The sequence below is a fragment of the Triticum urartu genome, chromosome 7A (genome assembly GCF_056163025.1).
Source record: "Triticum urartu cultivar PI428250 chromosome 7A, HENAU_Tu73, whole genome shotgun sequence".
NCBI classification, from domain to species: domain Eukaryota; kingdom Viridiplantae; phylum Streptophyta; class Magnoliopsida; order Poales; family Poaceae; genus Triticum; species Triticum urartu.
This window is the reverse complement of record NC_141879.1, coordinates 106596816-106668904: the sequence shown is the minus strand read 5'-3', so window position 1 is coordinate 106668904 and position 72089 is coordinate 106596816. Positions and strand designations below refer to the sequence as shown.

General features: G+C 49.9%; 1 protein-coding gene and 1 pseudogene across 1 annotated transcript; one reads left to right on the top strand and one right to left on the bottom strand.

Moving 5' to 3' along the window:
* Nucleotides 1–20841: 20841 nt before the first annotated feature.
* LOC147958330 (uncharacterized) lies at nucleotides 20842–22059 on the top strand (annotated as a pseudogene).
* An 11141-nt stretch (nucleotides 22060–33200) lies between these two features.
* LOC147958329 (uncharacterized) lies at nucleotides 33201–34084 on the bottom strand. Its single transcript, XM_087532091.1, has 2 exons — nucleotides 34036–34084; nucleotides 33201–33991 (listed from the first exon to the last, which is right to left on the bottom strand). Exons 1-2 carry the CDS (start codon nucleotides 34082–34084, stop codon nucleotides 33201–33203), a joined length of 840 nt encoding a protein of 279 aa, XP_087388217.1.
* Between the last annotated feature and the right edge of the window lie 38005 nt (nucleotides 34085–72089).

Here is a 72089-nt window from a genome sequence, read left to right as displayed (position 1 = left end):
TGCTCACCCTTGAAATGACCGGGGCCGATTTCATCCGCCGCCGGATTGCTCCGTTGCATAACAAGGGGAGGCCAGCCTAGCTCTTCACGAACCCCGCTGACATCATGCGACTCCTCCCCGGCCTCGACCAAAACTTTACGGTGCTGGCGCACGCCCATTTCTGCCAGCGGCTCTTCCAGCTTGACGTGGGTCGCGACGGCGAGGTTGAGCGGACCGGCAAGGTTGCGAGGGCCGCCGCAAAGGCCGGCAAGGTCCTCAAGGGGCCGTTGTTCAAGCTGCCAACGGGGGTGATCCCGTTGTGCCACAATTCACGTCAGTCCGAGATCATTACCATGATGCCGGACTGCAACGTGCATGGCCCTGACCCGAGCTGGAAGGAGCCGGAGGACGTCGAAGTGCAGCAATTCTTAGACACCCTGCACGAGGGGTACGTCGATGCCACCGCTGAGCAACTGCTTGTCATGGACACCATCCAGGCAGAGCTGGCCTACATCGCCACCAGGGCGAGGGAGGCACAGCTTGCCAGGAAGGCTGGCAGCACCGGCGGTGTGGAGGATGAGGCCACGACGGCTGCGGAGGAGGAGGAGCTCGCCCGATGAGCGGCGGCCACCGGGGGAGCCAGCAGCGCCGGCACCGAGGCTCCTCTGGTCGAGGATGTGACCGTCGAGTCGTCGGAGGAGGAGGCCGAGACCGCAGATCCGACGCCACCTACGGGGAGGGGGCGATTCTTGCGGCGGGCTAGTTCCGGCAAGCCGGTCCGGCCCCGCAGGGCTGCGCAGCCGCAGCTGACCTCGGAGGGGTCCCGGCCCCACACGAGGGTCGCAGCGGCGAAGGAGCCGGTGAAGGTCGCGATGAAGAAGAAGACGGCCGCTCCTTCTTCATCCAAGCGTGCCCAGATGCCACCTCCCTCCCCTCCTCCGGCGAACGTCGGCGCGGGGATCACATTTGATTATGGATCCCTCAGTCCGAGGATTAAGAGGAAGGCAGCATAGGAGGAGGAGGACGATGAGTAAGCATCCGGTTCCTCCCCATTATTTCTGCTTCCCCAACCTACGTTACTGATCTTGACTTGTCTTCATCTTTGCAGGGACGCTGAGAAGTTGGCCCAGAGAGCAAAAAGGGCAAAGGCCTCGGTGGGTGGCCAGCCCCCGGCTGGTACTTCGAGGGCGCCCTTGGTGGTATTGTGCAGCCCGGACAGCTGCCCCCGGCAAAGCCCCCAGCGTAAGTCCATCATTCTTCTCTATTCGACATGTGTAAGGGGCACGACAATTTGGTGCTGACCTTGCCAGGTGTGCAGGAGGGGAGCGGCAGCAGGAGGAGCCACAGGGGTCTACTCTCAACACGCCGCCCCCATCGACCACGCCGCCTCGAGGGACGTCCCCGACAAGGGCGCCATGCACCGGGCCCACACACATGGATGATGAGGTAGAGAACTTGGGCGCCGGTGGCTTTGCCTCGACGCCGAATGTTGGCGGAGAGGGGACTTCCGTTTCCCAGCCATGTGTCAGCATCGGTAAGTCGTTCGCCATTTCGTCCCTCCTTCTTCTTTTCGGCTCTTGCTCTTGGCTTTGCCTCACCCCTGTCTTCGGTGCCCAGATTCCTCCTTGGTGGACCCAGAGGATGTGGACGTCGTCGTCGAGGGTGTCGCCAAGGCCGCCGGGGCGGACGCTGAGGAGGCCGCCAAGGACGCTGCCGAGGAGGCCGCCGGGGGGCCTTACAGGGAGGCCGACAAGGCTGCCGCTGAAGAGGCCGACAAGGGGCTTGCCGGGGAGACGGAGGAGGATGCTGGTGACTGGCCTTCCTCCTCAGCTACTTCCGGCTCCGTCAAGTACCTGAGGGTGAGAGACAACTTTATCGTCCACCTTCCGAGCGCGCCAAGCACCAGGACGCCTGTTGAAGGAGAGGTGTTCGACGATGAGGTGCTTGCTGCCGCTGGGCTCAAAGTCGTTGACGAGCCATTCCTCGGCGGCGGTGGTTCGCAGGAAGGGAGGCTCCTCCACGCCATGGGCGCCAGCTTCCGGAAGCTCCAGGTGCTCCACCGCACCCGCCTAGACAAGGTTGAGTCCAGGATGACGGTGGTGGAGAAGGAGGAGGCGGACCTCCAGGAGCGCATCGCCGAAGCGCGGGATTGGTTCCACGAGGCCACCAAGAAGTTCAAGGCGTCCCAGGACGAGTAGGCCAGGCGTGAGGTGGAGCTTATCATGAAGCTCGCCGACATCGAGAAAGCCCAGGGGGCGGCGAAGAATTTGGCCGAGGCCGTTCGGACCCAGCGCGAGGCCATGCTGAACTCCCAGGAGGAGGATCTTGCCGCACGTGAGGAGAAGCTCGCCGCCACACTTCGTGGCGAAGATGCCGAGGTGGAGAAGCTTGTCCTGCAGCGGACCAGTGAGCTAGAGCAGAGGCACCAGGAGGCACTCAATGCCCAGGCCGAGGTTCACGCCGGCAAGGTGAAGGAGCTGGAGGAGGAGCGCCACAGGCTGATGGAGCAGGCGTTGAAGCTGTCCCGGGAGAAGGACGCACTTAACGGTGCTCGGACGGAGGCACAGGGTGCGGTCATCGGCAAGGCTGGGGAGCTTGCTGAGGCCAACAACTCAATCGGGGATCTCAAGCTGAACCTGAAGGGTCTCGAGGAGGCACTAGAGGAGGCCAAGACTCGAGAGGGAAACCTGGCCACGGCGCTGGAGGGCGAGAAGCAGTTGCGGCAGAATGAAGTCCTCAACTTCGCCGATCATGTGGCGGGCGAGAATCGTTGGCTCGAACGCCTTGCTGCCGTCGCCAACCAGGATGCCACACAGCTTGCCACCATGGGGATGCCGGACGTGAGGTATGCCCTGGAGCGGAACTTGAGCGCCCATTGCACCCTGACCTTGTTCTTTGAGAAGGTTGTCCATGCTCTGGAGCAGCTCCATGCCAACCGGGCGGCTTCACTGGCCGAGGAGTCCCGGATGCTTTGCCAGGGCGCCATGACCAAGGTCCTCACCAAGTTGGCGCACTGGTACCCCGACCTCGACTTCGACGTCGGGCTGGAGAGCTTGCCGGAGGGTGTTGACCTCGCACCGCTCAGGGAGCGCATCAAGCCCATCATCAGCCGTGTCGGTGGAATTCTGAGGGTTGAGGGCCAGTGCCGGGATTAGGCATCCCGTTCCTCATTGCCACTTCGGGTTCACAACCAAGACAATTGCTATCTCTAGTTAGAACCGCGGCAACAATTTGATGTAACATAACTCTGCAGCATTTTCAGTACTATGCATGTTATTTCCCTGTTCGATTTCCCTTTGTATACGCACCCTACGCCAACTGGGGAGGCTTGCCGGCACGGAAGCCCAAGGCGGCGTCTTGGGGACGGATCCCCATTGGCCTGCCGGGTATGCGTGCTGCCGGACGAGCCACCTTACCATTCTTAACGCGGCTGCTCGAACTCTAGCTTGACAGGGCAAGGGCGTTGCCGATAGTGGGAGAGCCCCCTGGCGTGCAGGTTTTCCATACAAAGGCATGACATCTCTGAGGGAAATAACCTTGTATAAATAGGAAAGAAAGTAGTCAGGGTTCAGTGTGACTTAGCTTCTGCTTGTAGTCGCGCCGACGTCGATCTTTCGACCCCTTCTCCTTCTTCTCATATAGCCATCGCCATGAAGAAACGCTCACTTAACTGCTAAAACCTATTCTCACAATTGCGCACCCCTACCTAGCGCGCCAAAGATGTCGGTGGGAAACGACACCTATGGGATCACAAGAATCCCTACTGCGGTTGCGGGGCGCGGGGTTGAGAGAAGAGCGGGTCTAACAGAGAGCACGTGGTTCGTTTATCCAGGTTCGGGCCGCGAGGATGCGTAAAACCCTAGTCCTGCTTTGGTGGATGTATTCTGAGTTCTTGAACTAGCTAGGGGTGTAACGAGATCCAAAAAGGCGAATCCCTCTCCTCGTCACCTTGGGCCTCCTTTTATAGAAAAAAGGGTTGCCACAGTGGCACACAGGAGATGGAAAGGCAATAGTGTTGCAAGGTTATCCTAGTATTACAGGACAAAGTGCATTAAATGCGAGGCTTAGGTGTCCCTCCACTTTATCGGGGGCGGGGGCGAGGCCCGTCCCATCCGTCGCCGCTCCTCACTACTAGGGAAAACCTTATACACATAAATTTAGCAACAGCGCGGGTTAAAAAAGGGCACTAGTGCTAGATAGCAGTAGCGGTTCAGAATAAACCGCGCTGCAGATACGATCCTAGCAGTAGCGCCTGTGCCCGTAAAAGCGCTACTACTAATATTCCCATTGCTGGAACGATGGGCTACGCATAGCAGTAGCGGCCTTGCAGGAAGCGCGCTACCGCTAGGGCATGAGTAGTAGCGAGTTTCCCTGTAACAGCGCTACTGCTAATGGAAATAAAATAAAATGAAAAACAAATAGAAAAGTAAATGAAAATGAAAGAAACAGAAAAAGGAGAAAGAAAAAAATAAAATGTAAAGCAAAATAAATGAAAAAGCGAAAAAACAGAGAAAGGCTTAGCTGTAGCGTGTGTTAGTAAGAGGTGCTGTAGCTAATGCAGCTGCCGCGCGTTTCCAGGACCCCCGCTATAGAAACAGAAAAGGAAATAAAAACGAGAGAAAATTACATATGTATAGCAGTAGCTCGTTTTGGAAAAAGCGCTATAGCTACCTTAGGTATAGCGCGTTCTGCGAAACGCGCTACCGCTAGTTTTGACTTAACCAAAAAACAGTTCCCCCCCCCCCCGGCCACCACTTGCCCCCCAAATCTCTCGACCCACCCCGCCGCTGTCTCCCTGATTCGCCGTCGCCCCACTTCGCCGGCGTCTCCTGCCGACGTCGACGCCCCCGGAGCAACCAGAGTCGTGCGCCGTCGACGCCACCGGAGCCGCCCCCAACGCCACGAAGCCGCGCAGCCTCATCAACGCCACCGGAGCCGCCGTCGACGCCACCGGATCCTCCCTCGCCACAACTACCTCCCTTGCCGTCACCGGAGACGCCCCTGCCTCCCTCGCCACCACCGGAGCCATCCTCTGTAAGCCTCCACCCCTCCTCTCTCTCTCATGCATAGGTTAGCTAGTTTAATTATGTTAATTATCTAGGTTAGGGAAAATTTAGTTAGGGCTTTGACAGAGAAGTAGTTAGGTTAACTAGTTTAATTAGGTTAATTACCTAGGTTGGTGCAAAATTTTAGTTAGGGCTTTGACAGAGAACTAGTTAGGTTAACTAGTTTAATTAGGTTAATTATCTAGGTTATTTAGGCAAGTTTTATTTTAAAGATGATCCCTTCCTAGACTTTTATTGTTGATTATATCTTTTCATTGAAGTGGTCATGTTGTTTGTGCCCAAGTGGCTTTGTTGTTTGAATGAAGCCGAGTGGCCTATATATGTTTTGTTGGAATGTTGATTCATTTTCGTTCTCGCAAATTTCAGGTTCTCGATTTGTCCACTTTTTAGCAAAGGTCATGCCGAAATTTTCCGTGAATTTCGGCATGACTTGTGCTACAAACTAGGACATATCAAGTGCCCGGGATTTGCCGCACCAGGAAGGAGTCAACGTTCCTATAGAACATAGGCCTTTTGTATGTCATTATTCATTTTATTAGGTCTAGAATTAATTTACTAGATTTAACCATAGGAAACATGGCTAGCAACAATTAAGGATAGGGTTCTGGTGATTGCGACGACGTCTACTGGGCGGCAGACGAATTTTTTAGCCTTGCCGACGATCAACGAGTGGCATCGGGGACTGAGACCGACACGCAAACCGGTGCTGAGATTGAGACCGGCGCTGAGACTTAGACCGGCATTGAGACCGGCGCTGAGACTGAGACTGGTGCGGAGACTGAGACCGGCGCTGAGACTCAGACCGGCATCAAGACCGGCGCTGAGACTAAGACCGGCGCTGCCTCGGGGAGCGGAGCCAGTGTAGAACAGAAAGCAAAGAGGCAACGGCTTCCTAACAAACTCAAGACTACTAGACTGGTGGTCACGGAGGTGGACGATGGCAATTTTGAGCCAAAGGCGCCCGAGGAAGCGTGTCGATGCTACGGCAATCAAATAGGCCGCATCGTACGGACAACCGCCACCATCAACGATGAGAAACTACCGAAGATAGAAAATATGAGGAGCTCCCTCCTAAAGAAGTTTCACCAGATATTCTTGTTCCCGGGCTGGAATGAGAAGGATTATGAAGATCCAGATGAGGACCCGGCAATGAAGAAGATAAACAAATACGCCATGACCAAGTTTAGCAACGCGTTGGCTTCCTGGAAAAATCGAGTGAAAGCAAAGATCATCGACAATAAGGAACCCTACTCCGAGATTGTAAAGGATTATCTGACAATCACGGAAGAGCAGTTTCAAATATTCAAGGAGGCTTGCGAGGCCGAAGCTGCCAAAAAAAGTCTCAGTACATGAAGGGGCTTCAAGAGAGGAACATTGGTAGCCACCACTTCAGAAGTCGTGGTTACGGCGGAAAGAGGTCCAAATGGGCCAAGGAGGACGCGGAAGCCGCGAGTCTTGGCATCCCAGACCCCTTGGCGGATTTCACCGTCCCACAGGAGCGTGACGTCCTCAGGGCCCGGCACCGTTGGGACCCAGTGAACAAGGTTTACGAGACAACACCGGTCATTACGGAGTTCATGAGACTGCTGGTAATTTTAGTTTCTGATCAATTTAACTGCACACGTTAGTCATATTTGTAAATGATCCTTGTGCCTTTTGCAGAGAGAGCAACACCGAATTGCGGCCGAAAGTGACTCGCCATCTGAGGCATTGGCGAGGCCCAAGTGGGACACTCCATTCAACCGGGTGTTGAACATATTGAAATCACAACTGGTGGATACTCGACCGTTGTATGGACGCGTGCACGGTGTCGGAGACGCCGCCACGTGGAAGAAGTACTACCGTGAGACCACGGAGGAGAGAAAGGAAAGACGGAGGTTAAGTGAAGAAAACATCGACAAGAAGGTTGAGATTGCGGTTGAGAAGAAATCATCTCAAACAGTCGCAATAGCGGTAGCTGCCGCAAAACAGGTGGTTGCAGATTTGTCTACTTCCTTGGTGACGGGCGTTATCACTTGGACAAGGCAAAATCCAGAAAAAAATGCAGAGGACTTTCCCCTTGCCGACTTCTTGGGGAGCAGCTCGACTAGCGTTGCACCAGTACCTGCTCCCGCACCGGCTCCCGCACCAGACGTGCTCGGTGGTGCTTCATCTTTGGCTGAGCTCGACGCCCTCACGGTATCTGTCACACCGTCCCCCTTCAAGATAAATTTATAATCTCCCGTTTTCATTGCCTTTCGGATGTCTCACATCGCAGACTTTTCTTTGCAGGCCGACGAAACCCCGTGCACCATATTGTACACCATCGGCGACCAGAAGGTGGACGTGGGGAAGGCGACGATAATGAAGCCAAAGGAACCATTGTTCCACAGGCGGCCGATCCCCACGAATGTCTTCATGGTTTCCATGGCCAGTGTCAAACCAGGCCACGAGAATTTTCCTCCTCCAATACTAGCGGGGGATGATGACGAGACACCACGGCGGCTTGCTGATTGTTGCAATGGGTGGGTGCTGTTGTGGCCAAAGAGTCTTCTTCGTTTGGAGGCAGCCGAGAGCACACCCACGAGCATGCAGCCTCAGCAAGGTATGAACATCAACACCCCACCTACCCAATTAGCGTCGGGTGTCGGGTTGGGTGATAGCGGACGGGGTAAGGAGGAGGCTCCATTAGTCGCAGATGACGTCGCCATGGATGAGGATCAGGACGATGATGGCGCTGAACAGTATGTCTATACTTGCGCCTCCTCAGGGTTTGAGCATCATGAGTCAGTGCCTGAATTGCCATCTCAACGTATTATGGACGACCTTCCGGTAGTAAAGAAGTCTAGGAAGAGAGCGAGGAAAGGCAAAAAAGCTGATTCTATGATCCAGCTGCCTCAGCAGCCTCGGCTTCAGGACCGTATAGATATCCCCGATGCGGATAAATGACATATGCCCGGTCAACCAATCCTACCTGCAACAGCGCTACGGGCCAGATTCGGCGATCTAAGGCGACTTCATGACGGGGTTTACCTAGCTTAGCTCTAAAATGACATAATAACCTTACTAAGCTCCAAAATGACCTATTTACCTAGCTTAGCTCTAAAATGACCTACACTTAGCATTTTTAACTAGCTTAGCAATAAAATGCCATTTTTACCTACCTTAGTTAGAAGAAGAAGAAGATTAAGAAGAGGATTGGAGAAAAAGAAAGAGAGAAAAATCTTCTTCTTCTTCTAACTTTCATCTTTCCCAATTTGCAGATTTGCTTTACATGAGGAAGCTTGGATTAATGGAGTGTACTATTCTTCTGATGCTTCCTTGTTGTTTATGAAAACTTGTTTGGATATGTATGTCTATATGGATATGTTGTTGGAAACTTGTTTCTGGTTATGTATATATGGATATGTTGGACTTTATTGAACTATGTTGTTCGATTTGATGAAATATGTTGTTGGACATGCTGTTGGATATGTATGCATGTATATCTATGCTTGAAACCATGTCTAATTAATTGGATTTAAATAAAAACATGGGATATATAGCCTCTTTGCTGTCTGCTAGCAGAAGGCAAAGAGGACACGTGGCAGTCACCTGTGCAAACTGGGAACACTGGCTGCCTATTTGGTCATTTTGACCAGCTGTGCCGCCAGCTGAGCTCTTTGTCGCCTGCTGGCGGACGGCAGAGCTGGACACTTGGTAGCTTCTCAGTGCTGGCCGAGCTGAGCTCTTTGTTGTCTGTCAGCGGACGACAAAGAGCGCATTAACCCCCTAACAGCTCTCGCGCCACCGCACTGCCGTCCGTTGTCTTTGTCGTCTGCTGGTCTCGGATGGCGGATGGCACAATCCTTTGCCGTCCGTTTCCAGGAAGCGGATGTCAAAGAAGGCATTTGCTGGCACGTGTTTAGCCGGATAGTTTGCCGTCCGCTGGCAGAAGGCAAAGGTTTTTGCCATCCAGGATCTATGCCTTTGCCGTATGCCATGGCAGACGACAAAGAAGCTGATTCTAGTAGTGTCCCCTCAAGGAGCTTGTAGGCCGCGCGGTCTTCAGCCAGGACCTTCGCCTTAGCGTCAAGCTCGGCCTTCTCCGCCTACAGCTTCTGCTCCAGCTCCTCCAGCCGGCTGCGCTCTGTGGCCTGCGCCTCCGCCAACTGCTCTAGTACAGTGTCGCGATCCTTGACGGCGCCCTCTCGGGCCTTCATCTTCTCCTCCTCCGCTTTGTGGCCTCGTGCTTCTTTCGGGCGCTCCCTCCGCACGGTCTCCTGCTTGGCCTCCAACGACCGGCAGCGGTCCTGGGTGGCCCCGACATCCTTCAGCGCCACCTCGCGGGCGGCCACAGCTTGGGCGAAGTCTCCCTGTCGCTCTTGGAGTCGACATCAGCTTGGCTCAGCGTCGCCTGGATAGACACATCGGAGTGAAGCCAGCCAGAGACCAGCTCCAGGCGCCCGGCCACCAGGCGACGGTCGGTGCCTTGAAGATCTTCTCACAGCAAGGTCATCGCAGAAAGAGCGTGCTCTAGGTGAGGGAGTCCTGGACTAAGGGGTCCTCGGGTGTCCGGCCTATTAGCCATGGGCCGGACTGATGGGCTGTGAAGATACGAAGACCGAAGGCTACACCCGTGTCCGGATGGGACTCTCCTTGGCGTGGAAGGCAAGCTTGGCGACTAAATATGTAGATTCCTTTCTTTGTAAACTGACCTTGTGTAACCCTAGATCCTCCCGGTGTCTATATAAACAGGAGGAGTTAGTCCGGAGGAGACACATGATCATAGCCATACAAGCTAGACCTCTAGGGTTTAGCCATTATGATCTCGTGGTAGATCAACTCTTGTAATACTCATATTCATCAATATCAATCAAGCATGACGTAGGGTATTACCTCCATAGAGAGGGCCCGAACCTGGGTAACACATTGTGTCCCCTGTCTCCTGTTACCATCGACCTTAGACGCATAGTTCGGGACCTGCTACCCGAGATCCGCCGGTTTTGACACCGACATTTATCGATCCGGATTCAGCGCCGCAGACATCTTCCAGCACTCGCCTTTGGGCGACATGCTAAACTCATTAAAGAACCTATCCTTGGCGGAGGAGTCACAACCAAACTATATCCGGTTCGAACTATGGGCTGACGAATTTTGCTCCCCACCCGCCACACACTTCATAGCCATGGTCGAGGATTTAACCGACACACTTGATTATGACTCCGAGGACATCGACGGTATGGACGACGATGCCAGAGAAGAAGAGGCCCATAACCTGTTGTTCACCGGACGCTGGATGGCCACTTCCTCGTACGATGTATACATGATGGATGCTCCAAAGGAGAACAGCGGCGATGACAAGGAAGATCCAGCTGAGGATAAACCTTCCGAAATACAATCCAAGTGCCGGCGTCAACATCACCGCTCTATGTCACGCCGCAGTAAAGACAGCAACACTGGCACAGGAGAAGATAACACTCCAGAAGGTGCCGACGACAACGAAGACCCCGTAGAAACAACTAATGAAAAAAAATGAACGGGAAGATGGGCAAACCACACACAAAGACCCAGAGGACGGAAGCTATCTTCCGCTCTCCGAGGATGAGGTGAGCCTCGACACCGACGATTTCATCGTGCCTGAGGAACCTCTTGAGTAGGAGCGCTTCAAGCGCCAGGTCATAGCCACTGCAAGGAGCCTAAAAAAGAAGAAGCAGCAGCTTCAAGCTGATCAAGATCTGCTCAATGATAAATGGACCGATGTCCTAGCAGCCGAAGAATACGGCCTCAAGCGCCCAACCAAAAGTTACCCAAAGCGCAAATTGCTACCTCAGTTTGGCGAGGAGGCGCCGAAATACATACCACCATCATCTGATGCGGCTGACCGACCACCACGTGGTCGGGACAAAACGGCAACTCACGCCGGACACTAGCCCGCCCCGCCTCATTGCACAGGTAGGGGTAAATTAGCCCATGGCCATACATATAAGCTCTGGCAAAACCTGAACAATAAAGCAGGACATACCAGATCAATCTACGGATCTCGAGGACGTACCTCGACACGCGACGACGGCCACCTATTCGGACGTGACAAACTTAGTCATGCGCGGGTAGAAAACCGCAGACGGACTCCATCAGAGCTACCTCGCGATACGTCCCGATATAGAGGCGCCGCACACCCTCATTGCTTCACTGATGAGGTCATGGATCATGAATTCCCGGAAGGGTTCAAACCCGTGAATATAGAACCATACGATGGAACCACGGACCCTGCGGTGTGGATCGAAGACTTCATTCTCCACATTCATATGGCCCACGACGATGACCTCCACGCCATCAAATACCTCCCTTTAAAGCTCAAGGGGCCAGCTCGGCACTGGTTAAACAGCCTGCCTGAAAATTCTATCGGCAGCTGGGAGGACTTGGAAGAAGCCTTCCTCGACAACTTCTGAGGTACATATGTCCGGCCACCAGACGCCGATGACTTAAGCCACATAGTTCAACAACCTGGAGAGTCTGCCAGTATATTCTAGACTAGGTTCTTAACTAAAAAGAACCAGATCATCGATTTTCCGGATGTCGAAGCCCTAGCATCCTTCAAACACAGCATCCGTGGTGAATGGCTCACTCGCCACCTTGGCCAAGAAAAGCCAAAATCCATGGCGGCCCTCACGTCACTCATGACCTGCTTTTGTGTGGGCGAGGACAGTTGGTTGGCCCATAGCAAAAACAATGCAAGTGACACCGGCACCCATGAAGTTAAAAATAACAAAGACAAGTCTTGACGCAATAGATACAAGCATCAAAACAATAGTGATAACACCGAGGATACGGCGGTTGCCGGATTCAGTGGCCCTAAGTGCGGTCAGCGGAAGAAGCCATTCCAAAAGAACAATTCGGGCTCATCCATCTTGGACCGCATACTTGATCGTCCGTGCCAGATTCATGGCACCCCGGACAAACCACCCAATCAACCAAATAGAGATTACTGGGTTTTTAAACAGGCCGGCAAATTAAACGTCGAAAACAGGGAAAAGGGATCCCAAAGCAAGGACGATGACGAAGAGCCCCGGCAACCGAACATAGGGGGACAAAAGAAGTTTCCCCCTCAGGTCAAAACAGTGAACATGATATACGCTACCCACATCCCCAAGAGGGAGCGGAAGCGCGCGCTCTTGGTCGTCTACGCGATAGAGCCAGTCGCCCCAAAATTTAATGGGCCATTTGCATTTCTGTCCCTAACTCGAACCACCTAATCAGATATACCCCTAATTCGAAAGCCTGCTCAAATTTGCCCCTCCGCCGTTAGGTGCCCTTATAGAAATGCCCTTCTGCGCCGTTACCGTCCGGTCAAACAGCTTTGACCGTCCTGAAAAAAATAGCAAAAAAATCTAAAAAATCTAAAATTTTGTGAGATCGAAGATACTCATGTGCTCAAGGTGTGTGCAAATTTTCGTGCTATTTGGACATTCCAGGAGCTCGTGGCGAGGAAAAACAGTTAATCTACACGCTTATGAACAATAAATTTGAAATAAAATAGCAAGAAAATTTTAAAAAAATATGAATTTTTTTGGCATCAAAGTGGCTTGGGTGCACAAGGTGCTATTTGGACATTCCAGGAGCTCGTGACGAGGAAAAACAGTTAATCTGCACGCTTGTGAACAATAAATTTGAAATAAAATAGCAAGAAAATTTTTAAAAAATATGAATTTTTTTGGCATCAAAGTGGCTTGGGTGCACAAGGTGCTTGCAAGTTTTTGTGATCAAATGACATGCGAGGAGCTCTAGCAAGAAAAAACAAAATAGTCATTTTTTCCCAAGTTTTTTCTCGAGCCAAATTTTGTTTTTTTCTCCACAAGCCCCTCCAATGTCCAAACACAACAAAAATTTGCACGCAACTTGCAGACTCGCGCCTCTTTGATGCCAAAAAATTTCATATTTTTTGAATTTTCTTGCTATTTTTTTGAATTTACTGTTCACGGGCTTACATATTTATTGTTTTTCCTCTGACACGAGCTCCTGGAATGTACAAACAGCATGAAACTATTCACGCACCTTGCAAACCTGAGTATCTTTGATCCCACAAATTTTCAGATTTTTTAAAAAAAATTGCTATTTTTTTCAGGACGGTCAAAGCCCTTTGACCTGCTTTGACCGGACGATAACGGCATAGAAGGGTATTTCTGTAAGTGCACCTAACGGCGGAGGGGCAAATTTGAGCAGGCTTTGAAATTAGGGGTAAATCTGAGAGTGGGCGCAAATTAGGGGCATAGATGTAAATGCGCCAAATTTAATCCATGTTTGTCATGCCCGATCACTTTTGATCCCCGTGATCATCCGACCAGTATCCGTCATGGTGGTTTAGCCGCACTGGTCCTAGACCCAATAATTGATGGGTTCCACCTGACTCGCGTCCTTATGGACAGAGGCAGCAACCTCAATCTGCTCTATCAGGATACATCACGAAAAATGGGCATTAACCCATCACGGATCAAGCCCACGAGGACTACCTTCAAAGGAGTCATCCAGGTGTGGAAGCCCACTGTACGAGCTCAATCACACTAGAGGTTGTCTTCGGATCTCCAGAAAACTTCCGAAGCGAGGAGTTAATCTTCGATATCATCCCCTTATGCAGGGGCTATCACACACTGCTCGAACGAACTGCGTTCGCTCAATTCAACGTAGTACCACACTATGCTTACCTCAAGCTCAAGATGCCTAGTCCATGTGGCATCATAACGGTCAACGGAAATACGGAATGCTCCCTCCGTACAGAAGAGCACACAGCTGCCTTAGTGCTACCTCTTGAGCATGCGTTGGTTTTCCCTTGAAGAGGAAAGGATGATGCAGCAAAGTAGCGTAAGTATTTCCCTCGGTTTTCGAGAACCAAGGTTTCAATCCAGTAGGAGATCACGCTCAAGTCCCACGCACCTACACAAATAAATAAGAACCTCGCAACCAACGCGATAAAGGGGTTGTCAAGCCCTCCACGGTCACTTAAGAGAGTGAGATCTGATAGATATGATAAGATAATATTTTTGGTATTTTTATGATAAAGAGAAATAAAGACGCAAAGTAAAATAAATAGCAAAGGAAATAACTAAGTGTTGGAAGATTAATATGATGGAAGATAGACCCGAGGGCCATAGGTTTCACTAGTGGCTTCTCTCAAGAGCATAAGTATTACAGTGGGTAAACGAATTACTGTCGAGCAATTGATAGAATTGAGCATAGTTATGACAATATCTAGGTATGATCATGTATATAGGCATCACGTACGAGACAAGTAGACCAAAACGATTCTGCGTCTACTAGTATTACTCCACACATCGACCGCTATCCACCATGCATCTAGCGTATTAAGTTCATAAGAACAGAGTAATGCTTTAAGGAAGATGACATGATGTAAAGGGATAAACTCATGCAATATGATATAAACCCCATCTTTTTATCCTCGATGGCAACAATACAATACGTGCCTTGCTGCCCCTGCTGTCACTTGGAAAGGACACCGCAAGATTGAACCCAAAGCTAAGCACTTCTCCCATTGCAAGAAAGATCAATCTTGTAGGCCAAACCAAACTGATAACTCGAAGAGACTTGCAAAGATAAACCAATCATACATAAAAGAATTCAGAGGATAATCAATTCTTCATAGATAAACTGGATCATAAACCCACAAGTCATCGTATCTCGATAAACACACCGCAAAAGAAGATTACATCGAATAGATCTACAAGAAGATCGAGGAGAACTTTGTATTGAGATCCAAAGAGTGAGAAGAAGCCATCGAGCTAATAACTATGGACCCGTAGGTCTGAAGTAAACTACTCACACATCACCGGAGAGTCCATGGAGTTGATGTAGAGGCCCTCCGTGATTAATGCCCCCTCCGACGGAGCTCCGGAAAAGGCCCCGAGATGGCATCTCCAGGGTACAGATGGTTGCGGCGGTGGAATTAGGTTTTTGTGGTGCTACTGGATGTTTGGGGGGGGTACGTGGATATATATAGGAGGAAGAAGTACGTCTGTGGAGCAACGTGGGGCCCACAAGGGTGGAGGGCGCGCCCAGGGGGGTAGGCGCGCCCCCCTGCCTCGTGGCTTCCTCTGTTGTTTCTTGACGCCCACTCCATGTCTCCTTTATCACGTTTGTTGAGAAAATCACATTCCCGAAGGTTTCATTCCGTTTGGACTCACGTTTGTTGAGAAAATCACAGCAATTTGGGCTGGGCCCGGTTAGTAGGCTAGTCCCAAAAATGATATAAAAGTGTAAAATAAAGCCCAATGACATCCGAAATAGATAATATAATAGCATAGAGCAATAAAAAATTATAGATACGTTGGAGACGTATCAAGCATCCCCAAGCTTAATTCCTGCTCGTCCTTGAGTAGGTAAATGATAAAAGAAGAATTTTTGATGTGGAATGCTTTCTAACATATTTCGCAATGCAATTTTTCTTTATTGTGGCATGAATGTTCAGATCCGAAAGATTCAAGAGAAAAGTTTAATATTGACATAAAAATAATAATACTTCAAGCATACTAACAAAGAAATTATGTCTTCTCAAAGTAACATGGCCAAAGAAAGTTATCCCTACAAAATCATATAGTCTGGCTATGCTCTATCATCACCACACAAAATTTTTAAATCATGCACAACCCCAATGACAAGCCAAGCAATTGTTTCATACTTTTGATGTTCTCCAACTTTTTCAATCTTCACGCAATATATGAGCGTGAGTCATGGATATAGCACTAATGTGGAATTGATTGGTGGTTGTGGAGAAGACAAAAAGGAGAAGATAGTCTTACATTAACTAGGCGTATCAACGGGCTATGGAGATGCCCATCAATAGATATCAATGTGAGTGAGTAGGGATTGCCATGCAACGGATGCACTAGAGCTATAAGTATATGAAAGCTCAACGAAAGAAACTAAGTGGGTGTGCATCCAACTTGCTTTCTCATGAAGACCTAGGGCATTTTGAGGAAGCCCATCATTGGAATATACAAGCCAAGTCCTATAATGAAGAATTCTCACTAGTATATGAAAGTGATATCATAAGAGACTCTCTATATGAAGAACATGGTGCTACTTTGAAGCACAAGTGTGGAAAAAGGATAGTAGCATTGTCCCTTCTCTCTTTTTCTATCATTTTTTTATTTGGGCCTTCATTTTTTTTCTTTTTGGCCTCTTTTCTGTTTTTTTATTTTTCGTCCGGAGTCTCATCCCGACTTGTGGGGGAATCATAGTCTCCATCATCCTTTCCTCACTCGGGACAATGCTCTAATAGTGATGATCATCACACTTTACATACAACTCAAAAATTACAACTCAATACCTAGAACAAAATATGACTCTATGTGAATGCCTCCGACAGTGTACGGGGATGTGTAATGATGCATGAGTGACATGTATGAGGAATTATGAATGGTGGCTTTGCCACAAATATGATGTCTACTACATGATCATGCAAGCAATATGAGAATGATGAAGAGTTTCATAATAACGGAATGGTGGAAAGTTGCATGGCTATATATCTCGGAATGGCTATGGAAATGCCATAATAGGTAGGTATGGTGGTTGTTTTGAGGAAGGTATATGGTGGGTTTATGGTACCGGCGAAAGTTGCGCGATACTAGAGAGGCTAGCAATGGTGGAAGGGTGAGAGTGCGTATAATCCATGGACTCAACATTAGTCATAAAGAACTCGCATACTTGTTGCAAAAATCTATTAGTTATTGAAACAATTATTACGTGCATGCTCCTAGGGGGATAGATTTGTAGGAAAAAGCCATCGCTCGTCCCCGACCGCCACTCATAAGGAAGACGGTCAATAAATAAATCATGCTCCGACTTCATCACACAACGGTTCACCATACGTGCATTCTACAGGAATCACAAATGTCAACACAAGTATTTCTCAAATTCACAACTACTCAACTAGCATGACACTAATATCACCATCTCCATATCTCAAAACAATTATCAAGTTTTAAACTTCTCATAGTATTCAATACACTTGTATGAAAGTTTTTATTATTGCCATGTTGTTCTAAAGGTCTCTCAACATAATATAACTGAAGCATGAGAGAACAATAGTTTCTATAAAACAAGACCACCACCGTGCTCTAAAACATATAAGTGAAGCACTAGAGCAAAAACTATATAGCTCAAAAGATATAAGTGAAGCACATAGAGTATTCTAATAAATTTCAGATCATGTGAGTCTCTCTCAAAAGGTCTGTACAGCAAGTATGATTTTGGTAAACTAAAAAACAAATACTCAAATCATACAAGTCGCAAAAAGCAAAACACATATCATGTGGTGAATAAAAATATAGCTCTAAGTAAAGTTACCGATAGACGAAGACGAAAGAGGGGATGCCTTCCGGGGCGTCCCCAAGCTTAGGCTTTTTGGTGTCCTTGAATTTTACCTTGGGGTGCCATGGGAATCCCCAAGCTTAGGCTCTTGCCACTCTTTGTTCCATGGTCCATCAAATCTTTACCCAAAACTTAAAAACTTCACAACACAAAACTCAAAATAGAAAATCTCATGAGCTCCGTTAGCGAAATAAAACAAAACACCACTTCAAGGTACTGTAATGAAATCATTCTTTATTTATATTGGTGTTAAACCTACTGTATTCCAACTTCTCTATGGTTTATAAACTCTTTTACTAGCCATAGATAAATCAAAATAAGCAAGCAACACAAGAAAAACAGAATCTGTCAAAAACAGAACAGTCTGTAGTAATCTGTAGCTAACGCAACTTCTGGAACCCCAAAAATTCTAAAATAAATTGCTGGACGTGAGGAATTTATCTATTAATTATCTTCAAAACGAATTAACTAAATATCACCTTCCAAATAAAAATGGCAGCGATTCTCGTGAGCACTAAAGTTTCTGTTTTTTACAGCAAGATCAAAAAGACTTTCCCCAAGTCTTCCCAACGGTTCTACTTGGCACAAACACTAATTAAACACAAAAACACAACCAAAACAGAGGCTAGATAAATTATTTATTACAAAACAGGAGCAAAAAATAAAGGAATAAAAATAAAATTGGGTTGCCTCCCAACAAGCGCTATCGTTTAACGCCCCTAGCTAGGCCTAAAAGCGAAGATAGATCTAGGTATTGCCATGTTTGGTAGGCAATCCACAAGTGGCTCTCATAATAGATTCATATGGTAATTTAATTTTATTTCTAGGGAATTGTTCCATGCCTTTCCTTAACAGAAATTGGAATCTAATATTCCCTTCCTTCATATCAATAATTGCACCAATCGTTCTAAGGAAAGGTCTACCAAGAATAATAGGACATGAAGGATTCCAATCTATATCAAGAACAATGAAATCTATGGGCACATAGTTCCTATTTGCAACAATAAGAACATCATTAATTCTTCTCATAGGTTTCTTAATAGTGGAATCCGCAAGGTGCAACTTTAAAGAACAATCATCAAAATCACGGAAACCTAGCAAATCACAGAAAGTTTTTGGAATCGTGGAAACACTAGCACCCAAATCACACAAAGCATAGCACTCATGATCTTTAATTTTAATTTTTATTGTAGGTTCCCACTCATCATAAAGTTTTCTAGGGATAGAAACTTCCAACTCAAGTTTTTCTTCATAAGATTGCATCAAAGCATCAACGATATGTTTAGTAAAAGCTTTATTTTGACTATAAGCATGAGGAGAATTTACACGGATTGCAACAAGGAAATACAATCTATCAAAGAGCAATTATCATAATTAAATTCCTTTAAATCCAAAATAGTGGGTTCATTGATATTTAAAGTTTTGACCTCTTCAATCCCACTTTTAACAATTTTTGCATTAAGATCTAAAAACTAAGAATTTTTGGAACGCCTTCTAGGTAAAGGTGGCTCATCTTTAGTCCCATCATTATCAAGAATCATATTGCAAAACAAAGACTTAATGGGAGACACATCAATAACTTTTAGATCTTCATCTTTATTTTCATAAAAAAAATTCCATTTTAGCGGCCATCTTATTAACTAAGGTGGCCTGCTTATCCGAAACTTCAGCAAATAATTTTTAGAGATGAGCAATCTGAGATTTCAAACCATAAAATTATTTAGACATATCGTCGAGATCTTTATTCATATAACCCATAAAGCTTTTTTGTTCCTTAAGCTCGTTCCTAAAACTCCTGATATTGCTTTCGATCTCTTCTAGTCATTTAAGATGAAGATCACCAAATCTAGGTAGAGTCATCGTGACAAGCAAGCAATCCAACACACAAGCAAACAAGAAACATGCAAGAGAGGCAAATAGGGAAAGAGAAGGGGAACGGAGAGAGAGGGCGAATAAAACGGCAAGGGTGAAGCAGGGGGAGAGGAAAACGAGAGGCAAATGGCAAATAATGTAATGCGAGGGATAATAGTTGGTGATTAGACAAGCGCCGCCGCTTGAATTGCACTGGACGGTGGCACGGCCGCCTATTGTGTTTGGTTCTGTTCAACCATTGCCGGAGTTGCGCTGGTTGGCCATGTCATCCACACCGGATCTGGTAACTGTGGATCCACGGCCCGTGGTTTCTAGTAATCTTTCTGCACAATTTGCGGAAGCGGGCATTTCCCCAGTTCAAAATGATAGCTTGAGGTCTAGCCCATCCTCTTCAGACGCACATCGTTCCGCCCCAATATCTCCTGAGTTTTTGGTTGGGCCAATCCCTAGTCTTTTGGCTAATGGGCCTACCTCGTCGCAGAATACCCCAATTTCTGAAATGTTGAAAACATCTACTAGCCCGAGCCCACTGTCCCCCCCCCCTCAGGAAATTCCCACCTCACAAGAAGCAGCACAACAGTTTGATGCCATGGTCAATGACATGGTGGGCCGGGTTTTAACTTGTACCCTTTGTAATCTCAGGGGCCACCTAGCAGCCTCTTGTGGAATGCGAGCGGTCTGTTCGGCTTACTCACGCTCAGGTCACTTTAGTAGAGATTGTAATGATTTCAGCGCACCAATGGATTGGCTTGGAGACCAATTTCTCTTCAACAAAGCACGAGTATATCGGAAAACCCTGCCGGTCAGGGGAACGGTGCCAGAGTTATTGGGATAGCTTGCCCAGTCCCATCATCGCCGCCCACATTGCACCAATCCCCCCCCCCCTCTTCTCAACGAAAACCCCATCCCCTCCCAGCAGCGCCCGGCCACGGCGAACTATGAGCTTGACCCGTAGTGTTTCGTGCCGGCAGGCCACCACATCATCGACGATGGAGAAAGGCGGATTCCTCGCACCTTCATCACGCCTGCAACTCGCCCTCCTCGCCGCCATGAGGATTACATGGTCGCCGAGGTCATGCCTGCTGCGGAGGGACCGCTGGGACCTTTCATGGATGAGATTGTTCAGTTTCTTCAGCACAGAGGTACTCTGGTCCGCTCCGCTCAGCCTTGGTTTCATGGGGTAGGATTATTTCAAGTGAGGGATCCATCTGTCAGATATACATTGATTCAGCATCCTCCTTTTCCTTTGGGCAATGACCGCTTTGTTAGATTTATGAAGCATGATGAGGGAGAGAATTTTAAGGGAAATCATGGGTTTTGCAAGGGTTGGATCATGTTCATTGGTATTCCTCTAGATTACCGCAATACAGAGTTCATATCATAGGCGGTGGGCACTTTTGGGAAATTTCATTCATGGGATAGTGAGGATCCATATTTGGTTCGGACCCTGGTGGAGGCAAGTTTTCCTGACACACCATTGGTGCCACGTGATGTGGTCTTCGGAGATTATGCAGAATGGGGAGGAGCTCAGGTCTCATGGATTGCTGCTTGCTATGTGCTGGGTGCTGATTTTGCTGATCAGATGCCAAACGATGAAGATCCAATGCCGCTAGATGGAAATCCACACCCTCTGCCTGGAAATCTACTACATGATAATTTGATGTTTGTTCTTCCGCCATATCCGATGCTAGGGTGGAATGATGCGCCCATAGCACCTCCATTGCCTCAGGAAAATAACTTAGGTGGTGCTGGATGGGGAAATGCAGTCTGGGGGGGCAATGAGGATGAACATCCACAGCCGCCATAGCCTGCTCGGTGGGGAAATGTTGCGCCTGTGCAAGATCAGGTTTCTATTGTCATTGATCAACCGGAGGGCTCTGGGTCCGTGGAACAGCAAGTGGAGGTTCAGTATGAGGAGCAAAATCACTTGCAGCTGGTTCAGCAGATGCAGAACAACATGCAGCAGATGGTGGAGGAAAATCCTTTGGCAATTGTTCCTTATCAACCTCCTGTCATTCAGCAGCACCAGATATTCATTGGCATGGCAAGGATTGTGGCTGGGCCACCCCTTCCTCCAGAGATGATCTGGAAGAGATCTTTTGAAAATCTTTTACCTGAATTTACTGTCAAGGAGTTGCCTCACCCTATCTTCTTCAAGCCACTTGGGACTGTGACATACTCCAAGCGCACATGGACAATTGCTTTTGATGATTCAGAGAGAATGTCTTCTTGGTGCCCTGCTTGCCCATTAATACACTCAGGAAGCCTATGGTGGCCAAACGACCCCAGAGCTCTTTTTGGAAGTCCTTCTGATGAGTTTCTCAGTGCTAATGTTAATACAGTGTCTGATTCTGTTGGGTCTGGTGAGATGCACCCTCAAGATGTTGTGGCTGGCATCCTGGAGGAGAACTCCTCTTCTTCTGTGGTTTTTTCTTCCTCTGTGCAGGCCAAGGACATGAAACAGACAAGAAGAAGGAAGACTGTGGCCCCTTTAGTGGATACTTCTGTACGGCGATGTACAAGAAGCGCGGCAAAACTAGATGGGTTCAAATCAATGACTTTTGAGCAGCTTTCCCTCCAGCCCACCAAAAGGCGTCCTCGGTCCAAGCCCATACATGCGAAGGCCCAGCCCACACCTGATGACGCAGATGACATTGGCAAGTTTGCAGATGCCCCTCCACCCACGCCTATCAACGTACTACAAGCAATTGGAGCAGAGCTGGAGATTGACCCCAACCTGATATCCAAGGAGAAGCTTACAGCTAATCCCAAGGACGACTCCTCCTCCAGTGGTGTTTAAATGTTGCAGTTTAAAACTTTAGCTAGGTGTAGCGAGCCTTTTAACTTCGTTGTCGTCTGTGTCATTCTAAACTTTATGCTGCGTTGTCTGAACTGGATGCATTTTGTTTTTTATGGTGTGGGATGTATGACATTGTGTGTCATGCAGTTGTTGAAACTTCGCTTTTGGTTATCTCATGAATCAAAGGTCTATGCGTAATTGGAAGGTGCTTTGTTGGAATGTCCATGGTATAAATTCTGAAACACGACAACGCTCTCTTAGAGAGAAAATTTCTGATAGTCAGTGTGCGGTTGCTTGTTTGGAAGAAACTAAGTTGTCAGATTGCCCTTGTTCATTAATCAAGAGCGTTTGTCCTAGGGGTTTTGATCAGTTCATTGAAACACCCTCCAAAGGAGCATCGGGTGCTATTCTGACAGTATGGCGTTCAGATGTTTTTAAGGGTACATTTGTGGAAGTAAAACCTTTTCGTATGATCATCAGTTTTAATTCTGTGCATAATAATGACCAGTGGTTTTTAGTCAATGTATATGGAACTTGTCAGTGTGTATTGAGGGATGATTTTGTTAACTGGTTGTATAACCTTCAAGTGGAGCCGGAACAAAAATGGTTGTTACTGGGAGATTTTAATTTTATCAGGTCCATGGACAATCGTAATATTCCGGGAGGAGATGTTAATGATATTTTTATCTTCAATGAGATCATTGGCCCTTTAGGTCTGCTGGAACTTCCTTTAAAGGGTAGAAGGTTTACCTGGTCAAACATGCAGGATTTCCCACTCCTCGAGCAATTGGACTGGTTTTTTACTTCTGCAAGTTGGATAGCTCAGTATCCTATGACACAAGTTACACCACTTGCTAGAACTGCGTCTGATCATGTTCCTTGTGTAATTTCCATCTGCACCACAATTCCTAAAGCACATATCTTTAGGTTTGAAAACTATTGGGTACATCAACCCGGCTTCATGGACTGTGTAAGGGAAGTTTGGAACAAACCTTCACATAAGACTCATATATCTGCAGTTATTATGGACAAATTGAAATCCTTGAGGTTTGCACACAAGAAATGGCAGAAGGGGCTCTCACACATTAAATCTTTGATTGAAAAGTGCAATTGGGTAATTCTATGGCTTGATGATTTGGAGGACTGGATGCCCCTATCCATACCTGAACACAACTTCAGGAAGATATGTAAGTTACACCATGAACACCTTCTACATTTGCAGTTTTTATATTGGAAGAAAAGGTGTACTATCAGATATATAAAGGTGGGAGAGGAAAATTCTAAATTCTTCCTGGCCATGGCAACAGAGAGGTATAGGAAGAATTCTATTGCTAGTCTTCAACTGTCTGATGGAACAGTTTCTTCAGATCATGGGGAAATAGCTAAGGAGTTTTTGATTGCTTTCAAGGGCAGAATGGGAACTGTTAAACCAATATTGTTGGGTAATGAAATAATCTCACTTATCCCAAGAGTGCAAGGTCTTGAGGTGCTCACGCAACCCTTTCAGCTACAAGAGATTGAAAAGGTCATAAAGGAAATGCCCATTGATAAAGCACCAGGGCCAGATGGTTTTAATGGTCTGTTCATGAAAAGATGCTGGTCAATCATTTCCAATGATTTTATTCGTTTGGTAAATGAGTTTCATGCCGGAACTGCTCATTTGGAAAACCTCAATGAAGCTTTCATTACTTTAATCCCAAAAAAGCAAACACCTGAGGGTGTTGGAGATTTTAGGGCAATCTCTTTGACAAGTGTGGGACTAAAATTTCTGACTAAACTTGCAGCTAATAGGTTTCAAGAGGAAATCACCAAGTGTGTTCATAAAAATCAGTATGGCTTCATTAAATCAAGAACAATTCAGGACTGTATCGCTTGGACGTTTGAGTATATTCATCAATGCAATCATTCTAAGAAGTCAATTATATTGCTCAAGCTTGACTTTGAAAAAGCTTTTGACTCTATTCAGCATGAGGCAATTTTGAAAATCCTTGTAGCAAAAGGTTTTGATAGCAAATGGATTAAATGGGTTCAGCAGCTCTTATCTTCTGCAACCTCCTCTATCCTGCTAAATGGTGTGCCTAGAAATCATTTCAAGTGCAAATGTGGTGTCAAGCAAGAAGACCCTATCTCTCCTTTGCTTTTTGTGATTGCTGCTGATCTTCTACAAACTATGATCAATGATCTCTTATGTAGGGGCCTGCTTACCTTGCCATTGCCAACACATGATCCGGAATACCCAGTTGTACAATATGCAGATGATACCTTATTGTTTGTAAATGCTGACTCAACTCAGCTGGAGGTCCTCAAGTCATTGCTCAACTCCTTTTCCTTGGCAACTGGACTGCAAATCAACTTCCATAAGTCTTCAATGTACCCAATCAATGTGGAAGCCTCTGTTGCCTCTGCCCTTGCTGTTTTGTTTGGGTCCCACCTTGGTTCTATGCCCTTCACTTATTTGGGACTTCCTGTTGGAACCACGCGACCCAAAATCGTTGATTTGCTACCTTTGGTGGACTGCATGGAAAGAAGGCTAACTGCTAGTTCCTGGTTTTTACCAGAGGGCAGTAGGTTACATCTGGTAAATTCAGTGATATCCTCACTCCCTATATTCTTCCTTTGCAGTCTATCCCTACCACAAGGTATTCTAAAACAGTTAGATAGGATTCAAAGACAGTGCCTTTGGAGGAAATATGGTCAGGAGAAGGGACATTCTTTGGCTGCATGGCCCCTTGTCTGCATGCCTAAGATGAAAGGGGGACTTGGTGTCGGAGTAAATGACCACGGGTAGCCTAGCCGGCTCCCCCTGGCTCTCTAGAAAAATTATAGGCCGTTCAAGCCTTCAAACATCCAAGACGTGGGGCCGCCTTCCCCTAGCTGGCTACTTCTCTGGCCGGCTGCACGAAGGCGGCCCGGCCCTGAAATCCTCGAGAAGAAAACCACGAGAGGGCCGGCTTCAAGAAGCCGGCTGCAAGAGGGCCGACTCCAAGAAGCCGCCCCCTCCCCCCCCCCCCCAGCAGGCGGCCAAGGTCGTACCCTCAGAGTCTGCACCCACATAACAGCGATGAGATGGGGCGTGGCTACAGGGAAACCTGCCACCCCCGAATCCCGGGACGCGCAAGGCCACAGTGCGCCATACGGGGCGACCATCACCCGTCCGGTGCGGCACTATTGCCATGTTGACCATGATGTCACCCACAGCGAGCTGTCAGTACGACCCGTGGGTGGCGGGCCCCCTCAGTCAGGGTGATGCCTAAAGGCGGCCAGGCCTCCCCCTATCGGCCTGGCGTGTGGCCGACTCCCAATAGCCGGCTAGTTCACACCTCGAAGGGAGCGCCCCATTGAGGAGATAAGACGAGGTAAGGCTACAGCAATAAGCCGCCCGGCGGCGGCACTGTAGCCATGCTTACCACGACAAAGCCCTCTTCACCAGAAGCGAGGCAACAGTAACCAGCCTCCGACAAGACCCCGAGCTGTGGGACCGGCCTGTCAACCAGAAGGTCGGCAGCCGGCGGGGTCCACCAGTCGGTGGGCCCATCGGTCGGCGGAGAAGCCGGTCAGCGTAGACACAGACGGCTGGGGCCCGCACCCAGCCGGATTACCATTGTACCCCTGGGGGGTAGGCCTATATAAACCCCCAGGGCACCCATGCAGGGGGATTCCTTTTCCAGTAGTTTTAGACACCACATCGAGAGGAGAAGTAGGCTAGCCTTGCCCTTCTTCATCCTTTCATCGAACAGCTCAAGGAGCCTCTTGTAGCTACTTGTCGATCTAGTGACCATGCGGAGACCCCGTATAGCAGCAGTAGGGGTGTTATCTCCACGGAGAGCCCCGAAGCTGGGTATGATCCGCGGGCGTGCATGTCTTCGCCTTATCCCGTTTCCAAGCACCGCGTTGTTTTATTGGCTCCCACAATGATAAGCCATCCGTTGGCATATGTCGCACCAACCACCCGACATTTGGCGCCCACCGTGGGGCCAGGTGCACCATCATCCGGAGACCTGTTCTGGACGGGAACCCTCTCCCTTCCTAGCGAGCGTAGCCAGCCCGGCTCGCCCGATGGCGCTTGCCCCGAAGCGCCGCAAGGAGTCGCCGACGCCTGCGCGGCGAGCTGCCTCGCCGATCTTCTTCGCGAGGCTCACATCTCCGACGAGCCCGCATCCGACGCGGGCACAGGTTGCCCCGAGAGCCACCTCGTCAGCCTCCTCGACCAATTCCACGTCTCTGGTGAGCTTGCCGCGGACTTGGAGTCGGTTGGCTCCACCGACCCGATGCTTGTCGACTCTGACATGGCATCGTTTGACGCCTTCCCCTCCAACGTGGTAATCATCAACGACCCTCTTCCTCGAGCCGACAGCAGTGGCAGCGCCATCACCGAGGTACTGGTCATCAGCCATGCCGCCTTTGGCAAAAATGCCCACAACGCCCTGCAGACGGCGCTGCACGACTTGTCCGCCCCCATCCCGGCCGACGCCGACGCCGAGACACTAGCGGCGCGCCGCCTCGCCCTCGTTGTGGAGGGCCAGAAGCTAGCTACCATGCGACGCCTCACCGAGGCTCACCAGCGCGAAGTCGACCGTGCCGCCTTCGGCACACCGCCTCCCGACGGGCCGAGCCGCGCCGACATCATCAAAAAATGTGGTGCGGCTATCGCCGACGTGCTGGGAGCAGACCGCCCAGTCTATGCCACGCCACTCGAGAACCTACGCGCCGCCCAGGCGGCCGCAGACGAGCTGAATGGACTGGGGCCCGACGACCTCCCCTACATGACCAGACGCATCCAGCAGCTTATCGACGCGGCCACAGAGCGGCATGAAGCCGGTGTCCGCGCCAAAAGTCCTCCCCGCGCCGAGAGCACGGTGTGACGTCCCGAACGCCGACTGCGGGCAACACCCGCGCAAGGAAAGAAAAGGAGCCGGCTGCTAGCCGCAACCGGACTCGAATCTCCATCGAGCGTGACGTAGAAGGCCGCCCTCGAGCTATGGAGTGGTGAGGCGATCCTCCTCCTCTGCCTCGTGGGGAGAGATATCCTACCCCGCCGCCTGTCACGCATCCGACTCTCAGCGGCCGACTGGGCCGCCGTGAAGGAGTTGGCGAGAATGACGCCCGCCATCGGATCGACTGCGTAGTGCGATCCCTGGCTCTGGAAGAAGAAGATGATGTCGGCCCGCCTTGCTTCGGCCCTCGGATCCGCGACGAGCCCTTCCCCAAAGGGTTCTCGCTCCCAAGAGACACGCCCAAGTACAATGGCTCCGTGAAGCCAGAAGATTGGTTGATCGACTACTCCACTGCAGTTAGCATCGCGAACGGCAACAGGTGTGTTGCCGTGAAGTATGTCCCCCTCATGCTCCAGGGCATGGCGCGCACCTGGCTCAACAGCCTCAAGCCTTATAGCATCAACAACTGGCTAGACTTCACAGAAGCCTTCATCCGCAACTTCACCAGCACCTACAAGCAGGCTCCCAAGCCCCGACAGCTCTCCTTGTGTGTACAAGGGCCCAATGAATCAACTCGTGACTACCTCACGTGTTGGGCCGAGCTCCGCAATTCCTGCGAAGGGGTGCACGAGGTTCAAGATATAGAGTACTTCACCACCGGGTGCCGAGAAGGCACCCTCGTAAAGCACCGACTCCTCTGCGACGAGCCGACTACCCTCGACGAGCTGCTAGTCATAGCTGATAAATACGCCACGGCCGATTCCTCAATGAAGACCGAGCTCCGAGTAGACGCCTCTGGGAAGGTGCTCTCTCCGAGTCCCAAGACGCCGGCCGGAGACTCCAGCCGACGCCCGTACCACAACGACCACAAGCGCAAGGCTCCCATGCCACCTTCCACCAGTCGGCAGGTGGCCACAGTCGAAGACAAACAAACCGAAGGGCGGCCCACACCCAAGAAGCAGAAAGGCAGTAGGACGGCTTGGCAGCCGGCTTTCTCCTATGAGCAAGCTCTTGATGCCCCCTGCAAGTTCCACAGCGGCGCGAAATCTTCGAACCACAAGACCAGGAAATGCCACTGGCTCACGCGGATCTCCAAGGGCGAGGGGATAGCGCCGCCTCCGCCTGCTGGTCAGCCGCCTCCGGCCCCTCCGCAGCCGGCCGCTCGACCAGCAGTCGGGGCTGTCCAAGACGAGTTCCCTGACGAGCATGCCGCCTATGTTGTCTTTACAAGCCAACCTGAAGATCGGCGTAGCTGGCGCCGACTGCACCAAGAAGTCAACGCAGTCGCCTCCAACAACCCCGAGTTCATGCACTGGTCAGAGAGGCCTATCAGCTGGAGCCGGACAGATCACCCAGAGGTGATGCCGTCTCCCGGCTCTTATGCATTGGTTTTGGACGCCACCCTCGCAACAGAAAGGCGATCTGCCCATTTCTCCCACGTGCTGATAGATGGCGGGAGCAGCATCAACATACTGTACCGTGACACCATGGAGAAGCTGGGCATCAAGACGAAGCAGCTCATGCCTAGTCGGACTGTGTTCCATGGGATCGTACGCAGCCGATCCTGCTCCCCAATCGGCAAGGTCGGGATAGACGTCCTCTTCGGGGACAAGGATCATTTCCGCCGAGAGGCAGTGTGGTTTGAGGTAGTGGATCTGGAGAGCCCTTACCACGCGTTGCTTGGCCGACCTGCCCTGGCCAAATTCATGGTTGTACCCCACTATGCCTACCTCAAGATGAAGATACCAAGTTGCAAGGGCATCATCACCATAGCCGGAGACTACAAGAAATCCTCCGAGTGTGCGGAAGCTAGTAGCCGGCTAGCTGAGTCCCTCGTGATTGCTGAAGAGAAGAAGATACTGGATCGAGTCGTGGCCATGGCCGGCAAGCAGCCGGCCCTGTCCCCCGACCTCAAGGAGTGTCATGCCCAAGGTTCATTCCAGCTGGCCAAAGAAACAAGGAAGGTACCTCTGGACCCGGAGCACCCAAAAAGGTTTGCCACCATCGGGGCAAACCTGGACAGCAAATAGGAAGGCGAGTTCGCCGATTTCCTCCGTGAGAATCGGGACATCTTCGCATGGTCCCCCAAGGACATGCCGGGTGTTCCGTAGGAATTCGCCGAGCACAAGCTACAGGTCCGAGAAGGTGCAAAACCAGTCAAACAGCCCCTCCGCCGACTATCGGAAGAAAATAGAAGGATTGTAGGAGAAGAGATAGCCCGGCTTCTGACAGCCGGCTTCATTATGGAAGTTTTCTTTCTAGAGTGACTCGCCAACCCGGTCCTCGTGCTGAAGAAAAATAACAAGTGGCGCATGCGTATAAACTACACCAGCCTCAACAAGGCCTGCCCCAAAGATCCCTTCGCCTTGCCAAGGATTGATCAAGTGATAGACTCCACAGCCGGATGCGAGCTGTTGAGCTTCTTGGATGCTTACTCAGGCTACCACCAGATAAAGTTGGATCCAGCTAACCGCCTGAAGACCGCCTTCATCACACCATTCAAAGCTTTCTGCTACCTGACTATGACATTCGGCTTGAGAAATGCTGGTGCCACTTTTCAGCGTTGCATGCAGAAATTCCTCCTCAAGCAGCTCGGCAGAAATGCCACGTCTATGTGGACGATATTGTGGTGAATACGGAAAAGCTTGGCACCTTGCTGGAAGACCTCAGAGAGACATTTGAAAACCTGCGCCGGTTCCAGATCAAGCTCAACCCCGAGAAATGCGTGTTCGGAGTACCAGCCGGCCAGCTTCTAGGCTTCCTGGTCTCCGAATGCGGCATCGAATGCAACCCGATGAAGATCAAGGCCATAGAAATAATGGAGATTCCCACCAAGCTACAAGACGTCCAGAAGTTCACCGGATGCTTGGCTTCCCTGAACCGCTTCAGCAGCTGGCTCGGAGAGAAAGCTCTCCCCCTCTACCGACTCATGAAGAAGTCCACTCACTTCGAGTGGAATGACCTAGCGGACCAAGCTTTCCACGAGCTAAAGAAGATGCTGACCACGCCGCCTGTCTTGGCGGCACCGACTGAGAAAAAGCCCATGCTCCTTTACATTGTCGCCACTAGCTGGGTGGTCAGCACGGTTATCGTGGTCCAGCGCCCAGAAGAAGGCCGAGCTCAGCTAGTCCAGAGGCCGGTGTATTATTTAAGCGAAGTATTATCTGCCTCGAAGCAGAACTACCCACACTAATAGAAGATGTGCTACGGTGTGTACTTCGCCGCCAAGAAGGTCAAGACCTACTTTCAAGAGCACCCCATCACGGTCGTATGTACTGCCCCGCTCGCCGAGATCATAGGCAGCCGGGATGCATCCGGACGAGTGGGAAAATGGGCCATTGAGCTAGCTCCCTACACGATCTTGCGACTCGGCCAGATGCATCCTGGCTGCCTATGATCGTGTAGGGAGCTAGCTGCCCCGCACCGCCATTAAGTCCCAAGCACTGGCCGACTTCCTCGTCGACTGGGCCGAAACCCAGTACCTGCCACCGGCCCCTGACTCCACTCATTGGTGGATGCACTTCGACGGGTCCAAGATGCACACCGGCTTGGGAGCTGGCATCGTCATCACCTCTCCCAAGGACGACAAGCTCAAGTACACATTGCAAATTCATTTTGCCGCCTCCAACAATGTGGTCGAGTACGAGGCGCTCATACACGGAATCCGGCTAGCCAAAGAGCTCGGCATCCGCCGGATCCTGTGCTATGGCGACTCGGATTTGGTGGTCCAGCAGTCATCTGGCGACTGGGACGCCAAGGACGCGAACCTGGCGAGCTACCATTTCCTTGTTCAGCAAATCAGTGGATATTTTGAAGGATGTGAGTTCCTTTAGGTACCACGGGCCGACAACATGCAAGCAGACGCCCTGGCACGAATAGGCTCCACCCGGCAAGCTATACCAGCCGGCGTTTCTCTCCACCGCCTCCTCAAGCCGTCTATAAAGCCTCTCCAGAATCTGATTCCATCTTCGTGCCGCCTGACCCCGACGGAGTCGGATCCGACTTGGGGAACCAGGCAGGTAGCTCGGGGACTTCGACAGGCGGCCCGGGGACTACCGTAGCCGCACCCGGCCCGGGAACTTCGGAACTCGGCCCGGGGGCTACTGCAGCCAGCCCGAGGACTGCATCGACACAACAGGCAGCGGCCGACTCCAACTCTTCACCACCCAGCCCACCCGCCCTGGTCACAGTAGCAATTTTGACAGCAGAAGAAGTCACAGCTCCATCATGGGCCCAGCCCATCCTCAACTTCTTAGTAAACAGAGAGTTGCCAACCGACGAGATCTCGGCAAGACAAGTCCAATGCCGAGCCGGAGCATACACAATAGTGAACCAAGAGCTTGTTAGGCGCAGTGTCACTGGAGTCTTCCAGCGCTGCGTCCAGCCAGAGAAGGGCATAGCAATCATCAAGGACATCCACCAAGGTGAATGCGGCCACCACGCGGCCTCAAGATCACTCGTTGCCAAAGCTTTCCGCCATGGATTCTTCTGGACGACTGCTTTGGATGACACCAAGGAACTAGTCAAACACTGCAAAGGGTGCCAAGTTTTCAATTCCAAGCAACACCCACCGGCTTCTGCACTCAAAACCATCCCCCTCACCTGGCCTTTTGCCGTCTGGGGGCTGGACATGGTGGGCCCATTCAAGACGGCACGCGGCGGCATGACACATCTGCTCGTTGCTGTGGACAAGTTTACCAAGTGGATTGAAGCAAAGCCGATCAAGAAGCTGAATGGGCCGACTGCCGTGACGTTCATCGCAGATATCACAACCCGGTACGGCATACCGCACAGCATTATCACCGACAATGATACAAATTTTGCAAAGGGAGCACTGGCACGTTTCTGCGCAACACACGGCATCCGGCTGGACCTAGCGTCCGTTGCCCACCCGCAGTCAAACGGCCAGGTCGAGCGAGAAAACGGCCTCATACTCTCCGGCAACAAACCCCGACTGGTCGTGCCACTGGAGCGTTCGGCCGGCTATTGGCTTGACGAGCTGCCGGCCGTTCTCTGGAGTTTGCGCACTACCCCAAACAAGTCAACCGGCTTCACCCCTTTCTTCGTTGTATATGGTGCCGAGGCTGACATCGAGTTCGACTCACCTCGGGTCACCATGTACATGGAGGCGGAGGCCAAGGAAGCACAAGAAGACGGTGTCGACCTGCTGGAAGAAGGCCGGCTGTTAGCCATCAGGCGGTCCGCCATCTATCAGCAGGGTCTGCGCTGCTACCATAGTCGGAAGGTCAAGCCAAGATCCTTCCAAGAGGGCGATCTTGTGCTCCGGCTGATCCAACGAACAGCCGGCCATCACAAGCTCTCGGCCCCTTGGGAGGGCCCCTTTCGTCGTTAGCAGAGCTTTAGGCAACGACTCCTACTACCTAATCGACGCGCAGAAGCCGAAGGCACGCAAGAGAGATGATTCCGGCGAGGAGTCGGAACGACCATGGAACGCCAATCTCCTCCAAAGATTTTACAATTAAAAAAGCAATACGTAGCAGGCTACCTTTTGTACTAAGTACGAGACAAAGGGTCCCCCGAGGAGCACTCGGGGACTACCGTCTTTTATCTATGAAAGATGAGTATCATGCCTACAATTACGTTACCACATTTGCTTTTTCGTCCGGCACCGGGTTCGACTAGTCGGCCCGGGGACTCGCCGCCTCGAGTTATATCTAAAGTTCTGCCTGCAGTCAGACAAGTAGTGTGCCGGCACCCAAGCCCCCTCTTGTCAAAAGTCGCAGCTCGAAGAATCGACTGTATGGCTGGCAAGAGCCAAGGGCAGGAAAGGATGCCCACACGAAACACAGCTAAGGACTAACAAACTTATATAACGTGAGCCGGCCTCCCGACCCCGCCAACCGGCTACCAGAGCAGCCGGCTGGCCGGCTTACCATTCACCTTGCTGCAATCTAAGAAAGCTCGAGTACTTGTCTTCCCAAAACAACCAAGTCCTTCTCCAGCCACAGACTGCAAAGCAGCTGTCCAGCTGGGAAGGCGGCGGCCAAGGGAAGGCGGCAAAGGAAAAAGCCAAAAAGATGAAAAGCAAACATGAACGGAAGCCAAACACATGCATGATTATATTTACACAAAAGGCCTTCAAAAGGCCAGCATTCAACATAGTTTAAACACACAGTGGGCCAAACTGCGAAAATTTAATAAAAGTTGTTCAAAAGAGTAACGAACAGGAAAAGCAAGGACAGAGGATCAGGCAAAGGGAGCGACGGGCGAGTCGGGCAGGTCGGTGGAGACGGCAGTGCCGGCTGGAGGAGTGGCCGGCTGGCGTGTCTCGGCATGATCACCACCTCTTGCAGGCGGCGCGCTTGCGCGCGCCTCGTTGCTGGAGGCACGATCAGGCTGAGGCGGGCTGGTCGCTTCGCCGTCTGGCACGTCTTCACCATCCTCTCCCTCTTCCCCTTCGCCCTCATCGCTGGAAGCAATCTCCTCCGCCGAGTCCTCACCTTCCGCCGGGTTCAGCCCGAACCACTCCTCCGGCTGAGCGATGCCGACATCATCCACCTCAGGGGCAAAGGCACTGGTGTCGGTGTACTCGGCAATCGCCGAGGCGCGCTGGACGATAGCCGGCCGCACCGCTTCCAGTTCCTCATCGGTCTCCTGCCGCCAGGTGCTCAGCTGGTCCAAGCTTAGCCCAGGATACCAAGCTCGGACGAACTCCAGCGCCCGCCCAGCACTGGACCGGGCTGCTGACGCCTTCCAAGCCTCGAAGCGGCCGACTGCAACCTCCAGCCAGTCGGCAGTCCGACTTGGGGTGCGTGGAATCACCTCGCCAGGCCAGAGGGCGGCCAGCACTTGCGCCCCGGCACACTGAAGCCGGTGGAGCAGGCAGTGAGCCGGCTGCAAGCGGGCTTGAATCGCTAGAAGCTGCTCCTCAAGTGACCGGCCGACGCCCGGCGCGATCTCGACCCCTGCCTGCCGTCGCGCGTCGCGGTGGGCCTCGATGGCTTGGGAGGCGGCAGCAGAGTAGCCGGGAAAGTAATCTGCACAAAGAAGAAAGCAGCGACACAAAATCAAAAAGACGAACCAGATGGTAGGAGGCAGGCAAAGAAACGAAGAAGAAGGCGGCTTACCATCGATTAAGTCTTCCACCCGGCTGTAGCCTTGACTCAGCACCTACCTTGCCTTGGCCTAGTTCATGGCCTCGGTCTCATATTCGGCTTTGAGGGCGGCCTCGCTGTCCTGCGCCGCCTTCAGGACCGCCTTGTGGCTCTCCTCCTGGTCGGCCAGTTTCTTGGCTAGGTGATCGCGCTCCTGAGCCAGGGCGGCGCACTCGGCCTCCTTGGCGCGAAGGGCGGTCTGGGCCCCGCTTAGCTGGCTCCTCAAGTCAGCATTGGCCCCTGCAGATATGAAGAAAGAAGTCGTCAGGAAAAGATCCGACCCGACTGCTCAGCAGTCGGCCCGAATCTCGGGGACTACACCCAGTGGGTGCGCTGACGCGCCCCCACTTGAGACAAAAGATGAAGCACTTACTCCGACTCTTGGTCAGATCGGTGACATTCTGATTCAACTCCTAGGCTAGGGAGTTGAAGGCAGCTGCGCGGAGGTTATGATACTCCTGCAGATATGATAAGAGATACGGGTGAGAACAAGACGGCAATCAAAGTCTACCAAGAAGTTCCAAGCCGCCTGCTCAGTAGCCGACTCGGAATTCGGGGACTACACCCAGTGGGTGCACTGACGCGCCCCCATAGAAGAAATCAGGAGCAATCAACGAAAAGCGGGAGGACTCACCCAGATCACCGTGCACATCATGAGAAATTCTTGAGTATACTCCTTCAGCGCGGTAGCTTGGGCCTGAGGCCGGTTCCGGACGTCCTGCGCCGCCACGTTCAGCACGGCCGTCCCGCCGCCCGCCATCCACCCGGACGAGCTATCGCTGGCCGCTTCCAGGTCCTGGGCCGACGAGTTGGCGCCCACAGTTTTCTGCGGTTCCGGCGCCAAAGTCGCCTTCCCCGTGCGTCGACGAGATGGTGACGAGACCACAAGATCCGCCCCCACAGTCGGCTCGCCTCTAGCCGGCTCCACGCGCGGCGCATCGGGCCTGCCTCCTTGGCCCGTTCCATTCGGCGGCGACGACGCCGCCTCCCTCTCCATCACCGGCTGGCGTCCTCCATCGGGGGCACTGGGATGTCGGGAGCCACGGCACGGAGGGGGATGGCGAGCTGCGGAGGCTGGTTCTGCAGGGCCTCTGCCTTCTTCGCGGCCGCGGCCTGTGCCTGGGCCTTGATAGCCGCGCCGGCTCGCGCTTCTGCCGACTTCTCCTTTGCCTCCTGAGCCGCCCTCTGCTCCTCCGCCTCCCGCTCCTCCCGCGCCTCCCACGCGTTTCGCTCCGTCGCCTCTATGAGATCGGTGCGGGGATCCACTCGGCTGGAGCTTGAGGACCCTCCCGTGGGTCCGACTATGGAGGCGGCAGGGGCCCGTTCGAGAGAAAGTGGGGCCCTGTTTTGATAAGTCAAGAAGAAGGCTTAGAAGAATATCAACCAAAGAAGAAAAAGAAAGGCGTAAGAAAAACGACACTTACGCTGAAACCGCCTGCGGCTGCTTCACCACCTTGCGGAAGCGGGCCGCCTTCGCGGCCGCTTTGTCCCGCTTGGTCGCCGCCGCGGTACTCTTGGGCTTCTTGGGCCGACTGCCGAAGTGGGTTGACGCGGCCCGGCGTTTCAACGCGCCACCATGAGCAGCCAGCGCGGCAGATGGGCCTGCGCCTTGATGATCGGGTGCTGGTCGGCGGCGCGAAATTACTTCGGCCTCGTCATCATCTGGCCAGTCCTCGAAGCCGGCACCGAGCCCAGAGCCGCCTGCCTCGCCGCCTTCCCCTGCGACGTCATCTTCCATGGCGGTCGCCCCCAGGTCCGGGTCATCAACGTCGTCCATCTGCGGTCGGGGAGGAACTGGTGTTCCACCCCTGCAGCCCCGGTGGCCGGCGGAAGCATGGGATTCTGCCAAAAACAAGCCGACTACTCAGGAGTCGGCCATCATGAGCCCGACGACAAGAAAAGAAGAAAGGAAGAGAAACTTACCATAGGCGGAGGATTGGTGCGAGAGTACGGCTCCTTGCCGTACTGCCACTCTTCGGTGTGCTTGCAGTTAGCAATATAGTTCACCATGTAAGACACCTCGGCGTGAGGAATCTCCTTGGTGCTTAGCCGGCACGGGTCGAAGCGGCCGCTCATCTGGCAAATCATGTTAGGTCGGCCCTGGAGCGGGAGCACCCGGCGCTCCACGAAGGCCGCCACCAGGTCGGCCCCAGTTAGACCCTCCGACTGGATCATCACCCCGAGCCGTGCAATGGAGGCGGCCCCACCATGAGACAGCGACCTAGCCCGGAAGGACCATGAGGGCTGCCTCCCAGCCGGTGGGCCGGCTACGTAAGCCGGCAGATTGACAAAGTTGCCTTGCGGAGCGATGTTCTTCACGTAGAAGTAAGATTTCTGCCAAAGCTTCACCGACTGGATCAGCAGGATGGGCGGAAATGGATTTTTTGTCGCTCGCCCTCCGCATGGCGATGAAGGCGCCGCATGGGGCGGGCACGCCCGCGATGACAGTGTCGAGCTTGCACCGGAAGAATTCCCCTAGAGCTCGAGGGTGGGGAGGACGCCGAGAAAGCCCTCGCACAGGGCGACGAAGGCCGACAGCAGCATCACCGCATTTGGAGTAAGGTGATGCGGCTGGAGATGATAAAACTCGAGGAAGGAGGGGAAGAACCTGCTCGCCGGCAGGCCGAAGCCGTGCAGGCAGTGCGAGCGGAAGACTACCCGCTCGTCCTCCTCCGGTGTCGGCGAGATCTCCCTCTCCAGCGCGAGACGGACCCGCACGTAGTCCGTGCCTGGTAGCCGTCGCGTCCGGCGAAGGAAGTCGACGTGGTCGTCATGGACGTTGGAGCCATCCCAGGAGCTCGACAGCGCCATGGGGACGGTGCGGCAACGAGAAAGGTGCGGCAGCGGAGAGGCACGCGACCCTGCCTCGACGAAGCAACAGCGAGCCAAGAAGATTGGCGGGAAAGCCGAGCGGCGGTGGGTAGCTGTGGCGAAGAAGAGGAGGAAGAAGAAGAAGGAAGGGGCGGAGCGAGGGCGAGCGTGCGAGCGTTTGGCGCTCCCCTCCTCTCCCCCTACTTATAGCCTCATACGCCGAAGCCGAGGAGGCAGGGCGTGGGGGGCGTGGGATTAACTGCGCCCACTCCCCCACGCCCCATGATTACTACGCCTTCACGGCGTGCGGTAACCGCCGCTGGGAGGTGCGCGGACCATCCGGGCCACAAAATATCCATGCGCAGGCCGAGGCCCTGTAGTGGCGGGCCCCGCACTACGGCAGCGTACCGTCGCACGCGCGGGTTGGCAGGCCCCTCCAGCCGTAGGGTGCGACGTGGCGCGCAGGCGACGAGCGGTTAGCTCACAGCCTGACTCTTGCGCCGACTAGTTCCCGCCTTCAAGCTTCGAAACTTCCATGAAGACGGCACACCTAATCAAAGCCGGATCCTAGTCTCCGACTCCTCAAGATAGGAAGGTGACTGAGCTTCTCGTCTTTTTTCTGCCTCGGAGCCCAACCAGCTTTGGGGACTACTGTCAGAGTAAAAGACCATAGGTAGCCTAGCCGGCTCCGCCTGGCTCTTCAGAAAAATTATAGGCCGTTCAAGCCTTCAAACATCCAAGACGTGGGGCCGCCTTCCCCCGGCTGGCTACTTCTCTGGCCGGCTGCACGAAGGCAGCCCGGCCCTGAAATCCTCGAGAAGAAAACCACGAGAGGGCCGGCTACAAGAAGCCGGCCGCAAGAGGGCCGCCTCCAAGAAGCCGCCCCCCTAGCAGGCGGCCAAGGTCGTGCCCTCAGAGTCTGCACCCACATAACGGCGATGAGACGGGGCATGGCTACAGGGAAACCTTCCACCCCCGAATCCCGGGACGCGCATGGCCACAGTGCGCCGTACGGGGCGGCTGTCGGTGTCAAAATCGGCGGATCTCGGGTAGGGGGTCCCGAACTGTGCGTCTAGGCCAGATGGTAAAAAGAGGCAAGGGACACGAAGTTTTACCCAGGTTCGGGCCCTCTCGATGGAGGTAAAACCCTATGTCCTGCTTGATTAATATTGATGATATCGGTAGTACAAGAGTAGATCTACCACGAGATCGAAGAGGCTAAACCCTAGAAGCTAGCCTATGGTATGATTGTTGTTGTGTATGTTGTCCTACGGACTAAAACCCTCCGGTTTATATAGACACCGGAGAGGGTTGGGGTTACACAAAGTCCGTTACAATGGTAGGAGATCTGCGTATCCGTATCGCCAAGCTTGCCTTCCACGCCAAGGAAAGTCCCTTCCGTACACGGGACGAAGTCTTCAATCTTGTATCTTCATAGTCCAGGAGTCCGGCTGAAGGTATAGTCCCGCCATCCGGACGCCCCCTAATCCAGGACTCCCTCAGTAGCCCCTGAACCAGGCTTCAATGATGACGAGTCCGGCGCGCCGATTGTCTTCGGCATTGCAAGGCGGGTTCCTCCTCCAAGTACTTCATAGAAGATATTGAACACAAAGATAGTGTCCGGCTCTGCAAAATAAGTTTCCACATATTGCCATAGAGAGAATAACATTTACACAAATCTAATCTGCTGACGTATTCCATAGTGTGACACACCACGGCCAAGCCTTTATCCGAGTCATTTCATTATCCCACCTCAGTGCGTCATGCGAGGCAGTTTCCTTAGCACGTCTTGTTAAAGTAGAGATCGTGTCCCCTTATTCTGGGATTCTCATCAATACGGGCGTGGGTAACCCAACCGCTTCTAGGACTCCTAGATTATAGGCAAGTCCAAACAGACACGGAGAGGACGCTTGATATTCACCCTCTTTATAAAGGGATAAGGCTTTTATTTTTCCCTCCCGTACTCAATCGAATCCTTCCCCGACCTCAAGCTCAAGCGCTCAAAGTTCAAGTCAGGTGCTCCGAACCTTCAGTCATGTCTGGATCTAGCCTTCAAGGCCGATGGGTGCCTTCCTCTGTCACGGAAGAAGACATCAAAAAGTTGAGGGAGGCCAGATATCTGACCGCCGAGATTTTGCATCGGCTGCCTCCCCGAGGGCAGGCCGTCCCCGCCCCCGAACCCAACGAGAACGTCGTGTTCGTCTCCCACTTCCTCCGAGGTCTAGGCCTTGCTCTGGATCCTTTCGTCAGGGGTTTGATGTTTTACAACGGGCTAGACTTCCATGATCTAGCTCCGGACTCCTTTCTTCATATCACAACATTTATTGTCATGTGCGAGGCCTTCCTCCGGGTTACCCCTCACTTTGGCCTATGGCTCAAGACCTTTGAAGTAAAGCCGAAGATGATCGAGGGGCAACATGCAGCGTGTGGAGGTGCCTCAATACACAAGATGATGGGAGCTCCGTGGCCCAAAGGTTCCATCCCAGAGGTGTCTGAATTGTGGCAACATGAGTGGTTCTACATCACGGCTCCTAGAAGTGCCAAGTGGGTGGTCGCCCCTGTTTTCCGCTCGGGCCCTCCACCACAACTGATGTCATGGATCAGCAGAGGTCTGAGCTGGGGTCCAGCCAAGGACGTGCCTATACTACAAAGCCACATTCGAGATCTCTTCAATGGAGATTTCAGTTTGGTTGCGTAATACAAGTTATGATGGTTCGTCAAGTCCAGCCTTGCAAACGCCGGCCTCTTCGCTTGTGGGAGTTCAATCCCGAGGGACCGCGTGTCATTCAAAATTTTCTTGGCCTAACGCACGAGGAGATGTACAAGTCATTCTTCGAACCTCGGGTGGAGTGTCCGTAAATCACCGAGGACATGGGCCTGAGTAGTAACCGCGCCGCCGAACAGGTAAGGCATCTTCCGGCCGAACATACTATCTCTCCTTTGTTACGAAGTTATTTCTGAGAGTTTGCTTTTTGACCAGGACTGGCTAACAAAGGCGAAGTTGATTCGGTGTTCGGCCCCCCTCCCTGAGGGTTTGGAAAATCCGGTATTGGAAAATATGCTCTAGACCGCACCTTGCCCGGAGCCCTTGAAGGAAGATACTGTGGAGGATAATATGGGCGGACGCGGGCCCCCAACGCTGCCCATTCTAACCGAGGGAGCGAGCATCTCCATGAAGAAAGACGACCAGAAGAGGAAAAGGACTGCGCCCGGGGATTCGGAAGCTGAAGCTTCCAAACGGGAGAAGAAGTCTTCCACAGAGGGTCCTACCTTGGGGGGCGCTGTTGCCGCACAAAGTCCGCTGGGGGATCAATTCTCCCGCGAGTCGTATGTGACCCGAAATGCTTTAATAGTACAGATATGCCATCTTTTTCTCCTGAGAAAATAACCACCGCATATGTCTTTGCAGTTCGGGCCTTAGCCCCTCTCAAATGAGCTCGTCTTCTGGGGATCTTCTTCCAGAGATGATGGAGAGCGAAACGCCTCCTCCGGACTCCTCTGCTCCGGAAGAGGGCAACACTAAAGTGTCATCGCGGAAGAAAAGGCTTGTTAAGAAAAGGCTTGACGAGGCATAGGGTAAGTGTCATTATCTGGTAAACGCCACATAGGAAGAGCAGCATGATGCCAGTATCTTTAATATGTTGTGACTGCAGATGGAGCTGCCACTGTTGAAGCCTTGCGGGTAGAACATGCCCGAGCCAAGGAACAAGCGAGGTTGGGTAATGCGGCTGCTTTGAAGGCGGCCGAAGAGTTGCAAGCCGAGAAGGCCGCGCATGGCAAGAGCCGATACAAGATGGCCAAGATGGCCATAGAATTAAAAGCCGCCGCCGACCATTGCCGGGTTCTTGAAAAGGAAAACCAAGCGAAGGCATCGGACCTTGAGAAGGCTGCTGCAACGAAAAAAGACCTCCGCTCTGCTATGAGGGCAAAGAAGGAGGAGCTGCGAGAAGCCGGGGATATTGTAGCTGGGAAATCCTTTATGTTGCGGAGGAAGTTTGGAGATCCACGGTATGGCCCTTTGGATCGGCTGTGGAGTTCGGAGGATGTGTATATGGATTTGGCGGCGAGCGCTGCCGATGCGGCCAAGTACTTCTAGGGTCAGACGGACCGTGAAGTAGACCAGCTGTTTTGGAGACGATTCCATTCTTCCGAGCGTCCACTTTCATTGACTGACCAATTAGCCGAATGGGCCAAACTAAATAGGTTGTCCGGACTCTCCATGAGGTCTGTTGTGGATCAGCTATGGCCAGAAAGGTCAAAACCGAACAGCTATTTCAGCTTGGTGCAGCACTTCCTTCACGTGGTGTCGCGCATTAATGCGATGAAGAGGTCGGCGTGCATAGAGGGCGCACGGATGGCTTTTGCCCGTGCTAAGGCATACTGGGCGGAGATGGATGCTACCAATGTTGCAGCGCGGGATTCGGGTATAGGTCGAAAGGCTGCTGAGCACTACTTTGAAGAAGTTCTTGAGGGTGCCCGTTTGATAGAGACCTAGTGCTCAAAAAATATTATGTTTGAGTGATATGTAATCTCATTGTAAGGGAAATGCTTTTATAAATTTTTATAAGGCTATTTTTATACTTTTGCCTGAAAGTAATATGATGCCTCCTAGGCGGCCGTTTATGTATACATGTGTATAACCTAAAAGATTGCAGCCGTCGGCTTCAACCCCCACGCATATAATGCGGAGGTGCTCGCAAAAACACGCGTTCACACTTAACCCAACGTCTTGGTCCTATTAAGGGGATGATAGCGGAGCGAGCGAGGCAACCGGACTATAATGCTTTAGCACTTTCACTTAGCCATAGGAGTTTGACAGTGGGGCTACTAGATAGCCCCTGGTGACTCTGCACTCTCCCGATTCCGAGGTGCGTACATGCCTGGCCGAAAAACGGCCCTTCGTTAAGGCGGAGGAATTCTAACATTCAAACAGGTCATCGAGTGGTTGACCAGTCTCACGCTATATCATGACAGTCAGTTTTTGGCTTTCTCTACTGAGGTGCTCGTCCGGATGAACCAGGGCAAAATCGCAGTAGTTCTGCTGGTGCTACCTTAGCCGGTAAAGCAGAACGTAAGGCACCAAAACACAGGAGCCGGGCAAACCCAACATTTGACCAAAGATAATGATTCGGAGCTGATGCATATAGGGCCAAACTCGCGACGCCGAACACTCCCTAAGGTATTCGGTGTTTGTTGTATAAACCAGGCCTAAATAATGGCCTTTGTAAGAAGCCCCTTGTGTCCAGGTACGTGCATTGTTCTGGCATGGCCACATGCCAAGACATCAGCATCCTTCTCAACGGTGGATATGTATCAACAAGAGATAGTAAAAAAGGTTTACGCAGGGTCTTAATCTAAAAAGAAACCTTGGAGCGGGTCCCTACTGCATGTCTGCGCCTGTGTCTCCGTTGTGTCATATCTTGGACGGGCGTAGCATGATGATCGTCTGTAAAAGAGAGGAATTTAGGTGAACAAGTTGTCGTGCAAAAGGGATAGTTTGTTAAAGAAACCATGTATAATTCAAGATGAGAAGAAATTGCCACTCGTCTGCGTGTGTTGAGCCCCTTGTATTGACAAATAGGGGTGTGACCATTTATTTGGTATAAGTAGTGGCGCTGGACTCGATTAGTTGTATCTGAGGTCTTGACGACCTATTGGATGCTTTCGCTTGTCCGGGAGCCTTTAGTGTGCGGCTGCCAAGGCAGCCTCACTCTCTTCGGCGCGCAGAGATCGCTTGATATTTCCATGCACTATAATGATGCCACGTGGACCGGGCATCTTGAGTGTGAGGGAGGCGTAGTGTGGTATTGCATTAAAGCGAGCAAAAGCTTCGCGTCCGAGCAGTGCTTGATAGCTACTTTGAAACGGAGTGATGTGGAAAGTTAAATGCTCACGACGGAAGTTATCGGGGGAGCCGAATATAACTTGTAGTAGGAGGGAGCCCGTACAACGAGCCCCTGGGCCTGGCGTAACTCCTTTAAAGGTAGTATTGCTATGGCGAATTTGTGTTGGGTCTAACCCCATCCCGCGGATTGTATCCTAATATATTAGGTTTAGGCTACTGCCGCCGTCTATCAAGACTCTTTTGAAGTGATATCCGCCAATTACTGGGTCTAATACCAGGGCAGCCCATCCCGCGTGTCGGATACTTGCTGAGTAATCGCGATGGTCGAAAGTGATCGGTTGAGATGACCAGTGGCCGGACTTTGTGGTGACAGGCTGGGTCTATTTTCCTAGGAGTGCCGCGTTGTTTTTTCCCTTGATTACGTGTAACACGTTTACTGTTTTGACTTCTGGTGGAAATTTCTTTTGTTCCCCTGTGTCTTGCTTGGGGGGCTCATCCTCGTCTTCACTTGGTGTATCCTCCCCCTTGTGTACAGCGTTGAGCTTGCCGGACTGCTTGAAGACCCAACATTCTCCGTGGGTATGATTAGCACGTTTACCAGGGGTACTATGAATCTGACATACTTGGTCCAGAATTTTGTTGAGGCTGGACAATTCATCCCTAGTGCCTTTAGGGGGCGGCTTTTGACCTGGCTGAGAGCTTTTGACCTTTAGGGGGCGGTCTTCACTAAGAGTCTGTTGGAATTATATTAGCGATTACTGCATTATTTATGAAATCTTGCAGATAGGATGTCAAAACATTGTTTCCTTGATGTTTTTTTTTGAGGAAAGGTTGTATGTGATACAACCGGAAGGTTTTGTTAATCCTGAAAGATGCTAATAAGTATGCAAAGCTCCAACAATCCTTCTAAGGACTGGAGTAAGCATCTCGGAGTTGGAATGTATGCTTTGATAAGATGATCAAAGTTTTGGGTGTATACAAAGTTTATGAGAAACTTGTATTTCCAAAGAAGTGAGTGGGAGCACTATAGAATTTCTGATGAATATATGTTGTTGACATATTGTTGATCAGAAATGACGTAGAATTTCTGAAAAGCATATAGGGTTATTTGGAAAGTGTTTTTCAATGGAAAGCCTGGATTAAGCTACTTGAACATTGAGCATCAAGATCTATAAGGATAGATCAAAATTCTTAATGGTACTTTCAAATGAGCACATACCTTGACATGATCTTGAAGGTGTTCAAGATGGATCAGTCAAAGAAGGAGTTCTTTCCTGAGTTGTAAGGTATGAAGTTAAGACTTAAAGCTCGACCACGGCAGAAGAAAGAGGAAGGACGAAGGTCGTCCCCTATGCTTTTGTCATAGACTCTATACGGTATGCCATGCTGAGTACCGCACCTGATTTGTGCCTTGCCACATATCTGGCAAGAGGGTACAAAGGTAATCTAGGATTAGATCACCAGATAGCGGTCTAAATTATCCTTAGAGGAATAAGGATATGTTTCTCGGTTATGGAGGTGGTAAAAGAGTTCATCGTAAAGGGTTACACCGATGCAAACTTTGACACTAATCCAGATTATTCTGAGTAGTAAACTGGATTCGTATAGTAGAACAGTTATTTGGAATAGCTCCAAATGTAGCATAGTAGTTGCATCTACAAGATGACATAGAAATTTGCGAAGTACATACGGATCTGAAAGATTCAGACCCGTTGACTATAACATCTCTCACAAGCATAACATGATCAAACCCAGAACTCATCGAGTGTTAATCACATGGTAATGTGAACTAGATTATTGACTCTAGTAAACTCTTTGGGTGTTAGTCACATGGGGATGTGACCTTGAGTGTTAATGACATATCGATGTGAACTGGATTATTGACTCTAGTGCAAGTGGGAGACTGTTGGAAATATGCCCTAGAGGCAATCATAAATTAGTTATTATTATATTTCCTTGTTCATGATAATCGTTTATTATCCATGCTAGAATTGTATTGATAGGAAACTCAGATACATGTGTGGATACATAGAAAACACCATGTCCCTAGTAAGCCTCTAGTTGACTAGCTCGTTGATCAATAGATGGTTACGGTTTCCTGACCATGGACATTGGATGTCGTTGATAACGGGATCACATCATTGGGAGAATGATGTGATGGACAAGACCCAATCCTAAGCCTAGCACAAGATCATGTAGTTCGTGTGCTAAAGCTTTTCTAATGTCAAGTATCATTTCCTTAGACCATGAGATTGTGCAACTCCCGGATACCGTAGGAGTGCTTTGGGTGTGCCAAACGTCACAACGTAACTGGGTGGCTATAAAGGTACACTACAGGTATCTCCGAAAGTGTCTGTTGGGTTGACACGAATCGAGACTGGGATTTTTCACTCCGTGTAAACGGAGAGGTATCTCTGGGCCCACTCGGTAGGACATCATCATAATGTGCACAATGTGATCAAGGAGTTGATCACGGGATGATGTGTTACGGAATGAGTAAAAGAGACTTGCCGGTAACGAGATTGAACAAGGTATCGGGATACCGACGATCGAATCTCGGGCAAGTATCGTACCGCTAGACAAAGGGAATTGTATACGGGATTGATTAAGTCCTTGACATCTTGGTTCATCCGATGAGATCATCGTGGAACATGTGGGAGCCAACATGGGTATCCAGATCCCGCTGTTGGTTATTGACCGGAGAGTCATCTCGGTCATGTCTGCATGGTTCCCGAACCCGTAGGGTCTACACACTTAAGGTTCGGTGATGCTAGGGTTGTAGGGATATGTATATGCAGTAACCCGAATGTTGTTCGGAGTCCCGGATGAGATCCCGGACGTCACGAGGAGTTCCGGAATGGTCCGGAGGTAAAGAATTATATATAGGAAGTGCTATTTCGGCCATCGGGACAAGTTTCGGGGTCACCGGTATTGTACCGGGACCACCGGAAGGGTCCCGGGGGTCCACTAGGTGGGGCCACCTATCCCGGAGGGCCCCATGGGCTGAAGTGGGAAGGGATCCAGCCCAAAGTGGGCTGGGGCACCACTTCCCCCCTAGGGCCCATGCGCCTAAGGGTGGGGGAAACCCTAAGGAAGAGTCCTAAGAGGGGAAGGCACCTCCTAGGTGCCTTGGGGAGGAGGGATTCCTCCCTTAGCCGCCGCCCCCCTAGGAGATTGGATATCCTAGGGCCGGCGCCCCCCCCCCCTAGGCCCCCCTATATATAGTGGGGGAGATGGAGGACTTCTCACCTTGGCCTTTGGTGCCTCCCTCTCCCTCTCCAACACCTCCTCCTCCTCCATAGTGCTTAGCGAAGCCCTGCCGGAGTACTGCAGCTTCACCACCACCACGCCGTCGTGCTGCTACTGGAGCCATCCTCCATCAACCTCTCCTTCCCCCTTGCTGGATCAAGAAGGAGGAGACGTCGCTGCTCCGTACGTGTGTTGAACGCGGAGGTGCCGTCCGTTCGGCGCTAGGATCATCGGTGATTTGGATCACGACGAGTACGACTCCATCAACCCCGTTCTCTTGAACGCTTCCGCGCGTGATCTACAAGGGTATGTAGATCCACTCCTCCCTCGTTGCTAGATGACTCCATAGATAGATCTTGGTGACACATAGGAAAATTTTGAATTTATGCTACGTTCCCCAACAACATGTTCCAAAGCTTTCGGGCTGACTCTCCGGGCTGTTGAGTTATATGACTCAATTCGTCCGCATCCAGAGGTCGGACATAAGTCCCTTGAAAATTTGCCTGAAAGGCGTCTTCGAGCTCTTCCCAACTTCCAATGGAGCTTTCGGGGAGGCCTTTGAGCCAGTGATGAGCTGGCCCTTTGAGCTTGAGGGGTAGGTAGTTGATGGCGTGGAGATCATCTCCTCGAGCCATATGGATATGAAGGATATAGTCCTCAATCCAGACCCCAGGGTCTGTTGTTCCGTCGTATGCCTCTATGTTTACAGGCTTGAATCCCTCTGGAAATTCGTGGTCCAGCACCTCATCGGTGAAACATAGGTGGTGTGCGGCACCCCTGTAGCTGGGTGTACCGCGTTGTTCGGATGTTTGTTGTGTTGCATTGTATGCTGGGGCGCGCTTGCGTGGTCCATAGATGGATCTTGTTGCACCGTCCTTTGGGTGCGAGCCCTCGCATGGGTCGCGTATTGTATTGTGAGCGGCATTGTATGCCGCTCTGTGTTGGTAGAGGGGTCGTCTATCCGACCAGGTGGCTGCTTTGATATTTGGTTGTGGGGGTTCTGAGGCCTCCTCATCGAATTCGGGTAGCAGCTTCCACTTTGGGTAGCTCTTGGAGGGGCGATTGTCACTGTACCTTGCTGCAGTGTTGAGTATTTTACTCCATCTGATTTGGAGTGTGTCTTGCGCGGCCTTGAGCCTTTGCTTCTGCTTTTTCAGACTCCTCGCGGTGGCAACAAGCCTTTTACGGGCAGTCTGCTGCTCCGGGTGACTGTCCGGTGATATGTCGTCCGGACCATTATCCTTGATAGGATTTGTTTGTTCGGTTTGATTATCCGGATTGCCGTTGTCCGGCAGCGGTTCGCCCTGCTCCAGCGCTGGGTCTGTGTGATCGCTATTTCTGTCGAGGCGGGATTTGGGGCGGCGCTTGCTGAAGGAAATATTCCCTAGAGGCAATAATAAAGTTATTATTTATTTCCTTATATCATGATAAATGCTTATTATTCATGCTAGAATTGTATTAACCGGAAACATAATACATGTGTGAATACATAGACAAACAGAGTGTCACTAGTATGCCTCTACTTGACTAGCTCGTTAATCAAAGATGGTTATGTTTCCTAAACCATGGACAAAGAGTTGTCATTTGATTAACGGGATCACATCATTAGTTGAATGATCTGATTGACATGGCCCATTCCATTAGCTTAGCACCCGATCATTTAGTATGTTGCTATTGCTATCTTCATGACTTATACATGTTCCTATGACTATGAGATTATGCAACTCCCGTTTGCCGGAGGAACAATTTGTGTGCTACCAAACGTCACAACGTAACTGGGTGATTATAAAGGAGCTCTACAGGTGTCTCCAAAGGTACATGTTGGGTTGGCATATTTCGAGAATAGGATTTGTCACTCCTATTGTCGGAGAGGTATCTCTGGGCCCTCTCGGTAATGCACATGACTGAACTCTTGCAAGCATTGCAACTAATGAGTTAGTTGCGGTATGACGAATTACGGAACGAGTAAAGAGACTTGCCGGTAACGAGATTGAACTAGGTATGGGATACCGATGATCGAATCTCGGGCAAGTAACATACCGATGACAAAGGGAACAACGTATGTTGTTATGCGGTCTGACCGATAAAAGATCTTCGTAGAATATGTAGGAGCCAATATGAGCATCCAGGTTTCGCTATTGGTTATTGACCGGAGACGTGTCTCGGTCATGTCTGCATTGTTCTAGAACCCGTAGGGTCCGCACACTTAAGGTTTCGATGACAGTTATATTATGAGTTTGTGCATTTTGATGTAGCGAAGGTTGTTCCAAGTCCCGGATGTGATCACTGACATGACGAGGAGTCTCAAAATGGTCGAGACATAAAGATTGATATATTGGAAGCCTATGTTTGGATATCGGAAGTGTTCCGGGTGAAATCGGGATTTTACCAGATTACCGGGAGGTTACCGGAACCCCCCGGGAGGTATATGGACCTTAGTGGGCCTAAGTGGAAGAGAGGAGAGGTGGCCAGAGATGGGCCGTGCCCCCTGCCCCCTTGGTCCGAATAGGACAAGGAGAGGGGGCCGGCCCCCCTTCCTCCTCTCTCTCCTCTTTTCCCCCCTACGCGAATCCTATTCCAACTAGGAAAGGGGGGAGTCCTACTCCCGGAGGGAGTAGGACTCCTCCTGGCGCGCCTCTCCTGGCCGGCCGCACTCCCCCCCCCCTTGATCCTTTATATACGGAGGCAGGGGCACCTGTAGAGAGACAAGTTGATCCACGTGATCATATTCTTAGCCGTGTGCGGTGCCCCATTCCACCATAGTCCGCGATAATATTGTAGCGGTGCTTAGGCGAAGCCCTGCGACAGTAGTACATCAAGATCGTCACCACGCCGTCGTGCTGACGGAACTCTTCCCCGACACTTTGCTGGATCGTAGTCCGGGGATCGTCATCGAGCTGAATGTGTGCTAGAACTCGGAGGTGCCGTAGTTTCGGTGCTTGATCGGTCGGGTCGTGAAGACGTACGACTACATCAACCAAGTTAACGCTTCCGTTGTCGATCTACAAGGGTACGTAGATCACACTCTCCCCCTCTCGTTGCTATGCATCACCATGATCTTGCGTGTGCGTAGGAAATTTTTTGAAATTACTACGAAACCCAACAGTGGCATCCGAGCCTAGGTTTTATATGTTGATGTTATATGCACGAGTAGAACACAAGTGAGTTGTGGGCGATATAAGTCATCCTGCTTACCAGCATGTCATACTTTGGTTCGGCGGTATTGTTGGACGAAGCGGCCCGGACCGACATTACACGTATGCTTACGCGAGACCGGTTCTCCCTACGTGCTTTGCACATAGGTGGCTTGCGGGTGACAGTTTCTCCAACTTTAGTTGAACCGAGTGTGGCTACGCCCGGTCCTTGCGAAGGTTAAAACAGCACCAACTTGACAAACTATCGTTGTGGTTTTGATGCGTAGGTAAGATTGGTTCTTGCTTAAGCCCGTAGCAGCCACGTAAAACATGCAACAACAAAGTAGAGGACGTCTAACTTGTTTTTGCAGGGCATGTTGTGATGTGATATGGTCAAGACATGATGCTAAATTTTATTGTATGAGATGATCATGTTTTGTAACCAAGTTATCGGCAACTGGCAGGAGCCATATGGTTGTCGCTTTATTGTATGCAATGCAATCGCGCTGTAATGCTTTACTTTATCACTAAGCGGTAGCGATAGTCGTGGAAGCATAAGATTGGCGAGACGACAACGATACTATGATGGAGATCAAGGTGTCGCACCGGTGACGATGGTGATCATGACGGTGCTTCGGAGATGGAGATCACAAGCACAAGATGATGATGGCCATATCATATCACTTATATTGATTGCATGTGATGTTTATCTTTTATGCATCTTATCTTGCTTTGATTGACGGTAGCATTATAAGATGATCTCTCACTAATTATCAAGAAGTGTTCTCCCTGAGTATGCACCGTTGCGAAAGTTCTTCGTGCTGAGACACCATGTGATGATCGGGTGTGATAGGCTCTACGTTCAAATACAACGGGTGCAAAATAGTTGCACACGCGGAATGCTCAGGTTATACTGGACGAGCCAAGCATATACAGATATGGCCTCGGAACACAGAGACCAAAAGGTCGAGCGTGAATCATATAGTAGATATGATCAACATAGTGATGTTCACCAATGAAACTACTCCATCTCACGTGATGATCGGACATGGTTTAGTTGATTTGGATCACGTAATCACTTAGAGGATTAGAGGGATGTCTATCTAAGTGGGAGTTCTTTAAGTAATATGATTAATTGAACCTAAATTTATCATGAACTTAGTACCTGATAGTATCTTGCTTGTTTATGATTGTAGATAAATGGCCCGTGCTGTTGTTCCGTTGAATTTTAATGCGTTCCTTGAGAAAGCAAAGTTGAAAGATGATGGTAGCAATTACACGGACTGGGTCCATAACTTGAGGATTATCCTCATTACTGCACAGAAGAATTACGTCCTGGAAGCACCGCTGGGTGCTAGGCCTGCTGCTGGAGCAACACCAGATGTTGTGAACGTCTGGCAGAGCAAAGCTGATGACTACTCGATAGTTCAATGTGCCATGCTTTACGGCTTAGAACCGGGACTTCAATGATGTTTTGAACGTCATGGGGCATATGAGATGTTCCAGGAGTTGAAGTTAATATTTCAAGCAAATGCCCGGATTGAGAGATATGAAGTCTCCAATAAGTTCTATAGCTGCAAGATGGAGGAGAACAGTTCTGTCAGTGAGCATATACTCAAAATGTCTGGGTATAATAATCACTTGATTCAAATGGGAGTTAATCTTCCAGATGATTGCGTCATTGACAGAATTCTCCAATCACTGCCACCAAGCTACAAGAGCTTCGTGATGAACTATAATATGCAAGGGATGAATCAGACTATTCCCGAGCTCTTCGCAATGCTGAAAGCTGCGGAGGTAGAAATCAAAAAGGAGCATCAAGTGTTGATGGTCAACAAGACCACTAGTTTCAAGAAAAAGGGCAAAGGGAAGAAGAAGGGGAACTTCAAGAAGAATAGCAAGCAAGTTGCTGCTCAAGAGAAGAAACCCAAGTCTGGACCTAAGCCTGAACCTGAGTGCTTCTACTTCAAGCAGACTGGTCACTGGAAGCGGAACTACCCCAAGTATTTGGCGGATAAGAAGGATGGCAAGGTGAACAAAGGTATATGTGATATACATGTTATTGATGTGTACCTTACTAATTCTCGCAGTAGCACCTGGGTATTTGATACTGGTTCTGTTGCTAATATTTGCAACTCGAAACAGGGACAACGGATTAAGCGAAGATTGGCTAAGGATGAGGTGACGATGCGCGTGGGAAACGGTTCCAAAGTCGATGTGATCGCAGTCGGCGCGCTACCTCTACATCTACCTTCGGGATTAATATTAGACCTAAATAATTGTTATTTGGTGCCAGCGTTAAGCATGAACATTATATTAGGATCTTGTTTGATGCGAGACGGTTATTCATTTAAATCCGAGAATAATGGTTGTTCTATTTATATGAGTAATATCTTTTATGGTCATGCACCCTTGAAGAATGGTCTATTCTTATTGAATCTCGATTGTAGTGACACACATATTCATAATGTTGAAGCCAAAAGATGCAGAGTTGATAATGATAGTGCAACTTATTTGTGGCACTGCCGTTTAGGTCATATCGGTGTAAAGCGCATGAAGAAACTCCATACTGATGGACTTTTGGAACCACTTGATTATGAATCACTTGGTACTTGCGAACCGTGCCTCATGGGCAAGATGACTAAAACGCCGTTCTTAGGTACTATGGAGAAAGCAACAGATTTGTTGGAAATCATACATACAGATGTATGTGGTCCGATGAATATTGAGGCTCGTGGCGGATATCGTTATTTTCTCACCTTCACAGATGACTTAAGCAGATATGGGTATATCTATTTCATGAAACATAAGTCTGAAACGTTTGAAAAGTTCAAAGAATTTCAGAGTGAAGTTGAAAATCATCGTAACAAGAAAATAAAGTTTCTATGATCTGATCGTGGAGGAGAATATTTGAGTTACGAGTTTGGTGTACATTTGAACCAATGCGGAATAGTTTCGCAACTCACGCCACCCGGACCACCCACAGCATAATGGTGTGTCCGAACGTCGTAATCGCACTTCACTAGATATGGTGCGATCTATGATGTCTCTTACTGATTTACCGCTATCGTTTTGGGGTTATGCTTTGGAGACGGCCGCATTCATGTTAAATAGGGCACCATCAAAATGCGTTGAGACGACGCCTTGTGAACTATGGTTTGGCAAGAAACCAAAGTTGTCGTTTCTGAAAGTTTGGGGCTGCGATGCTTATGTGAAAAAGCTTCAACCTGATAAGCTCGAACCCAAATCGGAGAAATGTGTCTTCATAGGATATCCAAAGGAGACTATTGGATACACCTTCTATCACAAATCCAAAGGCAAGACTTTTGTTGCTATGTTCGGAAACTTTCTGGAGAAGGAGTTTCTCTCGAAAGAAGTGAGTGGGAGGAAAGTAGAACTTGACGAGGTAACTGTACCTGCTCCCTTATTGGAAAGTAGTGCATCACAGAAAACTGTTTTTGTGACACCGGCACCAATTAGTGAGGAAGCTAATGATAATGATCATAAAACTTCAGAACAAGATACTACTGAACCTCATAAATCAACCAGAGTGAGATCCGCGCCAGAGTGGTACGGTAATCTAGTTCTGGAAATCATGCTACTAGATCATGATGAACCTACGAACTATGAAGAAGCGATGGTGAGCCCAGATTCCGCAAAATGGCTTGAAGCCATGAAATCTGAGATGGGATCCATGTATGAGAACAAAGTGTGGACTTTGGTTGACTTGCCCAATGATCGGAAAGCAATTGAGAATAAATGGATCTTCAAGAAGAAGACTGACACCGACGGTAATATTACTGTCTACAAAGCTCGACTTGTCGCAAAAGGGTTTCGGCAAGTTCAAGGGGTTGACTACGATGAGACCTTCTCACCCGTAGCGATGCTTAAGTCTGTCCGAATCATGTTAGCAATTGCCGCATTTTATGATTATGAAATTTGGCAGATGGATGTCAAAACTGCATTCCTGAATGGATTTCTGGAAGAAGAGTTGTATATGATGCAACCGGAAGGTTTTGTCGATCCAAAGGGAGCTAACAAAGTATGCAAGCTCCAGTGATCCATTTATGGACTGGTGCAAGCCTCTCGGAGTTGGAATAAACGCTTTGATAGTGTGATCAAAGCATTTGGTTTTATACAGACTTTTGGAGAAGCCTGTATTTACAAAAAGGTGAGTGTGAGCTTTGTAGCATTTCTGATATTATATGTGGATGACATATTACTGATTGGAAATGATATAGAATTTCTGGATAGCATAAAGGGATACTTGAATAAGAGTTTTTCAATGAAAGACCTCGGTGAAGCTGCTTACATATTAGGCATAAAGATCTATAGAGATAGATCAAGACGTTTAATTGGACTTTCACAAAGCACATACCTTGACAAGATTTTGAAGAAGTTCAAAATGGATCAAGCAAAGAAAGGGTTCTTGCCTGTGTTACAAGGTGTGAAGTTGAGTCAGACTCAATGCCCGACCACTGCAGAAGATAGAGAGAAAATGAAAGATGTTCCCTATGCTTCAGCTATAGGCTCTATCATGTATGCAATGCTGTGTACCAGACCTGATGTGTGCCTTGCTATAAGTCTAGCAGGGAGGTGCCAAAGTAATCCAGGAGTGGATCACTGGACAGCGGTCAAGAACATCCTGAAGTACCTGAAAAGGACTAAGGATATGTTTCTCGTATATGGAGGTGACAAAGAGATCATCATAAATGGTTACGTTGATGCAAGCTTTGACACTGATCCGGACGATTCTAAATCGCAAACCGGATACATGTTTACATTAAACGGTGGAGCTGTCAGTTGGTGCAGTTCTAAACAGAGTGTCATGGCGGGATCTACGTGTGAAGCGGAATACATAGCTGCTTCGGAAGCAGCGAATGAAGGAGTCTGGATGAAGGAGTTCATATCCGATCTAGGTGTGATACCTAGTGCATCAGGTCCAATGAAAATGTTTTGTGACAATACTAGTGCAATTGCCTTGGCGAAGGAATCCAGATTTCATAAGAGAACCAAGCACATCAAGAGATGCTTCAATTCCATCCAAGATCTAGTCCAGGTGGGAGACATAGAGATTTGCAAGATACATACGGATCTGAATGTAGCAGACCCGTTGACTAAGCCTCTTCCACGAGTAAAACATGATCAGCACCAAGGCTCCATGGGTGTTAGAATCATTACTGTGTAATCTAGATTATTGACTCTAGTGCAAGTGGGAGACTGAAGGAAATATGCCCTAGAGGCAATAATAAAGTTATTATTTATTTCCTTATATCATGATAAATGTTTATTATTCATGCTAGAATTGTATTAACCGGAAAGATAATACATGTGTGAATACATAGACAAACAGAGTGTCACTCGTATGCCTCTACTTGACTAGCTCGTTAATCAAAGATGGTTATGTTTCCTAAACCATGGACAAAGAGTTGTCATTTGATTAACGGGATCACATCATTAGTTGAATGATCTGATTGACATGACCCATTCCATTAGCTTAGCACCCGATCGTTTAGTATGTTGCTATTGCTTTCTTCATGACTTATACATGTTCCTATGACTATGAGATTATGCAACTCCCGTTTGCCGAAGGAACACTTTGTGTGCTACCAAACGTCACAACGTAACTGGGTGATTATAAAGGAGCTCTACAGGTGTCTCCAAAGGTACATGTTGGGTTGGCGTATTTCGAGATTAGGATTTGTCACTCCGATTGTCGGAGAGGTATCTCTGGGCCCTCTCGGTAATGCACATCACTAAAGCCTTGCAAGCATTGCAACTAATGAGTTAGTTGTGGGATGATGTATTACGGAACGAGTAAAGAGACTTGCCGGTAACGAGATTGAACTAGGTATGGGATACCGATGATCGAATCTCGGGCAAGTAACATACCGATGACAAAGGGAACAACGTACATTGTTATGCGGTCTGACCGATAAAAGATCTTCGTAGAATATGTAGGAGCCAATATGAGCATCCAGGTTCCGCTATTGGTTATTGACCGGAGATGTGTCTCGGTCATGTCTGCATTGTTCTCGAACCCGTAGGGTCCGCACGCTTAAGGTTTCGATGACAGTTATATTATGAGTTTATGCGTTTTGATGTACCGAAGGTTGTTCAGAGTCCCGGATGTGATCACGGACCTGACGACGAGTCTCGAAATGGTCGAGACATAAATATTGATATATTGGAAGCCTATGTTTGGATATCGGAAGTGTTCCGGGTGAAATCGGGATTTTACCGGATTACCGGGAGGTTACCGGAACCCCCCGGGAGGTATATGGGCCTTAGTGGGCCTTAGTGGAAGAGAGGAGAGGTGGCAAGAGATGGGCCGCGCGCCCCTCCCCCCTTGGTCCGAATAGGACAAGGAGAGGGGGCCGGCCCCCCCTCCTCCTCTCTCTCCTCTTTTCCCCCCTTCGCGAATCCTATTCCAACTAGGAAAGGGGAGAGTCCTACTCCCGGAGGGAGTAGGACTCCTCCTGGCGCGCCTCTCCTGGCCGGCCGCACTCCCCCCCTTGAGCCTTTATATACGGAGGCAGGGGCACCCCTAGAGACACAAGTTGATCCACGTGATCATATTCTTAGCAGTGTGTGGTGCCCCCTTCCACCATAGTCCTCGATAATATTGTAGCGGTGCTTAGGCGAAGCCCTGCGACAGTAGTACATCAAGATCGTCACCACGCCGTCGTGCTGACGGAACTCTTCCCCGACACTTTGCTGGATCGGAGTCCGGGGGCCATCATCGAGCTGAACGTGTGCTAGAACTCGGAGGTGCCGTAGTTTCGGTGCTTGATCGGTCGGGCCGTGAAGACGTACGACTACATCAACCAAGTTAACGCTTCCGTTGTCGATCTACAAGGGTACGTAGATCACACTCTCACCCTCTCGTTGCTATGCATCACTATGATCTTGCGTGTGCGTAGGAATTTTTTTGAAATTACTACGAAACCCAACACTTGCGTCACCGCTTTGACTGCTTTTCGAGGGAACAAGCCTTTTGTGCATCCTTCAGCTCCTCGTCGTCATCTTTTGGTGCGTCCACCATGTATACGTCATATGACGAGGTGGCGTTCCAGGGCCCAATAGGCGCTGGTTCTTCATCGTCTCCTTCATCTGCGTCCATACCGTCGATGTCTTCGGAGTCGAAGTCGAGCATGTCGGTTAAATCGTCGATAGTGGCAACAAAGTGGGTGGTGGGTGGGCTTTGAATTTCTTCATCGTCCGCATCCCAATCTAGCTGACCGTAGTCCGGCCAGGGCTCTCCTGATAAAGAGAGAGACTTGAGTGATTTTACAATATCGCCAAAGGGCGAGTGTTGAAAGATGTCCGCGGCAGTAAACTCCATGATCGGCGCCCAATCGGATTCGATCGGCAGAGGAACGAATGGTTCGAAGTCCGGAGAGGAGTCCGGCTCCTTGGAATCATGAGTCTCGCGGAGTGCGGGGCTGGTGTTCGACTCGATCGCCGTTAGGATTGCAGCCCCCGAGGCGGCGTCCAACCACCCATCCTCGATCAGCGCGGTTGGCTCTGAATTAAGGGTCGAAGCTGATGCAGGTGCGGCCTTTGGGGCACTGTTAGGCGGCAGAGCTAGATCATGCTCGTCGTGGCAGTGCGGCGCGCTCGGCAGTGGCTCGAATCCGTCGAAGATCAAGTCCCCGCGGATGTCAGCCATGTAGTTTAAACTTCCAAATCTGACCTGACGACCAGGGGCATAGCTTTCGATCTGCTCCAGATGGCCAAGTGAATTGGCCCGCAGTGCAAAGCCGCCGAAGACAGAGATCTGTCCGGGGAGACAAGTTTCACCCTGGACCGCATCACTATCGATGATCGTAGGAGCCATCAAGCCTGACGGCGACGACACAGAGGAACTCTCAATGAAAGCACCAATGTCGGTGTCAAAACCGGCGGATCTCGGGTAGGGGGTCCAGAACTGTGCGTCTAGGCCGGATGGTAACAGGAGGCAAGGGACACGAAGTTTTACCCAGGTTCGGGCCCTCTCGATGGAGGTAAAACCCTACATCCTGCTTGATTAATATTGATGATATGGATAGTACAAGAGTAGATCTACCACGAGATCGAAGAGGCTAGACCCTAGAAGCTAGCCTATGGTATGATTTGTTGTTGTGTATGTTGTCCTACGGACTAAAACCCTCCGGTTTATATAGACACCGGAGAGGGTTAGGGTTACACAAAGTCGGTTACAATGGTAGGAGATCTGCGTATCCGTATCGCCAAGCTTGCCTTCCACGCCAAGGAAAGTCCCTTCCGGACACGGGACGAAGTCTTCAATCTTGTATCTTCATAGTCCAGGAGTCCGGCTGAAGGTATAGTACGGCCATCCGGACACCCCCTAATCCAGGACTCCCTCAGCGGCCATCACCCGTCCGGCGCGGCACTGTTGCCATGTTGACCATGACGTCACCCACGGCGAGCTGTCAGTACGACCCGTGGGTGGCGGGCCCCCTCAGTCAGGGAGATGCCTAAAGGCGGCCAGGCCTCCCCCATTTGGCCTGGCGTGTGGCCGACTCCCAACAGCCGGCTAGTTCACACCTCGAAGGGGGCGCCCCATTAAGGAGATAAGACGAGGTAAGGCTACAGCAATAAGCCGCCCAGCGGCGGCACTGTATCCATGCTTACCATGACAAAGCCCTCGTCACTAGAGGTGAGGCAACAGTAACCAGCCTCCGACAAGAACCCTGAGCTATGGGACCGGCCTGTCGACCAGTAGGCCGGCAGCCGGCGGGCCCATCGGTCGGTGGAGAAGCCGACCAGCATAGACACAGACGGCTGGGGGCCGCGCCCAGCCGGATTACCATTGTACCCCTGGGGGTAGGCCTATATAAACCCCCCCCCCCAGGGCACCCATGCAGGAGGATTCCTTTTCCAGTAGTTTTAGACACCACATCGAGAGGAGAAGCAGGCTAGCCTTGCCCTTCCTCATCCTTTCATCGAACAGCTCAAGGAGCCTCTTGTAGCTACTTGTCGATCTAGTGACCATGCGGAGACCCTGCAGAGCAGCAGTAGGGGTGTTATCTCCATGGAGAGCCCCGAAGCTGGGTAAGATCCTCCGGCGTGCATGTCTTCGTCTTATCCCGTTTCTAGGCACCGGCGATGTTTTATTGGCTCCCACAATGATAAGCCACCCGTTGGCACATGTCGCACCAACCACCCAACACTTGGAATTCTGAATTTGTGACTGCAGAACTATGAACTACTCCTTAAATACTTCAATAAATTTTATAACATGGCAGATGTGCCATGGGTTAGTTTGGTCTGGGACTCATATTATTTTAAGAGAACTCCTCATGACACTATTCTTTGTGGCTCATTCTGGTGGAGGGACATTTGCAAATTAATGGACAAGTTTCGGGCTGTTACTTTTGTCACTGTTGGAAAAGGGGATTCTGTTCTGTTTTGGTCTGATCATTGGGAGATTGGCCAGTCTTGCATTCCTCTGCAAGAACGGTTTCCAAGGCTTTTTTCTTTTTGCCTGCAGAAGAACCTTTCTGTCAGGGAAGTGGTACAGGAAGCAAATTTGCAACAAATGTTTTCTTTACCTTTGTCTCAAGTGGCTTTTAGGGAGTTCAATCAGTTATCAAGTTTGTTATCTGAGACTTCATTCAACATTGATTGTAATGATAACTGGGTTTGGAGGCACGGGAAGAAGGCAGAGTACTCAGCCAAAAAATACTATGACTTTGTCCACCAGCCAGTTCTGGCCAATCCTATTCTTAGCTGGGTTTGGAAAAGTTGTTGTACCATGACAATAAAAGTGTTTGCCTGGCTGGTCATTATGGACAGAGTTAACACCAAGGATATGATCCAGCGACGCCATTGGAGGATTGATGATGGACCTGGTTGTGTCCTATGCCCGACTGTGGTACTTGAGGATAGGAACCATCTGTTCTTCCAATGTAACTTCAGTATGAGAATCTGGAACTATCTGCAAGTCCCCTGGATGGATAGCAATGATATGGTGCAAATTGCATTACATGCAAGGAAGGAGTTTCAAAAGCCCTTTTTCTCATAGGTGGTTTTTCTTGCATGGTGGAATATTTGGGAAGTCAGGAATGACAGGGCTTTTAGGCATGTCAAACCAACGTTTAGGCAGTGGAGGAATGGATTTATTCATGACATTACTCTTCTTTCACACCGAATCAAAACCAAGTACAAGGAGGCTCTGCTAAAAAGGATTGATTTCCTGCCTCCTTGAAGGCCATCTTTTGCCTCATCTTCCTCTCCTAGCTGTACATTGTAATGTTTTTACTTTTCTTTTCTTAATATTCTTTAGCCTTTCTAGTATAGCTTTTTCTTTTTCTTTTCTTTGTTCCTCCCCCTTGAGGAATTTTGTATTTGTTATCTCTCTTCTTTCAATAAAATGCTGTGGGGTGTAAGCCCTGCAGTCTTCCAGGTCAAAAAAACAGTTTGTGATGGGTACTTGGTATGTTTTGACTTGGCAATGGCACCAGAAATGACTCATTGTTGGGAGTCAAATCTTGACTTGACTTGGCATGAATTTCCCCGGCAACGGCGCCAGAAATCCTTCCTGCTACCTCTTGAGCACCGCGTTGGTTTTCCCTTCAAGAGGAAAGGTGATGCAGCAAAGTAGAGTAAGTATTTCCCTCAGTTTTTGAGAACCAAGGTATCAATCCAGTAGGAGATCACGCTCAATTCCCACGCACCTACACAAACAAATAAGAACCTCGCAACCAACGCGATAAAGGGGTTGTCAAGCCCTCCACGGTCAATTACGAGAGTGAGATCTGATAGATATGATAAGATAATATTTTTGGTATTTTTATGATAAAGAGAAATAAATATGAAAAGTAAAATAAACGGCAAAGGAAATAACGAAGTGTTGGAAGATTAATATGATGGAAGATAGACCCGGGGGCCATAGGTTTCACTAGTGGCTTTTCTCAAGAGCATAAGTATTACGGTGGGTAAACGAATAACTATAGAGCAATTGATAGAATTGAGCATAGTTATGAGAAACGAATTACGGTGGGTATGATCATGTATATAGGCATCACGTCCGAGCCAAGTAGACCGAAATGATTCTGCATCTACTACTATTACTCCACACATCGACCGCTATCCAGCATGCATCTAGAGTATTAAGTTCATAAGAACAGAGTAATGCTTTAAGGAAGATGACATGATGTATAGGGATAAACTCATGCAATATGATATAAACCCCATCTTTTTATCCTCGATGTCAACAATACAATACGTGCCTTGATGCCCCTGCTGTCACTGGGAAAGGACACCGCAAGATTGAACCCAAAGCTAAGCACTTCTCCCATTGCAAGAAAGATCAATCTAGTAGGCCAAACCAAACTGATAATTCGAATAGACTTGCAAAGATAAACCAATCATACATAAAAGAATTCAGAGGAGAATCAAATATTGTTCATAGATAAACTGGATCATAAACCCACAATTCGTCGGATCTTGACAAACACACCGCAAAAAAAGATTACATCGAAAAGATCTCCAAGAAGATTGAGGAGAACTTTGTATTGAGATCCAAAGAGAGAGAAGAAGCCATCTAGCTAATAACTATGGACCCGTAGGTCTGAAGTAAACTACTCACACATCACCGGAGAGGCCATGGAGTTGATGTAGAGGCCCTCTGTGATCAATGCCCCCTCCGGAGGAGCTCCGGAAAAGGCCCCGAGATGGGATCTCTCCGGTACAGAAGGTTGCGGCGGTGGAATTAGGTTTTTGTGGTGCTCCTGTATGTTTGGGGAGGGTACATGGATATATATAGCAGGAAGAAGTACGTCGGTGGAGCAATGGGGGGCCCATGAGGGTGGAGGGCGCGCCCAGGGGTGGTAGGCGCGCCCCCTGCCTCATGGCTTCCTCCGTTGTTTCTTGATGCCCACTCCAAGTCTCCTGGATCATGTTTGTTGAGAAAATCACGTTCCTGAAGGTTTCATTCTGTTTGGACTCTGTTTGATATTCTTTTCTTCGAAACCCTAAAATAGGCAAAAAACAGCAATTTGGGCTAAGCCTCCGGTCAGTAGGTTAGTCCCAAAAATGATATATAAGTGTAAAATAAAGCCCATTGACATCCAAAATAGATAATATAATAGCATGGAGCAATGAAAAATTATAGATACGTTGGAGACGTATCACTTAGCAGTAGAAGTACAGAGCGGCCTTCTCAAGCAGAACCTTAATTCAGCTGCCGAGCCCACGGACACCGTTAAGAGGGTCCGAACTACTCTGCAGCAGGAGAGCTCGGCTCGTCAGGAGCTCGACTAGCAATCCGGCCTCTGTCTCAGTCCCGATAAGGTGGCGGCATTCGTGCCGCGCGTACATAACTATGCACTCAAAATCCCATTGGCATCAACGGAGGCATAACTAGCTTGTGGTCCATAGTACGACTCAATCGACATCGGATACACACATACTTTCAGTTTTACTTGTTTCCTTTCCAGTTCTCAATCCCACAGGCCCCATCTGGTGAACTGGTCATCGGCCCTCTTGAAGGATAAACACACCAAGACGGCGAGAAATGCAAACATATGGGGACTTTTTAGGTGATTCCGTTAACGATAACTCCACCTGTTTTTTAGGACCCACATGCAGCTCTCCCTTGGTTTCGGCATGTCAAATAGCCTGTGGCTTATTGCAATACCTGTATCAATGTGCCTTGATGTACTAATTAAATTACAATGAGAACATTTTGCGGCTGGAGCTTTAGGACCCCGACTTTTTACCTTTTTACCTTTTCTGTTTTCTTCCTCTTTTTCAGTTCCCTTGCGGATAACCCTATCAGGTAGCACCCATAAACTTTGGTACGTTTGATGTTTGCTAGGACCTTCATAGCACCCTACATTATGGCACCAAAAGTCCGAACACTTTTTAGAAGTATAGTTCGGCACCCTGAATTTAGCATTATATGCATTGGCTCCTAATCATGTATTTGGTCAATAGTTGGGTTGCTCGGCTCCTGTGCTTGCTACCTGACGTTCCGCTATATCGGCTAAGGTAGTAAAGGGAGAACTACTGCGATTGTGCCTTGGTTTATCCAAAGGAGCACCTCAGTAGAGAAAGCCAAAAACTAACTGTCATGATGTGGCGAGAGCCGGGCAGCTGTTCGGAGGTTACAAATCATTGGAGATTTCTTCCGCATTACGCGAAGGATTGGTACTTCCCGATCAGACGCCCGTAGCACTCTAGTTCAGATACTAGGGGCTGCGCCCATGTTTTTATTGTCGAACTCCTATGGCTAAGTGAGGGCGTTACAGCCGCATAGTCTGGTTGCCTGGTTCGTTGCGCTAAACAACTCCTTCAAGGACCACCTAATTGGATCAAGATTGTTTATGTTCCATCCCGAACACCCCCGTACTACCTACGTGGGGGCAGAAGCCGACGACTGGTTAACCCTCAGATTTCATACAACACGGCTACATAGGAAGTAAAAATTTAAAAACATAACAAGCATTATATTGCACAATCACTTTGTTTTATCATACAAGGTAGAGGGAGCCCGAATACATTCATTCAAAGATAGTGTCTTTCGCACAATGATTCGCAACAATGCGGGACCCCCAAGACATCGCCGAAGTATCGCTCGGGTGTGCGGTGCTCCTTGCCATCCAACGGCCCCCCGGTCTCTAATTTGACAACATCAAGCTTCGCCCACCAAACCTTGCAATAGGACAAGGCCAGACGTGCGACCTCGATGCAGACGGACCGCTTGACGACGTCTAGGAAAGGACATGTATCCACTAGTCGCTTCACGAGGCCGAAGTAACTGCCGAGTATAGCTTCGGCTGGCCACAAACGGATTATTACATCCTTCATGGCTAGTTCGGCCGCCCTATGCAGCTCGACCAGCTGTTTTAGCTAATCGCGGAAGGACACCTGATGTTCTAGTGCAAGATATTGCGACCAGAGTAGCTTCTTCGCGGAGCTCTCTTCTACGGCTCGGAAGAATTCTGCGGCGTCAGCCACACTGCGTGGCTGATCAGTAAAATCCCCTGGAGAACTTCGAATCCAGGTTAGTAAACGATATTTCATTTCACATTCTTGCTTTGCATATTGAATGCCTTACCCGCCACGATCTTCCTAGCCTCTTGGATCTCCTGGAGGGCGCCCTGGGCCTCATTTCGGGCTGCCTCTACACTCTGGCGAGCCTTGGCGAGTTAGGTCTCTTGTACCGACGCATCGCGCTCCAAGGCCTCGCACTTCTTCACCGCATCCTCGAGCTCCTGTTGGACCTTGTTGACCCGAGCCTTGAGCTTCTTCCGAGCGGTCTGCAACTTGACAGCCTTCCCTTCGGCTTCAACCAGGGCCCGTTTCAGGGCCTCGACCTCGGTCATCGCCTATGTACACGTCATGGCATTTCGGTCATTGCTTATTATTTTCCTTTTTTGAATACATAAAAGGTTATTACTCACCTTGTTTTTCCTGGAGCTGCCTCTTCACCTAGCCCAGCTCTTCCTCGGCCTCCGCCAGTTTCTGCTTCAGTTCGGAGACTTCGGCAGTATGCAAGGCTGCAGCCAACAGCGACGCCTGTGTTTACATTTCAGAAAAAATTAGTTAGTTTCATGCAATAGGAGATTGATCCTCTGTCCGGCTTTTTCTTTCCGAACACCGGACAGTGTCTCAGGGGCTACTGTCTACATTGGGATTTTCTCTTTTCTGCGCCGCTTACCTCAAAACCTATCAGCAGGCTGCTGCAGGCTTCGGTTAGTCCACTCTTGGCGGACTGAACGCTTTCAATTACCGTGCCCATAAGGACACGGTGCTCATCCACAATGGAAGCGCCTCGCAGCTCCTCCAGCAGATTATCCGATGCCCCTGGTTGGACAGGGGTCACCGGCGGAATAGGCATCCCCCCGTCTTTTGAAGGAGGTTGTGTGCCGGATTCTGGAGCCACATCAATCTCCGGAATTGAGTCCGGTTGAGGTCCGAACCGAATACGACCCTCCCTACAAGTCTACATGGGGATTGATTCCTCTTGGTGTCCGACGACGGGGGTTTCACCTTCTGGTGCCTCCTAAGCCTCTCCCCCGCCTGGAACAGTCCTTTGGGACAGCACCTCCGCGTCATCCTTGGCCTGGGGGGAGTGAGCGGCTTGCGGTGAATCGCTGGCCATCGCCTTGGAATCCAGCAAGCCTCCTGACGAGGATCGCGGGGAGCTGTTGTGGGACGGACTACAATAACATAACCAATGATATCAATACAATGAGGAGGAGAAACTTTATTGGCGGATGTAAGTCTTAGCATTTACGATGCGGCCCGCGGCTTAGTGTGGCGGCGTTGCTCCGGACTGCTTTCAACGTCCCATGCGGAGGTGCCCATGAGTGGGCCTTTCCCCTTCTTGGGCGCATCTGCCTCCAGAATGGTGAAGCCTGCCCTCTTCTTCTTCCCCTCATCAGGGGGAGGGTTTTTTTCCTCATCCTCCTCCTCCTCGTTGTCTTTGGCGGCGGAGAAAGGAGTCCTATCTTCGGACGTTGCGTCCGAAACACCCTTGCGGCGGGGGCCACTCCGGACCCCCTTGGCCTTCCCTGTGGCCTTCTTCTCCGGCGCCTTGTAGGGCGCCGGTACCAGCATCTTCGTTGTCATGACCCCATGTCACATCGATCTAGCCGGTAACATCTCATATCACATTGCGGCCTCACGCACGGTATTCCCACGGGTGTCGTCGTACCATGGCCCGGGACCGTTTGCGCCTTTTGGCTCACGTATATGATAGTGTCGCTAGCATCCAAATGACAGAGAACCCGGGCCGACATGCCTAGTCATGAACCCAAAGCGGCACAGACCTATGGAGATAGGCATACATGAATCACATCGAGCATGTCGGTCAACAGCGTGTGAATCCGGGCTGTAGCACTGGGCTAACAGGACTCCGGGGAACCCGGGCTGTAGCAGGCTAGGCAGGACTCCGGATGTCACCGCGTGACATTTCCTCGAAGGGACAGACATAGGAACGAAGTGAAACACATGCCGGCCAGTCAAGTGTCCTGAGCAGTAGTGCTGGGCTAGCAGGACTCCGGTGAACCGGGCTGTAGCGGACTACTATGGCTCGAGGAGCACTAGACTACATTTCCCCATAAGAGAGGCTGCCTAGGATAAACAACTAGATTGTCGGATCCCACACATACCAAGCATTTCAATCATACACATAATATGCTCGATATGTGTAAATACAACATGGCATCACAACAAAACTCTACAACTCAAGTACTTTATTTAAAGGCTCCAGAGAGCCATACATAACATGTTCATACAGTTAGGGGTCACATGACCCGACACTCAAGTCATACAAGCATACAAGCACATGCGGAAGAAAATAGTCTGAGTACAGACACTAGAAAGAAAGAAGGCTTGTCAAAGCCTGTCTATCTACAAAGGGCCCTCCATGGCCAGGATCACCACCTGGGTCGCAAGTTACTCATCGACGTCGAGGTCTACATAAAACCCATCGGAGGGGGCGGTGTTGTCGTCTGAAAACAGTAATTAAAGCAACATGAGTACAAAGGTACTCAGCAAGTCTTACAACAAAACCTACTATGCATGCTCATTCTCAAGAAGGTGGTGGAGTTATTGCAGCAAGCCAGCTTTGACTCTTGGCTAAGCTATCCTACGAGACACCACCAGGAAAATAGTTTTTGCACACGAGTCCACTAATCACCAAGACAATACTCCACCTGGGATCCTCCCTCGTCATCCTACGAGAGAGCCATCCTCGGTACTCACACTTATCTTGAGTCTTTTAGTAGTAACCATTAACTTGTCTATGAACTGTATAGGCAACCAAGTAGTCCTTTAGCGCGGACGCGGCTATTCGAATAGATGATGTTAACGCTGCAGGGGTGTACTTCTTCATACATGCTCTCACCACTTACCGTCGTTTACACGACATGTACTCGGCAACCTTCAAGCGGAAGCCCAACGAGGGTGTCGGCCACGGCCTACCTAAACACTCAAGTCTCTAGTCCAGGTTTATCGCCTATCCAGGTTCCATCCGCAGGGAGTCCGGCCAAGGTTTCCACATACGGCCCTGAACGATGTGAACAGGGTTCCCAAGACACCAAATGGGTGACCCGGTACACCGTGCCATGGTGTATCTACCGCATCATAGCCCACGCCTAGGGTCAGCGCTACGCACGGCCGCCAACACATAACCTACAAACACCAGAAACTAATTGCAACTCCTGGACAGAGTACTAGGGTGATTAAGAAGCCGAGAGGGTCAATTAAGGATCCCAATGCATGGTAGTAGCTGATTCTTAAATCACACATACAGATCTCAGTTCTTAGGGACGGCCTCAATGAAACAACCCACCATGTACTCCTACATGGCCTCTCATCGATACCTTTACCAAATCATGTTCAACACATCTCTCACATTACTGACATAATCATTTCACTCTAGCCCATCACCCAGATGAACTAGACCTGACACAACCCTAAGCATAGCAGGCATAACAAGGTAGGAAACACATACATGGCTCAATCAACTCCTACACATGCTAGTGGGTTTCATCTAGTTACTGTGGTAATGACAGGTCATGCAGAGGATAAGGGTTCAACTACCGCTGCACACAGCAGTTTGAAACGTTGTTGTCTTAATGAAGTAAGTGAGAGCAGAAGCGAGAACATGGGATTGTATCGATATGACCAATGGGGCTGCTTGCCTGATGGAGTGGTAGTAGGGTACTGCCCTTCAGCTGGATACTCGGAGATATCCTCGGAGGCAGAACCTACCAAGAAAGACACCACAGAATATAATCAACACATGGCAATATGCAACAATATGATGCATGCTATGACATGGCAAAATGAGGTGTCCTGCCTAATGCAATGTGAAACAAGTTGAAATGGGTCCATTTGAATCAAAGATTCAAATGGAAGCTTAAGTTCTTATGCATTATAAGTGTATTAGCTTGTTTCACCTAAACAGCAAGGTTAAATTGTCATGTCATGCATGAAACCATAACAGATGGAAAGATTGAATTTTTCTGATCATTTTTCATATATAATTTGTTGGATTTGGAGCTATGGTTGATTTTCTATGATTTTTAGAAGTTTTGGCTATATTCTGGAATTTCCCGTATAAGAATAAATCCAGAAAATAAATAATTGCGTCAGCACTGCGTCACTGTGACGTCAGCGAGTCAAAGGCGCCAGCCCAGGTCAAACCTGACGGCTGGGACCCAGACGTCAGTGAAACAACTAATTAACAGGGTTAAGTTAATACTAACTAAACTGTCAGTGGGGCCTGGGCCCGCATGTCAGTGACCTATTGGGTTAACTAAAAGTTAATTAGTTCTAAGCTAAAATTAGCAGGGCTCTGGGCCCACCTTTCATTGACCCAGGGGAGTTTAACCCCAGGTCAAACGAGGTCAACTCGCCGGCGGTTTGACGCCGGCGACGATAGACGCGGTGGAGGGCTTCGGAAAACGCCCACAGGGCGACCATTTGCGCAGCGGAGAGGCTCTACGTGATGAGGAGACTCGTCCGCGTCTAGTGGTGGTGGTGTTTGGGCTCGGGGTGGTCCAAAAGGACGCCGGCGACGACGTTGGCGGCTGCCGGAGCTCGGACGAGTTCGGGGTCGTCGCTAGGAGGCACGGCAGGAGATGCGGAGCGGTGTTGCGGCTGGTGAGTGCGGTGACGTGCTCGGTTTCGAGCTTACGCGTATGTGGCCACGACGGCGACACGGCCGGCGGAGCCGAGCTCTCGGCCGTGATGGCCAACGGGGTTAGGGGGCAGCTCGAGCGACGTGGCTAGGGGGAGAAGAAAGAGGAGCTCACGGCGAGTGCAGCGGTGGCCTCGGAGAGCTTGGGGAGGCAGCGAGTCGAGCGCGGGGTCGCCGGCGATCTCGGAGCCCGAAGGTTGAAGAAGAGGTCGAGGAAGGCGTTGCAGGGCTTCCGGCATTGCGTAGCTCAGTGAGGAGGTCGAGGGAGATGCGGCGGAGCTCGTGGACACGGTAGGGCGGCGCAAAGACGACGGTGGCTACGGCTATGGCGGTGAGACAGCGGCGGGTGCATCGGCCATGGCGTCGGGGGAGCGAGGGAGAGAGCATGGGGGAAGTGTGAGGTGTCCAGGGGGTCGGGGGCGCGACGTGGAGGTCGTACCGCATGTCCAGCGACGAAGCGACAAGCAGGAGGTGGCGCATGGCGGTGCGCGCGCGTCGGGCACGCACCCGTCGTCCTTCTGTCCCAAGGAAGGGGATGACTAGCACGGCCAGATGGACTGGGCCGTGCTGGGCCGGCCACTTGGGCTACAAGCGCGCCAGGTTAGAAGGCCCAGGTGGATTTCTCTCTCTCTGTTTTCTGTCTTTATTTATTTTCTATTATTTCTGTAACTTTAGGGCTTTATTAAAAATGCTAGGGCATTTCCAAAAATCATAAAATTAATCATGGCTACTGCTTAGAATAAATCCAACATTAAACATTTTAGTTTATGATTATTTGAGCATTTAAAATATTTTATAGCATTTAAATGCCCAAATGCAAATACTATATGAATTAATCCAATGACCTTAAGATGTCCTTGAAAAATGTGCACCATTTTTGTCAAAGGTTTTAACCCAAAACAAAAAGGGTGGACTTTTTAGAAGGGCATTTCAGGTTCATTGAAAAAGTGTTTTAGTAAACCCTAGTTGTTCCAAGGGGGTGCTGGGGGTTCTATCATCCCCATTTCATCTTTCTGGGAAATTTAGACATGATGCAATCACTCTAATGCATGAACTAGCTAGGGTGTGACAACTCACCCCCACTCAAAAGAATCTCGTCCCGAGATTTAGGATCTGTTGGGAAGAAGGTGGGGTACTCGAGTCGAAGACAATCCTCCCTTTCCCAAGTGGCTTCCTTTTCGGAATGGTGTGACCATTGAACCTTGAGAAACTTGATGTTCTGGTGTCGAGTGGTACGCTCGGCTTGATCAAGGATACAAACGGGATATTCCCGATATGAGAGATTATCTTGTAGATCAAGCATTTCGTGGTCCACTCCACGGATAGGATCCGCGAAGCAACACCTGAGTTGAGAAACGTCGAAGACATCGTGAACTCTGGAAAGATGCGGAGGTAGTTCCAATTGGTAGGCAACTTCTCCTCGTTTGGCAAGAATGAGAAAGGGTCCAATTTAACGAGGAGCCAATTTGCCTTTGATACCGAAACGATGGGTTCCCTTTAACGGAGTAACCCGAAGGTAAGCCTTCTCACCGACTTCATAAGTCATGAGCTTGTGTTTACGATCATATTGGCTCTTTTGACGAGATTGGGCTGTTTTCAATTTTTCACGAATAACGCGAACCTGCTCTTCTGCTTCCTGAATCATATCTAGGCCAAAGAATTGTCTTTCCCCGGTTTCTGACCAGTTAAGAGGCGTTTGACATTTTCGTCCATAAAGAACTTCGAAAGGAGCTTTGCCCAAGCTAGCTTGATAACTATTGTTATAAGCAAACTCCGCGAATGGAAGGCATTTCTCCCAATCCATTCCGAATGAGATGACAGAAGCTCAGAGCATATCTTCTAGAATTTGATTTACTCGCTCTACTTGACCACTTGATTGGGGGTGGAAGGCGGTGCTAAAAGAGAGACAAGATCCCATGGCATTTTGGAAACTTTCCCAAAATCGAGAGGTGAAGAGACTCCCACGGTCTGAGTTAATTTCCAATGGGACACCATGAAGAGACACTATTCGGGAGATGTATAAATCAGCTAGCTGGCTAGCGGTCATACTATCACGAACAGGTAGAAAGTGGGCCACCTTGGAAAGACGATCGATTACGATGAAGATGGCATTATTCCCTCTCTTCGTCCTGGGAAATCCAGTAATGAAATCCATACTGATCTTATCCCATTTCCATTTAGGAATAGCCAAAGGTTGAAGGGTGCCAGCAGGCCGTTGATGCTCTGCATTAACACGACGACAGACGTCGCGACTAGCAATATATTGAGCAATTTCTCTCTTCATCCTAGTCCGCCAAAACCTCTGGCGTAGGTCTTGATACATTTTAGTACTACCGGGATGAATGGTGAGAGGGGATTCATGAGCTTCCTTAAGAATCAACTGGCGTAGATGTTGTTTCTTGGGAACCACCAAGCGGTTCTCGAAGAAGACAACACCTCGCTCATCCACGGAAAAACATTTAGCAACTCCGCTAGCGATGTTTTCCTTAATCCGGGATATGCCCTTATCATACCGCTGGGCAGTTATGATCTGATCCATAATGTTAGGCTTTGCCACCAGGGTGGATAGGAATCCTTGAGGAACAATGTAAAGATTAAGCTTACGAAATTCCTCATGGAGAAGTGGTTGACTTTGTTGTAACATCAGGTTGTTACAATAAGATTTACGACTTAGCGCATCGGCCATGACATTGGCTTTGCCCGGGGTGTAAGTTATTCCTAAGTCGTAATCCGAGATCAACTCGACCCAACGTCTTTGCTTGAGATTCAAATCCGATTGGGTGAATATATATTTCAAACTTTGGTGATCGGTGAAGATCTCGCAACGATTACCCAAAAGGTAATGTCGCCAAGTTTTGAGTGCATGGATTACAGCTACAAGCTCTAGATCATGTGTGGGATAGTTTTCCTCATGGGGGTGTAATTGCCGTGAGGCATAGGCAATTACCTGACGATCTTGCATGAGTATGCAACCTAGTTCTTGTCACGAGGCGTCGCAATAGATAATAAAGTCCTTGGAGAAATCTGGTGGTACCAGTACGGGAGCAGATGTTAGGCGTCTTTTTCAGTTCGTGAAAGCTGAACTCGCACTGTGGGGTCCACTTGATCTTTTTATCTTTCTTGAGGAGTTCAGTTAGAGGTTTAGCAACCTTGGAGAAATTCTAGACAAAAGCGGCGGCAATAGCTCGCTAAGCCAAGGAAGCTCCGAACTTGCTCTACCGTTACAGGTGGAGTCCAATCAAGTACGGCTTGAACTCGCTCGGGGTTGAAAGCAATACCCTTACCAGAGATTACATGGCCTAGATAGGTCACTTATGGCAACCAAAATTCACACTTGGAGAATTTGGCATAAAGGTGATGCTCTCGAAGTTTCGTCAATACCAGCCTTAGATGTTCGGCATGTTCCTCTTCATTCTTGGAGTAGATGAGTATATCATCGAGGTATACTACGACGAATTTATCCAAATACTCCATGAAGACCGAGTTCATTAACCGAGAGAAGGTGGCTGGGGCAATGGTTAAACCGAAGGACATAACGGTGTACTCGTATTGGCCATAACGAGTAACAAAGGCCGTTTTGGGAATGTCCCCATTTCTGATTTTGATTTGATGGTAGCCCAACCTCAAATCCATCTTGGAAAAGACTGAGGATCCAGCGAGCTAGTCATACAGATCGTTGATCCTGGGAAGCGGATACTTGTTCTTGATAGTGACCAAGTTGACAGGTCGGTAATCTACAACCATCCGATCCGTTCCATCCTTCTTCTTGACGAAGAGGACGGGGCAAGCCCAAGGGGAGGAACTAGGACGGATTAAACCCTTTTTCAAGGACTCATCGAGTTGGTTCTTAAGCTTGGCTAGTTCTAAGGGTGCCATCTTATAAGGTCTCCTAGAAATTGGAACGGTTCCTGGAACAAGGTCTATCACAAACTCGACATCCCTGTCAGGTGGAACACCTGGCAGTTCTTCTGGAAAGACATCCGGAAAGTCCCGGACTATCGTAATATCCTCAAGGTCTGGAAGGGGGTTGACATTTAGGGAGTAAAGCTGGCGCTTGGCCACTCGAGTTAAGACATTGACTGTCTTGCCCGATGGGTGAGTAAGTTGAACGGTTCTAGTGGCACAATCAATCTTAGCATAATGAGCTGACATCCAGTCCATACCCAAGATGATGTTTATGTCCGAGGACTTGAGAGCTATTAAGGATGCAAGGAAGACAAGTCTATCGACAAGAATTTCATTCCCATGGCTTACTCTAGAAGTTCGCCATTTGGAACC

Bases quoted from the DNA above. Each gene is read 5' to 3' on its own strand.
- LOC147958329 (XM_087532091.1), bottom strand. From the start codon at position 34,084: ATGGTAAGCCGCCTTCTTCTTCGTTTCTTTGCCTGCCTCCTACCATCT. The intron at 33,992-34,035 runs GTTCGTCTTTTT...TTCTTTGTGCAG, and splicing joins TGCCTGCCTCCTACCATCTG to ATTACTTTCCCGGCTACTCT.